Genomic DNA, 72,089 nt, shown 5'->3' with positions numbered 1-72,089 from the left:
GATATAAAGGGATCGACTTCTCTCCCAAGCGGCTAATAAACTGGCTTAAGGCTGCAATTCGACCTGCCAAACGCTGAACATCATTAATGCATGCCAGTTTAGCCAAAGATGTAATCGCTTTGATCTTCTCCGGATTAGCCTCAATGCCTCTGTTGGACACCAGAAAACCTAGAAGCTTGCCTGCGGGAACACCGAAAACACACTTGTCCGGATTGAGCATCATCTTGTAAATACGCAGATTGTCAAAGGTCTCCTTGAGATCATCTATCAATGTCTCCTTCTTCCTGGATTTTACTACAATGTCATCAACATAGGCATGAACATTGCGCCCAATCTGAGTGTGAAGACAATTTTGCACATAGCGCTGATAAGTTGCATGGGCACTCTTGAGCCCAAAGGGCATAGAAACATAGCAGAAGGATCCAAAGGGAGTAATGAAGGCGGTCTTCTCCTGGTCCTTAACTGCCATTTTGATCTGATGATAACCTGAATAAGCATCCAAGAAACTCAAACACTCACAACCCGCCGTTGCATCAATGATCTAATCAATACGCGGGAGAGCAAAAGGATCAGTCGGACAAGCTTTGTTCAAATCTGTGTAATCCACACATATGCGCCAAGTGGCATTTTTCTTAAGAACCAGCACCGGATTAGCCAAACACTCAGGGTGAAACACTTCAATGATAAAACCAACAGCCAAAAGCCGGGCTACCTCCTCACCGATTGCCTTGCGTCTCTCCTCGTTAAAGCGGCGAAGAACCTATTTGTCTGGTTTAAACTTGGGATCAATATTGAGAGTGTGCTCAGCGAGTTCCCTCGGTACACCTGGCATGTCAGAAGGCTTCCATGCAAAAATGTCCCGGTTCTCATGGATGAACTCGATGAGCGCGCTTTCCTATTTCGGATCCAGATTTGTGCTGATGCTAAACTGCTTGGATGAATCACCAGGAACAAAGTCAACAAGTTTAGTCTCATCAGCCGGTTTGAATTTCAGGCTTGGGTCATGCTTAGTGGTGGGCTTCTTCAGAGGGGTCATGTCTGCCGGATCAACGTTGTCCCTGTAGTGTTTCAACTCCTCTGTAGCACAAACCGACTCAGCATAAGCCGCATCACCTTCCTCACAATCCAAAGCGATCTTACGACTGTGATGGTCCCCTTGTGACCCGGCATTTTGAGCTGCAAATAAATATAACAGGGTCTTGCCATGAACTTTGCATAAGCCAGTCGTCCAAATAGTGCGTGGTACGGGCTCTGGATCCTCACTACTTCGAAGGTCAATGTTTCAGACCGGGAGTCATGCTCATCACCAAACACAACCTCCAAAGCAATCTTACCAACAGGATATGCCGATTTACCTGGTACTACACCATGAAAAACAGTGTTTGACGGTTTAAGACTCTTGTGTGTCAACCCCATGCGACGGAAAGTCTCATAATACAGCATGTTGATACTGCTCCCTCCATCCATAAGCACTTTGGTGAATTTATAACCTCCCACCTGAGGTGCCACCACTAAAGCCAGGTGACCCGGATTGTCAACCCGGGGCGGATGATCCTCTCTGCACCACACAATGGGCTACTCGGACCACCGCAAGTAACATGGCACCGCCGGTTCAACAGCATTAACTGCTCTCTTGGGAAGTTTCTGATCACGCTTGCACAAACTAGTAGTGAACACGTGATACTGCCCACCATTCAACTGCTTCGGGTGACTTTGATACCCTGACTGCTGCTGATTCCCTTGATTATTCTGTTGGTTATTACCGCCTTGGTTATTCTGATTGCCCTGATTATTCTGAAATCCAGAGTTTGAACCGCCGCTGCCATGAAAACCTGGACCTGAACCGCCCGATGGACCCTGATCATACCGAAAGATATTAGAGTTTTTGAACTCCTTCATAATGTGACAATCTTTCCAAAGATGTGTTGCCGGAACCTCCTTGGTCCCGTGCTTTGGGCAGGGCTGGTTTAACAAACGCTCCAGATTCATCCCGCCACCGCGCTGGGGCGGTTTACCTTTATGATGCTACACATTAGCGTTAGCCACAAAATCTAAATTATCTGCTTTGCGCTTACCATTATTCCTATGGCCCCCTTGGTTGTGCTGCTGTCCCTTTGCACCGCTGTTCTTCTTTCCCTTCTCCGGTTTCTCCTCATCAGAATCGGGATCCTTGGTATTATCAGAATCAGCATACTTCATCGAGGCTGCCATAAGGGTTCCCATGTCATTGCAGTGGCACTTAAGCCGTCCCAAGTTCATCTTCAGAGACTTAAACCGGCAATTACGCTCTAATGTTATGATCGCCTGGCCAGCGTTAATCCGGTCCGATGAGTGCAAAACCTCTGAAACCCGGCGCACCCAATGAGTTGTTGACTCGTTCTCTCCTTGAACATAGGCTGTTTGCATGTGTATTTGAAATTGGCTATAAACCGGGCCTTCAACTGGTCCCATGAGTCGATGGAGTTGGCTGGTAGGTTTTTCAACCAAGTACGGGCTGTCCTCCAACATCATCGTGAAGTATTTTGCATATGCTGCTTCATCCACATCCAGCATCTCCATTGCCATCTCATAACTTTCAACCCATGCCCCAGGTGGCTGATCAACGGTGTAATTAGGTACCTTATGTGGGCCCTTGAAATCCTTAGGCAGTCGCACATTACGGAGAGCCGGAATAAGACACGGCACTCCCCAAGAACTGAAGGCAAGCCCGGTGCCTCGGTCTACTGATGCCGCGGGCTGAACCGGGGCGGGTTGGTAACGACCCGCATATTGTGCCGCCAAAGCGGACTCCCTTCATGCTCTGCCATTATCCACCATGTCCTGAGCATTTACCTCACCGCGCGTCAGATTGGGTCCTTGGGGGACATTACGGCGCCGCGCACTGCTAGACACTTCCGGTTCATCCATGTGCCTGCTATAGCTTTTGCTCGGACGGGGGGTCGAATGAATTCTATCTTGGCTATAGGAACAAGCATGCTGCTGCACCACGGCGGTTTGAAGAAGATCCCTGTCCCGCCGCGTCTCAACCGCTGCCAGTGAATCGCCCTCCATTGGAATAGCTGCCAGGCGAGATGCTGCAGCAATCATGTTATCCAAAGGGCTCGAAAAGTGACCCGGTGGTGTTGGCACATATTGCGGCGGGTTATCCATCAGGCGAGGTGGTTCCATCATCCGAGGTTGATCCGACGCTGCCCTAGGCGCGTCGGTCCGGTTTACAGTTGTCGGATGACTTGGCCCAGCCCCCGGCGTATTAAAGAGATTCCGTTCTTTGAAGACCTGATGCATACGCGATCGGTACTTCCTTTGCATTACGTCGTTTGATGCATTCTGGTCCAACATGAGCCGGTAATTCTGCGCCTGTATCTGATGTGAATGGGCTCCAAAGCGGCCCTTTCTTCAGCCATCCTAGCGTCCTCAGCTGCCAGGTCCTCCTTAGCCTATGTTATCTGATCCTTTAGCTTCGCAACATCCGCATTGTGCTGATCCTGCGTCGCCGGGGTAACTGCCATGGTCAACAAGGTCGCCCAGGCATCCATCAAACCAGAGAGAACTTGAGCCAGTCGGCGCACCGGGCCTCCTACCGCGGCCGCTGATCCGGAATTCATTGCTGCTGTAGATGAAGACTGCAAAGTGGGCTATGTTCCGGCCATGAAAACAGCAACCCGACTTGGCGGTTCAAGGAGGTCCGGAATACTACTGCCGTCGGAATATCCTTCGAACACACCATCATGAATTTGGTACAGGGACTCGGTTTCACCAGTGGATGACTCGCCGTCGGAATAAACGGCCGTTTCACCTTCAGACACCGGTTCAGATCCGATCCCATGGAGACATCCTACGAATGCACGCTTCATGGCGGGCTTAACCCGGGCAGGACTCGCACGCTGAGCCGTTTCGACGAGGTCGGTGCAGATGTCTGGCTCAGGGCCCGGTTCACCGATGAAGACATGAATTCCGCCGAAGGGGACCCGGTACCCATACTCGATTGAGCCAGCCTCGGGGCCCCATCCTTCATCATCGATGTAGAGCTTGCCGCGACGACTCTTGGTCATCCGGCCGACTGCATACCCTTTGAGTCCTTCAAAGCTGCCCTTCAAGAACTCGAAACCATCGTGCGATAGCCCCATGGTGGGCGCCAACTGTCGTGGAAATATCACGTCATATGTCCTCGTGAAAGGACTTAGTCGTGGAGCCATCACGACGGGTTAGCTTAAAGGGGTTAAACCGGACAATGGACACGAGGATTTTATACTAGTTTGGCCCCTTTGATGAAGGTGAAAGCCTACGTCTAGTTGTGTTGGGATTATTGGGGTCTCGATAGCCAGGGAGCAAAACACGCTATGCCTGGCTCTCGAGTTGTTGTCTCTTGTCCCTGAACCGCCGCCGGGTCGTCCCCTTATATACACGGGTTGACGCCCGACTGGTTTCCAGAGTCACGAGGCCGGCTCATACAAGTGTCCGGCTCGGTCTCTCCTTTCCTAACTTACAATACAAGTTACATAACCATGGCGGTTTACCACTTTGGGCCCTAATCCGCCTTTGGGCTCCTAGCCTCTAAGCTTCATTAGTAAAGCGCCATCTTCTGGGTCTTCGTGGGCTTTAATATAGTTGAAGGTGAACCGGCCCCTCCTGGGCGGTTTACACTCAGTAGTTATCCCCAACACATGTGGTGTGAGCTGTGAAACTATTCCACATTGTTTTCAAATGAAGGCCAAACTCGTAACTCAAATATTCTTCTCCATGATCAGATCGTAGAAACTTTATTTTCTTCTTGCGATGATTCTCCACTTCACTCTGAAATTCTTTGAACTTTTCAAATGTTTCAGACTTGTGTTTCATTAAGTTGATATACCCATATCTGCTCAAATCATCTATGAAGGTTAGAAAATAATGATACTTGCCACGAGTATCAACACTCATTGGATCGCATACATCAGTATGTATTGTTTCCAATAAGTCAGTAGCTCGTTCCATTGTTCCGGAGAACGGAGTTTTAGTCATCTTGCACAAAAGGCACGGTTCGCAAGCATCAAATGATTCATAACCAAATGATTCCAAAAATCCATCTTTATGGAGTTTCTTTATGCGATTTACACCGATATCACCCAAACGACAGTGCCACAAATAAGTTGCACTATCATTATCAACCTTGCATCTTTTGGCAACAATATTATGAATATGCGTATCACTATGATCGAGATCCAACAAACTATTTTCATTGGGTGTATGACCATCGAAGGCTTTATTCATGTAAACAGAACAACAATAATTCTCTGACTTTAAATGAATAACCATATTGCAATAAACATGATCAAATCATATTCATGCTCAATGCAAACGCCAAATAACATTTATTTAGGTTTAACACTAATCCCGAAAGTATAGGGAGTGTGTGATGATGATCATATCAATCTTGGAATCACTTCCAACATACATCATCACTTCACCCTCAACTAGTCTCTGTTTATTCTGTAACTCCTGTTTCGTGTTACTAATTTTTAGCAATCGAACAAGTATCAAATACCCAGGGGCTACTATAAACACTAGTAAAGTACACATCAATAACCTGTATATCAAATATACCCTTGTTCACTTTGCCATCCTTCTTACCCACCAAATATTCAGGGTATTTCCGCTTCCAGTGACCATTTCCTTTGTAGTAGAAGCACTCAGTTTCAGGCTTTGGTCCAGCTTTGGGCTTCTTCACGGGAGTGACAACTTGCTTGTCATTCTACTTGAAGTTCCCTTTCTTTCCCTTTTGCCCTTTTCTTGGAACTAGTGGTCTTGTTAATCATCAACACTTGATGCTCTTTCTTGATTTCTACCTTCATCGATTTCATCATCAAGAAAAGCTCGGGAATCGTTTTCGTCATCCTTTGCATACTATAGTTCATCACGAAGTTCTACTAACTTGGTGATGGTGACTAGAGAACTCTGACAGTCACTATCTTATCTGGAAGATTAACTCCCACTTGATTCAAGCGATTGTAGTACCCAGACAATCTGAGCACATGCTCACTAGTTGAGCAAATCTCCTCCATCTTTTAGCTATAGAACTTGTTGAAGACTTCATATCTCTCAACTCGGGTATTATCTTGAAATATTAACTTCAACTCCTGGAACATCTCATATGGCCCATGACGTTCAAAACGTCTTTGAAGTCCCGAGTCTAAGCCGTTAAGCATGGTGCACTAAACTATCAAGTAGTCATCATATTGAGCTAGCCAAACATTCATAACGTCTGCATCTGCTCCTGCAATAGGTCTGTCACCTAGCGGTGCATCAAGGACATAATTCTTCTGTGCAGCAATGAGGATAAACCTCAGATCACGGATCCAGTCCGCATCATTGCTACTATCATCTTTCAACTTAGTTTTCTCTAGGAACACATATAAAACATAGGGAAGCAACAACACGAGCTATTGATCTACAACATAATTTGCAAAATACTATCAGGACTAAGTTCATGATAAATTAAAGTTCAATTAATCATATTACTTAAGAACTCCCACTTAGATAGACATCCCTCTAATCATCTAAGTGATCATGTGATCCAAATCAACTAAACCATGTCCGATCATCATGTGAGATGGAGTAGTTTTCAATGGTGAACATCACTATGTTGATCATATCTACTATATGATTCACGCTCGAACTTTCGGTCTCAGTGTACCGAGGCGATATCTGTATATGCTAGGCTCGTCAAGTTTAACCTGAGTATTCCACGTGTGCAACTGTTTTGCACCCGTTGTATTTGAACGTAGAGCCTATCACACCCGATCATCACCTGGTGTCTCAGCACAAAGAACTTTCGCAACGGTGCATACTTAGGGAGAACACTTATACCTTGAAATTTAGTGAGAGATCATCTTATAATGCTACCGTCAATCAAAGCAAAATAAGATGCATAAAGGATAAACATCACATGCAATCAATATAAGTGATATGATATGGCCATCATCATCTTGTGCTTGTGATCTCCATCTCCGAAGCACCATCATGATCACCATCGTCACCGGTGCGACACCTTGATCTCCATCATAGCATCATTGTTGTTTCGCCACCTATTGCTTCTACGACTATCGCTACCGCTTAGTGATAAAGTAAAGCAATTACAGGGCGATTGCATTGCATACAATAAAGCGACAACCATATGGCTCCTGCCAGTTGCCGATAACTCGGTTACAAAACATGATCATCTCATACAATAAAATATAGCATCACGTCTTAACCATATCACATCACAACATGCCCTGCAAAAACAAGTTAGACATCCTCTACTTTGTTGTTGCAAGTTTTACGTGGCTGCTACGGGCTGAGAAAGAACCGTTCTTACCTACGCATCAAAACCACAACGATAGTTTGTCAAGCTAGTGTTGTTTTAACCTTCTCAAGGACCGGGCGTAGCCACACTCGGTTCAACTAAAGTTGGAGAAACTGACACCCGCCAGCCACCTATGTGCAAAGCACGTCGGTAGAACCAGTCTCGCGTAAGCGTACGCGTAATGTCGGTCCGGGCCGCTTCATCCAACAATACCGCCGAACCAAAGTATGACATGCTGGTAAGCAGTATGACTTGTATCGCCCACAACTCACTTGTGTTCTACTTGTGCATATAACATCTACGCATAAAACCAGGCTTGGATGCCACTGTTGGGAAACGTAGTAATTTCAAAAAAAAAAATCCTACGCACACACAAGATCATGGTGTTGCATAGCAACGAGAGGGGAGAGTGTGTCCACGTACCCTCATAGACCAAAAGCGGAATAGTTAGCACAATGCAGTTGATGTAGTCGTACGTCTTCACGATCCGACCAATCAAGTACCGAATGTTCGGCACCTCCGAGTTCAGCACACATTCAGCTCGATGACGTCCCTCGAACTCCGATCCAGCCGAGCTTTGAGGGAGAGTTCCGTCAGCACTACGGCGTGGTGACGATGATGATGTTCTACCAACGTAGGGCTTCGCCTAAGCACCGCTACGATATTATCGAGCTGGATTATGGTGGAGGGGGGCACCGCACACGGCTAAGAGATCCAAGCGATCAATTGTTGTGTCTAGAGGTGCCCCCCTGCCCCCGTAGATAAAGGAGGGAGGGAGAGGCCGGGCCTAGAAGGGGCGCGCCAAGTGTGGGGAGTCCTACTAGGACTCCCAAGTCCTAGTAGGATTCCCCTTTCCTTTCCGGAGTAGGAGAGAAGGAAAGAAGGGGAGAGGGAGAAGGAAAAGGGGGCTGCTTCCCTTGTCCAATTTGGACCAGAGGGGGGGGGGCGCCTCCTTCCTTTTGGCCTCTCTCCTCTATTCCCGTATGGCCCAATAAGGCCCAATACTTCTCCCGGTGAATTCCCGTTACTCCCCGGTACTCCAAAAATACCCGAATCACTCGGAACCTTTCCGATGTCCGAATATAGTCATCCAATATATCGATCTTTACATCTCAACCATTTCGAGACTCCTCATCATGTCCTCAATCTCATCCGAGACTCCGAACTACCTTCGGTACATCAAAACACATAAACTCATAATATAACCATCATCGAACTTTAAGCGTCCGGGCCCTACGGGTTCGAGAACTATGTAGACATGACCGAGACACGTCTCCGATCAATAACCAATAGCGGAACCTGGATGCCCATATTGGCTCCCACATATTCTACAAAGATCTTTATCAGTCAAACCGCATAACAACATACGTTGTTCCCTTTGTCATCGGTATGTTACTTTCCCGAGATTCGATCGTCGGTATCTCAATACCTAGTTCAATCTCATTACCGGCAAGTCTCTTTACTCGTTATGTAATGCATCATCGCGCAACTAACTCATTAGTCACATTGTTTGCAAGGCTTATAGTGATGTGCATTACCGAGAGGGCCCAGAGATACCTCTCCGACAATCGGAGTGACAAATCCTAATCTCGAAATACACCAACTCAACAAGTACCTTCAGAGACACCTATAGAGCTCCTTTATAATCACCCAGTTACGTTGTGACGTTTGGTAGCACACAAAGTGTTCCTCCGATAAACGGGAGTTGCAAAATCTCATAGTCATAGGAACATGAATAAGTCATGAAGAAAGCAATAGCAACATACTAAACGATCAAGTGCTAAGCTAACAGAATGGGTTAAGTCAATCACATCATTATCCTAATGATGTGATCCTGTTAATCAAATGACAACTCATGTCTATGGCTAGGAAACTTAACCATCTTTGATTCAACGAGCTAGTCAAGTAGAGGCATACTAGTGACACTCTATTTTTTTATGTATTCACACATGTATCAAGTTTCCGGTTAATACAATTCTAGCATGAATAACAAAAATTTATCATGAAATAAGGAAATAAATAATAACTTTATTATTGCCTCTAGGGCATATTTCCTTCAGATTCCCCCTCCGGTGGAGCGCCGGTGAAGGCTCCTAGATGGGATCTCGCGGATACAGAAGGTTGCGGCGGTGGAAAGAGTTTTTCGTGGTGCTCCTGGATGTTTTCGAGGTATGTAGATATATATAGGAGGAAAGAAGTAGGTCGGTGGAGCCACAAGGGGCCCACGAGGGTGGGGGCGCGCCCTCCTGCCTCGTGGCCGCCTCGACTGCTTCTTGACGTCCACTCCAAGTCTCCTGGATTGCGTTTGTTCAAAAAAGATCGCTCCCGAAGGTTTCATTCTGTTTGGACTCCGTTTGATATTCCTTTTCTTCGAAACACTGAAATAGGCAAAAAACAGCAATTCGGGTTGGGCCTTCGGTTAGTAGGTTAGTCCCAAAAATGATATAAAAGTGTAAAGTAAAGCCCAATAACATCCAAAACGGGTAATATAATAGCATGGAACAATCAAAAACTATAGATACGTTGGAGAAGTATCAAGCATCCCCAAGCTTAATTCCTGTTCGTCCTCGATTAGGCAAATGATAAAAACAGAATTTTTGATGTGGAATGCTACCTAGCATAATTCTTAATGTAATTTTCTTTATTGTGGCATGAGTGTTTAGATCCAAATGATTCAAAATAAAAGTTCATATTGACATAAGAAATAGTAATACTTCAAGCAAAATAACAAAGCAATCATGGCTTCTCAAAATAACATGGCTAAAGAAAGCTATCCCTCCAAAATCATATAGTATGGTTAAGCTCTATCTTCATCACACAAAGTATTTAATCATGCACAACCCCGATGACAAGCCAATCAATTGTTTCATACTTTTATATTCTCAAACTTTTTCAACTTTCACGCAATACATGAGCGTGAGCCATGGACATAGCACTATATGTGGAATAGAATGGTGGTTGTGGAGAATACAAAAAGGGAGAAGATAGTCTCACATCAACTAGGCATATCAACGGGCTATGGAGATGCCCATTTAATAGATATCAATGTGAGTGAGTAGGGATTGCCATGCAACTGATGCACTAGAGCTATAAATGTATGAAAGCTCAACAAAAGAAACTAAGTGGGTGTGCATCCAACTTGCTTGCTCATGAAGACCTAGGGCATTTTAAGGAAGCCCATCATTGGAATATACAAGCCAAGTTATATAATGAAAAATTCCCACTAGTATATGAAAGTGACAACATAGGAGACTCTCTATCATGAAGATCATGGTGCTACTTTGAAGCACAAGTGTGGAAAAAGGATAGTAACATTGTCCCTTCTCTCTTTTCTCTCATTTTTTTATTTGGTGGTCTTCTTTGGCCTTTTTTTTATTTGGGATTCTTTGGCCTCTTTTATTTTTCATAAAGTTTGAAGTCTCATCCCGACTTGTGGGGGAATCATAGTCTTCATCATCCTTTGCTCACTTGGGACAATGCTCTAATAATGAAGATCATCACACTTTTATTGATTTACAACTCAACACTTAGAACAAAATATGACTCTACATGAATGTCTCCGGCAATGTACCGGGATATGCAATGAACCAAGAGTGGCATGTATGAAAAATTATGGAGGTGGCATTGCCACAAATATGATGTGAACTACATGATCATGCAGAGCAATATGACAATGATGGAGCATGTCATAATAAATGTAATGGTGGAAAGTTGCATGGCAATATATCTCGGAATGGCTATGGAAAAGCCATAATAGGTAGGTGTGGTGGCTGTTTTGAGGAAGGTATATGGTGGGTGTATGTTACCGGCGAAAGTTGCACGGCACAAGAGAGGCTAGCAATGGTGGAAGGGTGAGAGTGTGTATAATTCATGGACTCAGCATTAGTCATAAAGAACTCATATACTTATTGCAAAAATCTACAAGTTATTGAAACAAAGTACTACGTCCATGCTCCTAGGGGGATAGATTGGTAGGAAAAGACCATCGCTCGTCCCCGACCGCCACTCATAAGGAAGACAATCAATAAATAAATCATGCTCCAACTTCATCACATAACGGTTCACCATACGTGCATGCTACGGGAATCACAAACTTCAACACAAGTATTCTTTAAATTCACAATTACCCAACTAGCATAACTCTAATATTACTACCTTTATATCTCAAAACAATTATCAAGCATCAAATTGATCATTGCATCCAATTCACTTCCTATGATACTTTTTATTATACCCAACTTGGATGCCCATCATTCTAGAACCAATTTTATAACCATAGAAAATATCATGCTGTTCTAAAAGACTCTCAAAATAATAAAAGTGAATCATGAGAGACCAACAATTTCTACAAAACGAAACCACCGCCGTGCTTTAAAAGATATAAGTGAAGCACAAGAGCAAAATTATCTAGCTCAAAAGATATAAGTGAAGCACATAGAGTATTCTAATAAATTATGAATCAAGTGTGTCTCTCCCAAAAGGTGTGTACAGAAAGTATGATTGTGGTAAACTAAAAATCAAAGACTCATATCATACAAGATGCTCCAAGCAAAACACATATCATGTGGCGAATAAAAATATACCTCCAAGTAAAGTTACCGATAGACGAAGACAAAAGAGGGGATGCCTTCCGGGGCATCCCAAAGCTTAGGCTTTTGGTTGTCCTTGGATTATCTTGGGGTTCCATGGGAATCCCCAATATTAGGCTCTTGCCACTCCTTATTCCATAGTCCATCAAATCTTTACCCAAAACTTGAAAACTTCACAACACAAAACTCAACAGGAAATCTCATAAGCTTCGTTAGTGCAAGAAAGAAAATCCACCACATAAGGTACTGTAATGAACTCATTATTTACTTATATTGGTGTTAAACCTACTATATTCCAACTTCTCTATGGTTCATACCCCCCGATACTAGCCATAGATGCATTAAAATAAGCAAACAACACACGAAAAACAGAATCTGTCAAAAACAGAACAGTCTGTAGCAATCTGTAACTTTCGAATACTTCTGGAACTCTAAAAATCCTACCAAAATAGGAATTTCTGAGAAATTTGTCTTCTGATAGACTGCAAAAAGAATCAACTAAATATCACATTTCTATGATTTATTAAAATTATTCTCGTGCGTGCAAAAGTTTCTGTTTTTCAGCAGAATCAAATTAACTATCACCGTAGGTTATCCTATAGGTTCTACTTGGCACAAACACTAATTAAAACATAAAACCACATCCAAACAGAGGCTAGATGAATTATTTATTACTAAACAGAAGAAAAAATCAAGGAAAATATAAAATTGGGTTGCCTCCCAACAAGCGCTATCGTTTAACGCCCCTAGCTAGGCATAAAAGCGACAATAGATCTAAGTATTACCATCTTTTGTATTCAATTCATAAGTGGCTCGCATAATGTTTTCATAAGGTAATTTGACTTTCTTTCTAGGGAAGTGTTCCATGCCTTTCCTTAATGGAAATTGGAATCTAATATTCCCTTCCTTCATATCAATAATTGCACCAATCGTTCTAAGGAAAGGTCTACCAAGAATAATAGGACATGAAAGATTGCAATCTATATCAAGAACGATAAAATCTACGGGCACATAATTCCTATTTGCAACAATAATAACATAATTAATCCTTCCCATAGGTTTCTTAATAGTGGAATCTACAAGGTGCAAGTTTAAAGAGCAATCATCAAATTCATGGAAACCTAGCACATCACATAAAGTTTTCATAATCGTGGAAACACTAGCACCCAAATTACACAAAGCTTAGCATTCATGATCTTTAATTTTAATTTTAATAGTAGGTTCCCACTCATCATAAAGTTTTCTAGGTATAGAAACTTCAATTCAAGTTTTTCTTCATAAGATTGCATCAAAGCATCAACAATATGTTTGGTAAAAGCTTTATTTTGACTATAAGCAAGAGGAGAATTCAACACAGATTGCAACAAGGAAATACAATCTATTAAAGAAAAATTATCATAATTAAATTCCTTGAAATCCATAATAGTGGGTTCATTGCCATGTAAAGTTTTGATCTCTCCAATCCCACTTTTACCAAATTTAGCATCAAGATCTAAAAACTCCGAATCATTGGGACGCCATTTAAATAAAGTTCACTCATCTCCAGTCCCATCATTATCAAGATTCATATTGCAAAACAAAGATTTAATAGGGGACACATCAATAACTTTTAGATCTTCATTATTATTTTCATGTAAACTATAAGAACACGCTCTTACAAAGCAATCTGTCTTAGCACGCATCCTAGCGGTTCTTTCTTTGCACTCATCAATGGAAATTCTCATGGCTTTGAGAGACTCATTGATATCATGCTTAGGTGGAATCGATGTAAGTTTCAAAGAATAAACATCAAGAGAAAGTCTATCAACGTTCCTAGCCAATTCATCAACTTTAAGCAATTTATCTTCAAGCAAAGCATTGAAATTCTTTTGAGAGATCATAAATTATTTAACACTATTCTCAAAATCAGAGGGCATCTTATTAAAATTTCCATAAGATTTGTTGTAGGAATTACCATAATTATTAGAGGAATTACTAGGAAACGGCCTAGGATTGATGTTTCCTCTATAAGCATTGTTACCAAAATTATTCCTACCAACAAAATTCACATCCATAGATTCATTATTATTCTAAATCAAAGTAGACAAAAGCATATCATTAGGATCAATAGGTTCATCCATCTTTCCACTCAAAACATTAATCTCTTCTATCACATGAACTTCCTTACTAGTAGATCTTTTGGTGTGCCATTGAGAATAATTAACCATAATATTATCAAGGAGTTTAGTAGCTTCTCATAAAGTGATTTCCATAAAAGTGCCTCCCGCGGCCGAATCTAAAAGATTTCTAGAAGCAAAATTCAATCTGGCATAAAATTTTTGTATGATCATCCATAAATTCAAACCATGCGTAGGGAAATTGTGAATCATTAATTTCATTCTTTCCCAAGATTGGGCAACATGCTCATGATCAAGTTGTTTAAAATTCATAATATCGTTTCTAAGAGAGATGATCTTAACGTGAGGAAAATACTTAGAGATAAAAGCATCTTCGCACTTATTCCATGAATCAATACTATTTTTAGGCAAAGACGAAAACCAAGTTTTAGCATGATATCTAAGTGAAAAGGGAAATAACTTCAATTTAACAATATCATTATCCATATCTTTCTTCTTTTGCATATCACACAAATCAACAAAGTTGTTTAGATGAGTAGCGACATCTTCACTAGGAAGGCCGGTGAATTGATCTTTCATAACAAGATTCAACAAAGCAGCATTGATTTCACAAGATTCGGCATCATTAAGAGGAGCAATTGAAATGCTAAGGAAATCATTATTGTTGGTATTGGAAAAATCACACAATTTGGTATTATCTTGCGCCATCGTGACAAGCAATCCAACACACAAGCACACAAGAGACAAGCGAAAAAGAGGTGAATGGAAAAGAGAGGGCGAATAAAACGGCAAGGGTGAATTGGGGGAGAGGAAAACGAGAGGCAAATGGCAAATGATGTAATGCGAGGGAGATGAGTTTGTGATGGGTACTTGGTATGTCTTGACTTGAGCGAAGACCTCCCCGGCAACGGCGCCAGAAATCCTTCTTGCTACCTCTTGAGCACTGCGTTGGTTTTCCCTTGAAGAGGAAAGGGTGATGCAGCAAAGTAGCATCAGTAGTTCCCTCAGTTTTTGAGAACCAAGGTATCAATTCAGTAGGAGGCTCCTCACAAGTCCCTCATACCTACACAAACAAACAAGAACCTCGCAACCAACGCGATAAAGGGGTTGTCAATCCCTTCACGGTAACTTGCAAAAGTGAGATCTGATAGAGATAATAAGATAAGATAAATATTTTTGGTATTTTTATGATATAGATTGGAAAGTAAAGATTGAAAATAAAGATAGAAGGGAAACTTATATGATAAAAGATAGACCCGGGGGCCATAGGTTTCACTAGTGACTGATACGTCTCCGTCGTATCTATAATTTTTGATTGTTCCATGTCAATATTCTTCAACTTTCATATACTTTTGGCAACTTTTTATACTATTTTTTGGGACTAACATATTGATCCAGTGCCCAGTGCCAGTTCCAGTTTGTTGCATGTTTTATGCTTCACAAAAAACCCAATATCAGACGGAATCCAAACGCGATAAAAATGGACGGAGAATTATTTTGGAATATTTGGGATTTTCTGGAGGAAGAATAAACATGAAATGGTGTTCGAGGTGGCCACGAGACAGGGGGGCGCCCTCCCCCTGGGCGCGCCTGGCACCCTCATGGGACACACGTAAGGAGATTGATGCTCTTCTTTTGCCGCAAGAAAGCTAATTTTATGAGAAAAATCTGGGCGAAAGATTCACCCCAATCGGAGTTACGGATCTCCGGATATAAAAGAAATGGTGAAGGGGAAGGATCTAGGAACGCAGAAACAGAAAGATAGATCCAATCTCGGAGGGGCTCTCGCCCCTCCCATGCCATGGGAGCCAAGGACCAGAGGGGAAACCCTTCTCCCATCTAGGGAGAAGGTCAAGGAAGAAGAAGAATAAGAAGGGGGGCTCTCTCCCCCTTGCTCCCGGTAGCGTCGGAACGCCGCCGGGGGCCATCATCATCACCGCGATCTTCACCAACACCTCCGCCATCTTCACCAACATCTCCATCACCTTCCCCCATCTATATCCAGCGGTCCACTCTCTCACAACCCATTGTACCCTCTACTTGAACATGGTGCTTTATGCTTCATATTATTATCCAATGGTGTGTTGCCATCCTATGATGTTTGAGTAGATTTTTGTTGTCCTACCGGTGATTGATGAATTGCTATGATTGGTTTGAATTGCATGTTTTATTATTGGTGTTGTCATATTGTGCCCTCCGTGTCGCGCAAGCGTGAGGGATTCCCGCTGTTGGGTTTGCAATATGTTCATGATTTTTTTATGGTGGGTGGCGTGAGTGACAGAAGCACAGACCTGAGTAAGTAGGTTGTTTGCGTATGGGATAAAGGGGACTTGATGCTTTAATGCTATGGTTGGGTTTTACCTTAATGCTCTTTAGTCGTTGCGGATGCTTGCTACAGTTCCAATCATAAGTGCATATGATCCAAGAAGAGAATGTATGTTAGCTTATGCCTCTCCTTCAAATAGAATTTCAATAGTGATTATCGGTGTAGTAACATAGTCAATTGCTTACGGACAATTTCACAACTCCTACCACCACTTTTCCACACTCGCTATATTTACTTTATTGCTTCTTTATCTAAACAACCCCTACTTTTTATTTATGTGCTCTTTATTATCTTGCAAACCTATCCTATCACACCTACAAAGTACTTCTAGTTTCATACTTGTTCTAGGTAAAGCAAACACTAAGCATGCATAGAGTCGTATCAGTGGCAGATAGGGCTTGAGAGGATATTTGTTCTACCTTTAGCTCCTCGTTGGGTTCGACACTCTTACTTAGCGAAAGAGGCTACAACTATCTCGTATACTTGCGGGACATCAAGACCTTTTTCTGGCGTCGTTGTCGGGGAGTCATAGCGTGGGGTGAATATTTCGTGTGTGCTTGTTTGCTTTATCACTAAGTAATTTTTATTTGCTGTTCTAAGTTATTCTCTATCTTTAGTTATTGATATGGAACACGAAATACCAAAAGAATTAGGTGTAGATGCTACTCATGGAGATGGGGAACCTCCTAAAACCCTCGATGCTCGTTATGTGAAAGAAATTATGTACTACTTTAATAATCCTGAGAAAAACCCATTCAACTTTGTTATGGGAGACACGTTGGATCAACGTGAATACTTTAGGGATTATCGCTTGACACAAAAATGGAAACTATTATGGGATCAAATTTCTATGTTGCGTTGGTATGCTCGTCAACTATGCATGATACATGATTATACTTGGTGCTCAAGGATGAAGGCTCCACACCTTACCTTTTCATGCAAATTCAATGATAATGAAACCTTAGCTCCTTCTGCTAATGGTAGATATGATTACTATGATGTGGAACAAATAGAAGAATTTGTTGCTTTTATGGGTGCTTATGAGATTGAATCTATGTTTAAAGAGTTTGATGATTTTGATGATGCAGTTTATAGACCTGAAAATTTTGCTATACTTAGATATTGCTATAAAATTATGAATACAATTACAATATTGATTCATTTATCGAGAAATTCTCCGCTGTCCAAGAAGAGACTAATATTTTGCAGGAAGCTATGAAAGAATAAATTGATGAAACTGTGAGCTCATTGGATAAAAAAGATGATGAGGAGAGCGAAGAACAAAAGGAGGAAGAGCAGTTGATCACCCGTGCCCACCTTCTAACGAGAGTAACTCTTCAACTCATACATTGTTTAATTCCCCTTTGTGCTTACCGAAGGATGATTGCTATGATGATTGCTATGATCCCATTGATTCTCTTAAAATATCCCTTTTTGATGATGCTTGCTATGCTTGTGGCCAAGATGCCAATATGAATGATGCTTGTGGAGATGAACTTGCTATAGTTCCTTATGTTAAACATGAAATTTGTTGCTATTGCACCCATGTATGATAGTCCTATTATCTTTTTGAATTCTCCCGACTACACTATATCGGAGAAGTTTGTGCTTATTAAGGATTATATTGATGGGTTGCCTTTTACTGTTGCACATGATGATTTTGATAGATATAATATGCATGTGCTTGCTTCTCCTACTTGCAATTATTATTAGAGAGGAACTATATCTCCACCTCTCTATGTTTCCAATACGATAGAATTGCAAGAATCTTCTTATACTATGCATTGGCCTTTACTATGTGTGAATGAATTGTTCTTTTATGACATGCCGATGCATAGGAAGAGAGTTAGACTTCGTCATTGCTTGATATATGTTGCTTTATGCTCACTACTAAATCATAAATTATTGTTAATTAAAATTGGCTTTGATATACCTTGGGATCCGGGTGGATCCATTACTTGAGCACTAAATGCCTAGCTTAATGGCTTTAAAGAAAGCGCTGCCAGGGAGACAACCCGGAAGTTTTAGAGAGTCATTTATTTCTGTTGAGTGCTTTTATATAGTTTAAAAACAAAAAATAAATAAAGAGGGGAACCTAAAAACTTTTCAAAAAGGAAAGTGGAAGTGAGAGAGACAAGCATTGTTGAAGTGGGAGAGCTCCTTGAACTTTGTTCATGCTCACGGAAACTTTGTGAATCTTAATTACAGAAACTTTTTCATCAAAAATATTTATATCCTTGTACAATTCCATTGTATTATAAAAATAATGTGCTAAGGTTTGCCTTTAGGATGTTTACAATGCTTGTTGGTTTGTACGGTGCAGGAGAGAAACTTTGGCTGTAGTGCACGATTTTACATTTTTTTGCTGGAACGTCAATTGGTTCTGATTCTTTTTGCACTGTCTTGATGTACAAATTGTTTATTTTTCCTAATTTTTGTAGAATTTTTGGTGTACCAGAAGTATGGTGAATCTTCAGATTGCTACAGACTGTTCTGTTTTTGATAGATTCTATTTTTGATGCATAGTTTGCTTGTTTTGATGAATCTATCAATTTCTATCAATGGATTAAGCCATGAAAAAGTTATGTTACAGTAGACACAATGCAAAAACAAAATATTAATTGGTTTGCAACAGTACTTAGAGTAGTCATTTGCTTTATTATACTAACGGATCTTACAGAGTTTTCTGTTGAAGTTTTGTGTGGATGAAGTGTCTAATCGAGGATGTCTCGATATGAGGAAAAGGAAGAGAGGCAAGAGCTCAAGCTTGGGGATGCCCGAGGCACCCCAAGTAAATATTCAAGGAGACTCAAGCGTCTAAGCTTGGGGATTCCCCGGAATGCATCCCCTCTTTCTTCAACAAGTATCGGTATGTTTTTGGATTCGTTTTGTTCATGCGATATGTGCAAGTCTTGGAGCGCCTTTTGCATTTAGTTTTGCATTTTTCTTTTATGCACCATGCTGGTATGAGATAGTACTTGGTTGATTTATATAATTCTATTTGCACTTCACTTATATCTTTTGAGTATGGCTTTATAGAATGCTTCATGTGCTTCACTTATATCATTTGAAGTTTGGATTGCCTGTTTCTCTTCACATAGAAAACCGCCATTTGTAGAATGCTCTTTTGCCTCACTTATATTTGTTAGAGCATGGGCATATCTTTTGTAGAAATAATTAAACTCTCTTGCTTCACTTATATCTATTTAGAGAGATGACACGAATTGGTCATTCACATGGTTAGTCATAAAATCCTACATAAACTTGTAGATCGCTGAATATGATATGTTTGATTCCTTGCAATAGTTTTGCGATATAAAGATGGTGATATTAGAGTCATGCTAGTGGGTGGTTGTGGATTGTAGAGACACTTGTGTTGAGGTTTGCAAGTCCTGTAGCATGCACGTATGGTAACCATTGTGTGACAAATTTGAAGCATGGGGTGTTTCTTTGATTGTCTTCCTTATGAGTGGCGGTCGGGGACGAGCGATGTTCTTTTCCTACCAATCTATCCCCCTAGGGGCATGCGTAGTAGTACTTTTCTTCGAGGGCTAATAAAATTTTGCAATAAGTATATGAGTTCTTTATGACTAATGTGAGTCCATGGATTATACGCACTTTTACCTTTCCATCATTGCTAGCCTCTTCGGTACCTTGCATTGCCCTTTCTCACCTCGAGAGTCGGTGCAAACTTTGCCGGTGCATCCAAACCCCGTGATATGATATGCTCTATCACACATAACCTCATTATATCTTCCTCAAAACAGCCACCATACCTACCTATCATGGCATTTCCATAGCCATTCCGAGATAATATTGCCATGCAACTTCCATCATCATCATATACATGACTTTAGCATTTATTGTCATATTGCTTTGCATGATCGTAAGATAGCTAGCATGATGTTTTCATGGATTGTCCATTTTTTGATTTCATTGCTACGCTAGATCATTGCACATCCCGGTACACCGCCGGAGGCACTCATATAGAGTCATATCTTTGTTCTAGTATCGTGTTGTAATATTGGGTTGTAAGTAAATAGAAGTGTGATGATCATCATTATAGAGCATTGCCCCATGAAAAAAAGGAAAAAAGGAAAGGCCAAAGAAGCCTAAATAAAAAAAGGGGGCCAAAGAAGCCCACCAGAAAAAAAAAGGGGCAATGTTACTATCCTTTTACCACACTTGTGCTTCAGAGTAGCACCATGTTCTTCATATAGAGAGTCTCCTATGTTGTCACTTTCATATACTAGTGGGAATTTTCATTATAGAACTTGGCTTGTATATTTCAACGATGGGCTTCCTCAAATGCCCTAGGTCTTCATGAGCAAGCAAGTTGGATGCACACCCACTTAATTTTTAGTTTGAGCTTTCATACACTTATAGCTCTTAGTGCATCCGTTGCATGGCAATCCCTACTCGTCGCATTGACATAAATTGATGGGCATCTCCATAGCCCGTTGATTCGTCAATGTGGGACTTTCTCCCTTTTTTGTCTTCTCCATATAAACCTCCACCATCATATTCTATTCCACCTATAGTGCTATATCCATGGCTTGCGCTCAATAATTGCGTGAGGGTTGAAAAAACTGGAGCTTGTTAAAAAGTATGAACCAATTGCTCGGCTTGTCATCGGGGTTGTGCATGATGGGAGCATTTTGTGTGACGAAAATGAAGCATGGCCAAACTATATGATTTTGTAGGGATAAGCTTGCTTTGGCCATGTTGTTTTAAAAAGACATGATTGCTTTATTAGTGCGCCCGAAGTATTATTGTTTATTATGTCAAATGATAGAATATTGCTTTGAATAACTCGTGTCTTAATATTCATGCCATGATTAGACATATGATCAAGATTATGCTAGGTAGCATTCCACATCAAAAATTATCCTTTTTATCATTTACCTACTCGAGGACGAACAGGAATTAAGCTTGGGGAAGCTGATACGTCTCCGTTGTATCTATAATTTTTGATTGTTCCATGCCAATATTCTTCAACTTTCATATACTTTTGGCAACTTTTTATACTATTTTTTGGGACTAACATATTGATCCAGTGCCCAGTGCCAGTTCCTGTTTGTTGCATGTTTCATGTTTCGCAGAAAACCAATATCAAACGGAATCCAAACGGGATAAAAACGGACAGAGAATTATTTTGGAATATTTGGGATTTTCCGGAGGCAGAATCAACGCAAAACGGTGTCCGAGGTGGCCACGAGACAAGGGGGTGCGCCCTCCCCCCTGGGCACGCCTGGCACCCTCGTGGGCCACCCGTAAGGCAGTTGATGCTCTTCTTTTGCCGCAAGAAAGCTAATTTTATGAGAAAAATCTGGGTGAAAGATTCACCCCAATCGGAGTTACGGATCTCCGGATATAAAACAAACGGTGAAGGGGAAGGATCTGGGAACACAGAAACAGAGAGATAGATCCAATCTCGGAGGGGCTCTCGCCCCTCCCATGCCATGGGAGCCAAGGACCAGAGGGGAAACCCTTCTCCCATCTAGGGAGAAGGTCAAGGAAGAAGAAGAAGAAGAAGGGGGCTCTCTCCCCCTTGCTTTCGGTGCCGCCGGAATGACGCCGCCGGGGGCCATCATCATCACCGCGATCTTCACCAACACCTCCGCCATCTTCACCAACATCTCCATCACCTTCCCCCATCTATATCCAGAGGTCCACTCTCCCGCAACCCGCTGTACCCTCTACTTGAACATGGTGCTTTATGCTTCATATTATTATCCAATGATGTGTTGCCATCCTATGATGTCTGAGTAGATTTTTGTTGTCCTACCGGTGATTGATGAATTGCTATGATTGGTTTGAATTGCATGTTTTGTTATTGGTGCTGTCCTATTGTGCCCTCCGTGTCGTGCAAGCATGAGGGATTCCCGCTGTAGGGTTTGCAATATGTTCATTATTTGCTTATGGTGGGTGGCGTGAGTGACAGAAGCACAGACCCGAGTAAGTAGGTTGTTTGCGTATGGGATAAAGGGGACTTGCTGCTTTAATGCTATGGTTGGGTTTTACCTTAATGATCTTTAGTAGTTGCAGATGCTTGCTAGAGTTCCAATCATAAGTGCATATGATCCACGAGGAGAAAGTATGTTAGCTTATGCCTCCCTCAAATAGAATTGCAATAGTGATTATCGGTCTAGTAACGTAGTCAATTGCTTAGGGACAACTTCACAACTCCTACAACCACTTTTCCACACTCGCTATATTTACTTTATTGCTTATTTATCTAAACAGCCCCTACTTTTTATTTACATGCTCTTTATTATCTTGCAAACCTATCCTATCACACCTACAAAGTACTTTTAGTTTCATACTTGTTCTAGGTAAAGCGAACACTAAGCGTGCCTAGAGTCGTATCAGTGGAAGATAGGGCTTGAGAGGATATTTGTTATACCTTTAGCTCCTCGTTGGGTTCGACACTCTTACTTATCGAAAGAGTCTACAACTATCCCGTATACTTGTGTGTCATCAGTGACTTCTCTCAAGATAGCATAAATATTATGATGGGTGAACAAATTATTGTCGAGCAATTGATAGAAAAGTGCATAGTTATGAGAGTATCTAGGCATGATCATGTATATAGGCATCATGTCCGCAACAAGTAGACCGACTCCTGCCTGCATCTACTACTATCACTCCACACATCGACCGACTCCTGCCTGCATCTAGAGTATTAAGTTCATAAGAACAGAGTAACGCATTAAGCAAGATGACATGATGTAGAGGGATAAACTCAAACAATATGATATAAACCCCATATTTTTATCCTCGATGGCAACAATACAATACGTGCCTTGCTGCCCCTGTTGTCACTGGGAAATGACACCACAAGATTGAACCCAAAGCTAAGCACTTCTCCCATTGCAAGAAAGATCAATATAGTAGGCCAAACCAAACTGATAATTCGAAGAGACTTGCAAAGATAATCAATCATACATAAAAGAATTCAAAGGAGATTCAAATATTTCTCATAGATAAACTTGATCATAAACCCACAATTCATCGGATCACGACAAACACACCGCAAAAAGAGTTACATCGAATAGATCTCCAAGAAGATCGAGGAGAACTTTGTATTGAGATTCAAAGAGAGAGAAGAAGCCATCTAGCTAATAACTATGGACCCGAAGGTCTGTGGTAAACTACTCACAACTCATCGGAGAGTCCTTGGAGATAATGTAGAGGCCCTCAGTGGCCGATTCCCCCTCCGGTGGAGCACCGACGAAGGCTCCAAGATGGGATCTCGAGGATACAAAAGGTTGCGGCGGTGGAAATAGTTTTTCATGGTGCTCCTGGATGTTTTCAGGGTACATAGATATATATAGGAGGAAGAAGTAGGCGGTGGAGCCACGAGGGGCCCACGAGGGTGGGGGACGCGCCCACCCCCCTAGGGCGCGCCCTCCTTCCTTGTGGCCGCCACGGCTGCTTCTTGACGTGCACTCCAAGTATCCTGGATTGCGTTTGTTCCAAAAAGATCGCTCCAGAAGGTTTCATTCCGTTCGGACTCCGTTTGATGTTCCTTTTCTTCGAAACACTGAAATAGGCAAAAAAAACAGCAATTCGGGTTGGGCCTCCGGTTAGTAGGTTAGTCCCAAAAATGATATAAAAGTGTAAAGTAAAGCCCAATAACATCCAAAACGAGTAATATAATAGCATGGAACAATCAAAAATTATAGATACGTTGGAGACGTATCAAGCATCCCCAAGCTTAATTCCTGCTCGTCCTCGAGTAGGCAAATGATAAAAACAGAATTTTTGATGTGGAATGCTACCTAGCATAATTCTTAATGTAATTTTCTTTATTGTGGCATGAGTGTTCAGATCAAAATGATTCAAAATAAAAGTTCTTATTGACATAAGAAATAGTAATACTTCAAGCATACTAACAAAGCAATCATGTCTTCTCAAAATAACATGGCTAAAGAAAGCTATCCCTACAAAATCGTATAGTCTGGTTATGCTCTATCTTCATCACACAAAGTATTTAATCATGCACAACCCCGATGACAAGCCAAGCAATTGTTTCTTACTTTTATGTTCTCAAACTTTTTCAACTTTCACGCAATACATGAGCGTGAGCCATGGACATAACACTATATGTGGAATAGAATGGTGGTTGCGGAGAAGAAAAAAGGGAGAAGATAGTCTCACATGAACTAGGCGTATCAACGGGCTATGGAGATGCCCATTTAATAGATATCCATGTGAGTGAGTAGGGATTGCCATGCAACGGATGCACTAGAGCTATAAATGTATGAAAGCTCAACAAAAGAAACTAAGTGGGTGTGCATCCAACTTGCTTGCTCATGAACAGGACCCCGTGGTGTTGCCTCTGGATGAACAGGACCCCGATCGATCGAGCCTGTTGGGGCTGGATGAACAGGACCCCGTGGAGGGATGGATGAATAGGACGACCCCATGGAGGGTTGGATGAACAGTATATGGTGGAGGGGTGGATGAACAGTAGCCCGTGGAGGGGTGGTTGAACAGGAGCCCGTGGAGAGGGCTGGTTGAACAGTAGCCGGTGGAGTAGCGCACGGTGGAGGCTGGATGAACAGGAGCCCGTGGATGAACAGTCGCAGGTGGAGGCTAGAGGAGGTCGACGGTGGATGAACAGTAGCCCGTGGAGGCTGGAGGAGGTCGACGGTGGAGATGAACAGTATCCCTTGGAGTCCCGTTTTGCGTATGTCACACCCCTCCCGATGAACAAGACCCCCGTTTCGCCCATAGCGCTCCAACACAAGTCCGTTTCCTCCGTTTTGCGGTACAACACACCCCTCCTGATAAATAGGGCCCCGTTTCGTTCGTAGGAGGTCCAACACAATTCCGTTTCCTCCATTTTGCGGTACACCAGACCCCTCCCGATGAACAGGATCCCGTTTCGAACGTGGCCGATCGAACACAAGGTCATTTCCTCCGTTCTGCGGTACGCCAGGGCTCTTTCCATCGCCTGTTCCGTCCAAGCCCTCCCGATGAACACGACAACGCATTCCGTTCCGACCCACCCGGTTGGCTCCCCATGAACACGACGATGATGTTGTTTCTCTGTTCCGACCCAGCCATGTACGCAAGCCTTGACCGTATGTATGCGCGAGTAGGCGTTCGAGACCCCGCCCGTATGTACGTACATGGCCGTATTTACTTTCTTGCACCCTGTCTGATGTATGTACATGTACATGCTACGTGCGCACCTCTACTACGACACGTGCGCGCCTCTACTACGACACATGTGCGCCTCTACATCGACCATTATGTACGTACACGTTCGCGACCAGAATGACAACGCTATGTACGCTTCGACCAGGTGGGTCCCGACTGTCAGGCACTTCCTTGCGTGCGAAGATGTAGATGGTGGGTCCCAATAGTTAGGGGGATGAATCATTTTTCTTTTGCCCGGACGCACTTCCTTGCGTGCGAAGATGTAGTTTGTGGGTCCCAGCAGTCAGGGGGAAAGGTTTTTTCGTGAAATACAGTGGCCCGTCCGGTGGGTCCCTACTGTCAGGTGGAGGAATCATTATTTTCCGTGTAATAAGGAGGCACTTCCTTGATGCGGCCGTGGACCCAGCTGTCAGCCACTCCATGTACAGTCCACGTCCGATGGAAGTCGTTCCTTGACCATGTTGACCATGCCGCGCCAAGATCACCAGGGCGGTGGACGACGGCGAGGCCTAGGAAGGGGACGACGCGGAGCCGGGGAAGATGCGGAAGTGGATGCCCACGCGTAGAGGAGTATGAGGGTTCACTGGTTCGGCTGCGGTGTGAGGCTGCCATCGCCGAACAATAACAGGGGGTGTGGGTGAGTAGAGGGATGACCTAGCCAGCGGTGGGAGTAGTAGGGGGCGGTGAGGCCTCCGCGGCATCACAGCCGTCCACGGGAGGCAGGAGCATGCGTCATGACCGGTGCTGCTTTGGGCGGCTGGAGCAAGAAGACCAGAGGTTGAAGAAGCACTACGGCCATTGGATGGACATCGTACGGTCATTGGAGCTAGAACCGTTCATATTGACCAAGTTGACAAAGGCCTCTGTCCCAGTCAACTTAGTAGGCCCACAAGTCAGCCTCCCACCAAGGTGGGTCCCAGCTAGCCGGGGCAGTATTCATTTTTTGTGCGTAATAAGGAGGCACTTCCGGTGGGTCCGAGCTGACAGCGGGAGGAACGTTTTTTTCATGAAATACGGTGGCCCGTCGGGTGGGTCCCAACAGTCAGGGGGAAACATATTTTTCGTGAAACACGGTGGCCTGTTTGGTGGGTCCCTGCTGTCAGGTGGAGGAATAATTATTTTGCACGTAATAAGTAGGCACTTCCTTGCGACTGCCATGGACCCATCTGTCAGCCTCTCCACGTACAGTACTCTTCCGATGGAAGTCGGTCATTGACCACATTGACCACGCCGCGCCGAGAGGACCACGGCGGTGGACGACAGCGAGGCCTAGGAAGGGGACGACACGGAGCCGGGGAAGACGTAGCATTGGATGCCCACGCGGAGAGGAGTACGAGGGTTCACTAGTTCGGCTGAGGTGTGAGGCTGCCGTGGCCGCAGAATAACAGGGGGTGTGGGTGACTGGAGGGATGGCCTGGCCAGCGGTGGGAGTAGTAGGGGGTGGTGAGGCCTCCACGGCAGCACAGTCGGCCATGGAAGGCAGGAGCAGGCGGCACGACTGGCGCTGCTTTGGGCAGCTGGAGCAAGAAGACCAGAGGTTGAAGAAGCACAATGATTGTTGGATGGACATCGTATGGTCACTGCAGCTAGAATCGTTTATATTGACTAAGTTGACAAAGCCTTTGGTACACGTCAACTTAGTAGGCCCACAATTCAGCCTCCAAAACGGTGCGCCCCGGATGTCAGGGGGAGGAATCATTTTTTGGGCGGCCGAAGCTAGAATATCCGAGATTGAAGAAGAAGCACGACATCCGTTGGATAGACATCGTACGACCACTGCTGCTAGAACCGTGTGTTGACTATAATAAGTTGACAAAGCCTTGCATACGCGTTAACTTCTTTTTTTAGTGGACGCGTTAACTTAGTAGGCCCACAAGTGTGTGGCAGAGAACTTATAGCCCATTTGCGATTTGTAAGAATTTACATCCCATTTTTGAATTCTAATGGAACTTACTACAGCCCATTTACAGTTTGTTAAAAGTACAACCCATTTTCTAGCTAGGACAACGATTAATAATTTCAACCAACCGTTCAAGACAGAATTCAATAAAATTTCCCACATCTTGATGGGATCCGAAATATTTTTATCCTGAAATTTCTAGTCACATTAAATATAAATTTGTATTACGTAAAAATCCAACAAAACATTGCACACGCAACAATTAAAAATTAAGATTTTCAAAATCCATAAATAATATTTTATAAACTAATTTCGTGTTTGGTGCATTTTTTATAGTTAGTGCCTAGTTTTTATAATTACAACCCATTTATTATTTCTTAAAGCCCATTTTCCTGTTAAGCCTAATGCATCCCTCCTAGGAAAGATTTGCAGCCCAGCGGGGCGGAGAATAACAAGTTGACCTTGCCTGGGTATTCCTCAGAAAAACGTATAGCTGGGATAGCCATTTTCATCTTGAAAAAAATAATATCTGGGCTGGATATCTGGCCTGGGCTAGACGGGCCACGGCCCGCCCAGTTAATACCCTGCTCTCCTCTGAACAACGATGAAAACATCACTAAGAAAAGCTCTGCAGTGCTCACGCCTCAAAAACACAAATCCTGCTCGAGCTGCTTGGTACCAGCTGTCGGCCGCACCTTGTGCAATTCTATCGTTTATATTGACTACATAGGTTGATAATGGTGTGGGACCGTGATGTCAGGAAACCAGGAGGAAGCAAAAAAAATATAGTTGTACATAATAAGGAGGCACTTGCGTATGTACGGCTATGGCCCTAGTGGGTCCCTACTATCATCCAGTCAAAATAAAGTCATCTTCTGAATCCTCATGTTCGTTGACCATGGTAACAATGCTCAGCGCCACGGCGAGCGCAACAACTCTAAGGACGATAGAGAGGGCCTCGCGGGCCCTACGGATGGTCTGATACAGCGCCCGCTGCTCATTCAGGAAGCCAGGATCATCGGACACCTACGAGCACCTTCGAGAGACTGAGACGGCATGAAACGGTAAGGCCACGCTTGGGAGCTCTGGTTTATTTCACACCTGTATTAACATACAAGTGTAATTTACTTGTCATCAGAAACAACGCGTAAAATACAGGCATAATGAAACCGAGGGCCCAAGGTCTGTAAGTAAAACCGGCAGGTTACACGTGTAATTTGAGAGGCTAGTGTATATTTTACTAGTCGAAATCGACCAACCAAGCGCTTCGCCCGAGACCATTTGCTTTTATTTATAAGCGTCAGTTTTACAAGCGGTTTTGGTTGGAAAACGACGATCCAATCACGGCTGAAGATGATGAGTTGGTCGGAAGATCATATGGTTTCACGCCTAACCTACCCGACTTGTCGTATAGGCTATGAATGAAACATAAGACGATGAACTTCTTAAGCATGGAAACAACAAAAGAGGATGATCTTCTTAACAAGCAAATCACTGGCATTAGATCGTCATGCAAAACAATACGAAGCATTATTCTCAGGAGGCACGGTGAACATCTCGTGATGCCGCATGCCACAACATTCCAAGCTCAACTGTGCAATCAAACACAGGGCCTGGCATTACATAGACAATATTCAGAATAAAATCTTAACACAGGAATATCTCAGTAGAGTAACTATTTACTTCTAAACTGAACACAGGAATAGGAAAAAACGATCGACGGTGCTCACAGCAAAGGGCGTCCCACTCAAAAATATCAAATGCATGTCTTCTGGGTAACATCAATGAGCAAATTTTTACAAGGTTTTCCAATTCCAATATATTAAACTAACATCTTCTTGCTAACATCAATGATTAAACTTTGACAAGCTTTTCCCATTCAAAATATGTAATGCCTATGATCGTGGAGTTCTGTTGTGGCTTCTTGTACTTGTTTGGGCACTTTTTGCCCAGTGCACTCCACGTGTTATAGAGTTGCCTATGCTCTCTGCAGACTAGTCATGTCACCAACGTCTACTAATACTCTTCAAAGCTTCTCGGTCATTCCTTCTGTAATGTAGTGCAGACAGTGGCTGCTTCTTTCTGCAAAGTGGAACGACCAACTGGACCCAGTAATGCAGAAGTTTGCCTTGGACACATTGGCTCCTTTTGTGCAGTTCAACTAAAATCAAAGTCGGAATAAATCGAGCTTTAATTTTGATATCCCTTTAAGCAACAATAGGTATAAGGGAAACAATTACTGAGAAATAACAGTTGATGACTTGTACTCCCAGAAGAAAAGCATCTACTGATCTACCTTATCTTAATGGGAAACAAACTAGGAGAGTAGCAATTCTCCATCAGTGTGATTCATTCATATTGACTGAGACATTATCTTAACAATGCATTGTTTCAACATGTATAAAGAACGACAAAGGAGAAAAGTACCATTCCTAAAACAATGCGACTGATTCATTTTAACAGAGACATTATCTTAACAATACCTTGGTTAAACATGTAAAAAGAACTATGAAGCAGGATAGTACCATTCCTAAAACAATGCGACTGATTCGTTTTAACATAGGCAAAAAAAGAATCAATTACTGGCCAATAAAGGAGGATGAAACATGCGGCCACAAAAATGGTAATCCCGCCAATCCCTAACAAGTGTTGCGGTTTTGAACTAAGATTCAGTAGTTAATTAATTCTGAGAGTGGCATTGCTTAATTTTACCAGTGGCATTAGATTAACAAAAAGCATAAACAGTTCTAGGGGAGAGTGGGCGCAACAACAACATGTGCTTCCATCTACTTATAAAGGGGGTAATGCAGAGTCTTGTTGTAACAAAGAAACAAGCATCATGTCTGGGTTGGAACAATTTTTTCTCACTTAATGGTAAAAGACAACAGTTCAATAGCTTCAATTAAACATTTATCCAAAACAGTACCAATACAAGTAGCACAACATCTCAAAGCACACTACAACATCAGTACTGACCTTTCTTGACCAAGATTTTAAACAGCTCGAGAGGAAGACTGGACACATATCCCAACACATATATGAAATCTCGATCTCCTTTTTGGAGTTCCACCAAAATTAAGCAAAGTCACCGGTGTGACATTCAAGTTGAACTGCACAAAACACTCTTAAAACATAAGTGTTTTGACTAGCGAAACAAAATGTCGCAATAGCAACAAGTTGAATAGATATCCATGTTTAAACAGAGGCAAAAAAGGAATCAATTACTGGCTAATAAAGGAGGATGAAACATGCAACCACAAAAATGGTAATCCCGCTAATCCCTAACAAGTGTTGCAGTTTTGAAATAAGATTCAGTAGTTAATTCTGAGAGTCGCATTGCTTAATTTTACCAGCGGCATTAGATTAACGAAAAGCATAAACAGTACTAGGGGAGAGTGGGCGCAACAACAATATGTGCTTCCATCTACTTGTAAAGGGGGTGAAGCTCAATTTGTTGTAACAAAGCAACAAGCATCATGTCTGGGTTGGTCCCATTTTTGTTCACTACTTAATGGGAAAAGACAGCAATACAATAGCTTCAATTCAACATTTATTTAAAACAGTACCAAAACAAGTAGCACAACATCTCAAAGCACATTGCACATCATGTGGATGAGACCAAGATTTGAAATAACTCGCCATGAAGACTGGAAACAAATCTCGATCTCCTTTTGTGCAGTTCCACCAAAATTAAACAAAGTCGCCGGTGTGACAGTCAAGTTGAACTACACAAAACACTCTTAGTGTTTCGTGTAGCGAAGCAAAATGTCGCAATAGCAACAAGTTGAATAGATACCCCTGTTTTAACAGATGCAAAAAAGGAAACAATTACTTGCCAATAAAGGAGGATGAAACAAACGGCGACAAAAAGAAGCATCTAACTTATCTTGATGGAAAACAAATTAGGATAGTAGCATTTCTAAAATGGTTGCATTGATTCATATTAACAGAGACATTCTCTTAGAACAACATTCGTTAAAAATGTATTTTACTTTTAACAGTGGCATTGCTTCAATTTTCCGGCGGCATTCTTAGATTAACAACAGCAAAATAGTTGTATGGGACATGGGACATGGGACATGCCAGCACCATGTGCGTCCACACGTATAAATGGGTGATGCAGAGTATGTAGCCAAGCAGCATATCTGCGTTGGTCCCCTATTTGTTCTCTTTCAACTTTTTCCTATGTGAGGGCAGCAAATCTAGTACCGCACAAACTTCCCGACCCCCCAGTTTCGGGTTACCTCATTTTTCCCTTTTCGACCAACAAAGCGGCTGGATAGCCAGTCTATACTACTTTCCCTCCCTCCTTTCCTCATTGAACCACGTCTTAGATTCATGCTACACCCCACCGCACCCTTCTTTCCTCTTTGAACCAAGACCTAGATTCGACTACAGATCGAAAAAGATCCACATGCAGCTAGAGCAATGACGGTTTCAAAGAAACTTATACCTAGGGTCGTCGGGATGTGGCAAGGCATGCGGCGGCAGGCCGGATCTGCCCACACTATGTACGGCAGCAAGGAAGAAGGGGTCGGTGGCCCTCCCGCACAGGCGCTGGGTGAAAGAGAACAGTGCAGCCGGCAGTGGATTGCCTCCCTCGCCGAAGGCTATAGAGTGAATGTTGCACCTCCTCCCCTTCCCGGTGCGACGGGATCCAGACGCCTCCTTCGCCAGCTGTGAGGGGGAGAGAGAGACAAGAGGCCAACGCAATCTTGTTTAGATCTGGTGAAGAGGGTGAGAGACTGTGAATATAGCAAACCCTAGCAAAGGAACGCTGAGCCTCCAGCATGTATATACATGTAGTGCGGCGAGAGTGTGGAGAGTGCAAACGCTAGCGAACAAGCGCTGAGGCTCCAGCTTATATATATATATACCGTAGTACGGACTGAGCTCTGGTGCCTTAACTGCACCTGCTTTTGGCTGTATGACAGGTGGGCCAGCCACATTTTGGGCCCACCAGTCATAAACCCAAAGGCAGGTGCACTAAAGTCAATGAAGCTGCATCCATATAGTACTCGTGTATACGACTAATATATAGTGGAGTGCTTTTCTTATTCTCTCCATAACAATCATTTTAAATTGTGTAAGTACAAAATGAAACTCTTTATTTAACGTACCAGTGAAGAAAACTACTATGGAGTACTTCCGATGAACTAACGATCCACGTGTCCTGGTCGCACTTCCTGTCCTTCATGTGCGGTACACTACCCTCCCTTAAGTGAACAACCACACATGCGCCAAATTATCGGAAACGTGTGAGAGTGTGTACAAATAAAGAATTTTCATTTCAATTATCGGAAAGGTTTGAGATGTTGGAAATATGCCCTAGGGGCAATAACAAACTGGTTATTATTATATTTCCTTGTTCATGATAATAGTCTATTGTTCATGCTATAATTGTGTTATCTGGAAACCGTAATACATGTGTGAATACGTAGACCACAACATGTCCCTAGTTAGACTCTAGTTGACTAGCTCATTGATCAATGGATGGTTACGGTTTCCTGACCATGGACATTGGATGTCATTGATAACGGGATCACATCATTGGGAGAATGATGTGATGGACAAGACCCAATCTTAAGCATAGCACAAGATCATGTAGTTCGTTTGCTAGAGCTTTTCTAATGTCAAGTATCATTTCCTTAGACCATGAGATCGTGTAACTCCCGGATAGCGTAGGAGTGCTTTGGGTGTACCAAACGTCACAACATAACTGGGTGACTATAAAGGTATGCTACAGGTATCTCTGAAAGTGTCTGTTGGGTTGACACGGATCGAGACTGGGATTTGTCACTCCATACGATGGAGAGGTATCTCTGGGCCCACTCGGTAATGCATCATCATAATGAGCTCAATGTGACCAAGTGGTTGGTCACGGGATCATGCATTATGGTATGAGTAAAGTGACTTGCCAGTAACGAGATTGAATGAGGTATTGGGATACCGACGATCGAATGTCAGGCAAGTAACATACTGATTGACAAAGGGAATTGTATACGGGATTGCTTGAATCCTTGACATCATGGTTCATCCGATGAGATCATCGTGGAACATGTGGGAGCCAACATGGGTATCCAGATCCCGCTGTTGGTTATTGGCCGAGAGCTGTCTCGGTCATGTCTGCATGATTCCCGAACCCGTAGGGTCTACACACTTAAGGTTCGGTGATGCTAGGGTTATTAGGAAGACTTGTAAGTGATTACCGAATGTTGTTCGGAGTCCCGGATGAGATCCCGGACATCACGAGGAGTTCCGGAATGGTCCGGAGGTGAAGATTTATATATGGGAAGTTGTCATACGGTCACCGGAAAAGTTCGGGGGCTTATCGGTATTGTACCGGGGCCACCGAGGGGTTCCGGGGGTCCACCGGGAGGGGCCACCTCTCTCGGAGGGCCTCATGGGCCATAGTGGGCAGGGAACCAGCCCCTGGAGGGCTGGGCGCATCCCCCCTTGGGCCCATGCGCCTAGGGTTGGGGGGGGGACCCTAGAGGGGGCGCCCCCCTTGCTTGGGGGCAAGCCCCCTCCCCTTGGCCGCCCCCCCCCTCTAGATCTCATCTAGAGGGGGCCGGCCCCCTTCCCCCTTCCCCTATAAATAGAGGGGCGAGGGGAGGGCTGCACACACATCAAAGGCGCAGCCCCTCCCCTCCCCAACACCTCTCCTCCTCCGCAGAAGCTTGGCGAAGCCCTGCCGGAGTACTGCCTCTCCACCACCACCACGCTGTCATGCTGCTGCTGGAGCTCTCTTCCTCAACCTCTCCCTCCTCCTTGCTGGATAAAGGCGCGGGAGACGTCTCCGCTCCGTACGTGTGTTGAACGCGAAGGTGCCGTCCGTTCGGCACTAGGATCTTCGGTGATTTGGATCACGACGAGTACGACTCCATCAACCCCGTTCTCTTGAACGCTTCCGCTCGTGATATACAAGGGTATGTAGATGCACTCCTATCTATCTCATTGCTAGATGACTCCATAGATTGATCTTGGTGATGCGTAGAATTTTTTTATTTTCTGCAACGATCCCCAACAGTGGCATCATGAGCTAGGTCTATGCGTAGTTTCTATGCACGAGTAGAACACAATTTTGTTGTGGGCGTAGATGTTGTCAATTTACTTGCCACTACTAGTCTTATCTTGTTTCGGCGGCATCGTGGGATGAAGCGACCCAGACCGACCTTACACGTACGCTTACGTGAGACAGGTTCCACCGACTGACATGCACTAGTTGCATAAGGTGGCTAGCGGGTGTCTGTCTCTCCCACTTTAGTCGGATCGGATTCGATGAAAAGGGTCCTTATGAAGGGTAAATAGAAATTGGCATATCACGTTGTGGTTTTGACGTAGGTAAGAAACGTTCTTGCTAGAACCCTATTGCAGCCACGTAAAAACATGCAACAAACAATTAGAGGACGTCTAACTTGTTTTTGCATCATATGCCTTGTGATGTGATATGGCCAAAAGGATGTGATGAATGATATATATGTGATGTATGAGATTGATCATGTTCTTGTAATAGGAATCACGACTTGCATGTCGATGAGTATGACAACCGGCAGGAGCCATAGGAGTTGTCTTAATTATTGTATGACCTGCGTGTCATTGAATAATGCCATGTAATTACTTTACTTTATTGCTAAACCGTTAGCCATAGTAGTAGAAGTAGTCGTTGGCGTGACAACTTCATGAAGACACGATGATGGAGATCATGATGATGGAGATCATGGTGTCATGCCGGTGACGATGATGATCATGGCGCCCCGAAGATGGAGATCAAAAGGAGCAAAATGATATTGGCCATATCATGTCACTATTTGATTGCATGTGATGTTTATCATGTTTTTGCATCTTATTTGCTTAGAACGACGGTAGTAAATAAGATGATCCCTCATAATAATTTCAAGAAAGTGTTCCCCCTAACTGTGCGCCGTTGCGAAAGTTCGTTGTTTCGAAGCACCACGTGATGATCGGGTGTGATAGATTCTAACGTTCACATACAACGGGTGTAAGACAGATTTACACATGCAAAAACACTTAGGTTGACTTGACGAGCCTATCATGTACAGACATGGCCTCGGAACACAAGAGACCGAAAGGTCAAACATGAGTCGTATAGAAGATACGATCAACATGAAGATGTTCACCGATGATGACTAGTCCGTCTCACGTGATGATCGGACACGGCCTAGTTGACTCGGATCATGGATCACTTAGATGACTAGAGGGATGTCTATCTAAGTGGGAGTTCATTAAATAATTTGATTAGATGAACTTAATTATCATGAACTTAGTCTAAAAACTTTTGCAATATGTCTTGTAGATCAAATGGCCCATGCTAATGTTGCCCTCAACTTCAACGCGTTCCTAGAGAAAACCAAGCTGAAAGACGATGGCAGCAACTATACGGACTGGGTCCGGAACGTGAGGATCATCCTCATAGCTGCCAAAAGAGCATATGTCCTAGATGCACCGCTAGGTGAAGCACCCGTTTTCCCAGCAACTCAAGACGTTATGAACGCCTGGCAGTCGCGTAGTGATGATTACTCCCTGGTTCAGTGCGGCATGCTTTACAGCTTAGAACCGGGGCTCCAAAAGCGTTTTGAGCAGCACGGAGCATATGAGATGTTCCAAGAGCTGAAAATGGTTTTCCAAGCTCATGCCCGGGTCGAGAGATATGAAGTCTCCGACAAGTTCTACAGTTGTAAGATGGAGGAGAATAGTTCTGTCAGCGAGCACATACTCAAAATGTCTGGGTTGCACAACCGCTTGTCTCAGCTGGGAGTTAACCTCCCGGATGACGCGGTCATTGACAGAATCCTTCAGTCGCTCCCACCTAGCTACAAGAGCTTTGTGATGAACTACAATATGCAGGGGATGGTGAAAACTATTCCTGAGGTATTTTCAATGCTGAAATCAGCGGAGGTAGAAATCAAAAAGGAACATCAAGTGTTGATGGTCAATAAAACCACTAGTTTCAAGAAAGGCAAGGGTAAGAAGAACTTCAAGAAGGACGGCAAGGGAGTTGCCGCGCCCGGTAAGCCAGTTGCCGGGAAGAAGCCAAAGCATGGACCCAAACCTGAGACTGAGTGCTTTTATTGCAAGGGAAGCGGACACTGGAAGCGGAACTGCCCCAAGTACTTAGCGGACAAGAAGGCCGGCAACACCAAAGGTATATGTGATATACATGTAATTGATGTGTACCTTACCAGTACTCGTAGTAGCTCCTGGGTATTTGATACCGGTGCGGTTGCTCATATTTGTAACTCAAAACAGGAGCTGCGGAATAAGCGGAGACTGGCGAAGGACGAGGTGACGATGCGCGTCGGGAATGGTTCCAAGGTCGATGTGATCGCCGTCGGCACGCTACCTCTACATTTACCTACGGGATTAGTTTTAAACCTCAATAATTGTTATTTAGTGCTAGCTTTGAGCATGAATATTGTATCTAGATCTCGTTTAATACGAGATGGCTACTCATTTAAATCCGAGACTAATGGTTGTTCTATTTATATGAGAGATATGTTTTATGGTCATGCCCCGCTGGTCAATGGTTTATTCTTAATGAATCTCGAACGTGATGTTACACACATTCATAGTGTGAATACCAAAAGATGTAAGGTTGATAACGATAGTCCCACATACTTGTGGCACTGCCGCCTTGGTCACATTGGTGTCAAACGCATGAAGAAGCTCCATGCTGATGGACTTTTGGAGTCTGTTGATTACGAATCATTTGACACATGCTAACCATGCCTCATGGGCAAAATGACCAAGACTTTGTTCTCCAGAACAATGGAGCGAGCAACCAACTTATTGGAAATCATACATACTGATGTGTGCGGTCCAATGAGCGTTGAGGCTCGCGGAGGCTATCGTTATGTTCTCACTCTCACTGATGACTTAAGTAGAGATGGGTATGTCTACTTGATGAAACACAAGTCTGAGACCTTTGAAAAGTTTAAGGAATTTCAGAATGAGGTGGAGAATCAACGTGACCGAAAAATAAAGTTCTTACGATCAGATCGTGGAGGAGAATATTTAAGTCACGAATTTGGTACACACTTAAGGAAATGTGGAATCGTTTCACAACTCATGCCGCCTGGAACACCTCAGCGTAATGGTATGTCCGAACATCGTAATCGCACTCTATTGGATATGGTACAATCTATGATGTCACTCACCAATTTACCGCTATCATTTTGGGGATACGCTCTAGAGACAGCTACATTCACTTTAAATAGGGCACCGTCTAAATCCATTGAGATGACACCGTATGAATTATGGTTTGGGAAGAAACCTAAGCTATCGTTTCTAAAAGTTTGGGGATGCGATGCTTATGTCAAGAAACTTCAACCTGAAAAGCTCGAACCCAAGTCGAAAAATGCGTCTTCATAGGATACCCTAAGGAAACCATTGGGTATACCTTCTACCTTAGATCCGAAGGCAAGATCTTTGTTGCCAAGAACGGGTCCTTTCTGGAGAAAGAGTTTCTCTCGAAAGAAATAAGTGGGAGGAAAGTAGAACTCGATGAAGTACTGCCTCTTGAACCGGAAAGTAGCGCAGCTCAGGAAGATGTTCCTGTGGTGCCTGCACCGACTAGAGAGGAAGTTAATGATGATGATCAAGGTACTTCGATCAAGTTGCTACTGAACTTCGTAGGTCCACAAGGACACGTTCCACACCAGAATGGTATGGCAACCCTGTCCTGGAAATCATGTTGTTAGACAACGGTGAACCTTCGAACTATGAAGAAGCGATGGCGGGCCCAGATTCCAACAAATGGCTTGAAGCCATGCAATCCGAGATAGGATCCATGTATGAAAACAAAGTATGGACTTTGACAGACTTGCCCGATGATCGGCGAGCGATAGAAAATAAATGGATCTTTAAGAAGAAGACGGACGCGGATGGTAATGTTACCATCTATAAGGCTCGACTTGTCGCTAAGGGTTATCGACAAGTTCAAGGGGTTGACTACGATGAGACTTTCTCTCCGTAGCGAAGCTGAAGTCCGTCCGAATCATGTTAGCAATTGCCGCATACTATGATTATGAGATATGGCAAATGGACGTCAAAACGGCATTCCTTAACGGCTATCTTAAGGAAGAATTGTATATGATGCAGCCGGAAGGTTTTGTCGATCCTAAGAATGCTAACAAGGTATGCAAGCTCCAGCGCTCCATCTATGGGCTGGTGCAAGCATCTCGGAGTTGGAACATTCGCTTTGATGAAATGATCAAAGCGTTTGGGTTTATGCAGACTTATGGAGAAGCCTGCGTTTACAAGAAAGTGAGTGGGAGCTCTGTAGCATTTCTCATATTATATGTAGATGACATACTTTTGATGGGAAATGATATAGAACTTTTGGACAGCATTAAGGCCTACTTGAATAAGTGTTTTTCAATGAAGGACCTTGGAGAAGCTGCTTACATATTAGGCATCAAGATCTATAGAGATAGATCGAGACGCCTCATAGGTCTTTCACAAAGCACATACCTTGATAAGATATTGAAGAAGTTCAATATGGATCAGTCCAAGAAGGGGTTCTTGCCTGTGTTGCAAGGTGTGAAATTGAGCTCGGCTCAATGCCCGACCACGGCAGAAGATAGAGAAAAGATGAGTGTCATCCCCTATGCCTCGGCTATAGGGTCTATTATGTATGCCATGTTGTGTACCAGACCTGATGTAAACCTTGCCGTAAGTTTGGTAGGAAGGTACCAAAGTAATCCCGGCATGGAACACTGGACAGCGGTCAAGAATATCCTAAAGTACCTGAAAAGGACTAAGGATATGTTTCTCGTTTATGGAGGTGACGAAGAGCTCGTCGTAAAGGGTTACGTCGACGCTAGCTTCGACACAGATCTGGATGACTCTAAGTCACAAACCGGATACGTGTATATTTTGAATGGTGGGGCAGTAAGCTGGTGCAGTTGCAAGCAAAGCGTCGTGGCGGGATCTACATGTGAAGCGGAGTACATGGCAGCCTCGGAGGCAGCACATGAAGCAATCTGGATGAAGGAGTTCATTACCGACCTAGGAGTTATTCCCAATGCGTCGGGGCCGATGACTCTCTTCTGTGACAACACTGGAGCCATTGCCCTTGCCAAGGAGCCCAGGTTTCACAAGAAGACCAGGCACATCAAGCGTCGCTTCAACTCCATTCGTGAAAATGTTCAAGATGGAGACATAGATATTTGCAAAGTGCATACGGATCTGAATGTCGCAGATCCGTTGACTAAACCTCTTCCGCGAGCAAAACATGATCAACACCAGAACTCTATGGGTGTTCGATTCATCACAATGTAACTAGATTATTGACTCTAGTGCAAGTGGGAGACTGTTGGAAATATGCCCTAGAGGCAATAATAAAATGGTTATTATTATATTTCCTTGTTCATGATAATTGTCTATTGTTCATGCTATAATTGTGTTATCCGGAAATCGTAATACATGTGTGAATATGTAGACCACAACATGTCCCTAGTTAGCCTCTAGTTGACTAGCTCGTTGATCAATGGATGGTTACGGTTTCCTGACCATGGACATTGGATGTCATTGATAACGGGATCACATCATTGGGAGAATGATGTGATGGACAAGACCCAATCCTAAGCATAGCACAAGATCGTGTAGTTCGTTTGCTAGAGCTTTTCTAATGTCAAGTATCATTTCCTTAGACCATGAGATCGTGTAACTCCCGGATAGCGTAGGAGTGCTTTGGGTGTACCAAACGTCACAACATAACTGGGTGACTATAAAGGTATGCTACAGGTATCTCTGAAAGTGTCTGTTGGGTTGACACGGATCGAGACTGGGATTTGTCACTCCATACGATGGAGAGGTATCTCTGGGCCCACTCGGTAATGCATCATCATAATGAGCTCAATGTGACCAAGCGGTTGGTCACGGGATCATGCATTATGGTATGAGTAAAGTGACTTGCCAGTAACGAGATTGAATGAGGTATTAGGATACCGACGATCGTATGTCAGGCATGTAACATACTGATTGACAAAGGGAATTGTATACGGGATTGCTTGAATCCTTGACATCATGGTTCATCTGATGAGATCATCGTGGAACATGTGGGAGCCAACATGGGTATCTAGATCCCGCTGTTGGTTATTGGCCAAGAGTTGTCTCGGTCATGTCTGCATGATTCCCGAACCCGTAGGGTCTACACACTTAAGGTTCGGTGATGGTAGGGTTATTAGGAAGACTTGTAAGTGATTACCGAATGTTGTTCGGAGTCCCGGATGAGATCCCGGACATCACGAGGAGTTCCGGAATGGTCCAGAGGTGAAGATTTATATATGGGAAGTTGTCATACGGTCACCGGAAAAGTTCAGGGGCTTATCGGTATTGTACCGGGGCCACCAGAGGGGTTCCGGGGGTCCACCGGGAGGGGCCACCTCTCTCGGAGGGCCTCATGGGCCATAGTGGGCAGGGAAACAGCCCCTGGAGGGCTGGGCGCATCCCCCCTTGGGCCCATGCGCCTAGGGTTGGGGGGACCCTAGAGGGGGCGCCCCCCTTGCTTGGGGCGCTACCCCCCTCCCCTTGGCCGCCCCCACCCTCTAGATCTCATCTAGAGGGGGCCGGCCCCCTTCCCCCTTCCCCTATAAATAGAGGGGCGAGGGGAGGGCTGCACAACACATCAAAGGCGCAGCCCCTCCCCTCCCCAACACCTCTCCTCCTCCGCAGAAGCTTGGCGAAGCCCTGCCGGAGTACTGCCTCTCCACCACCACCACGCTGTCATGCTGCTGCTGGAGCTCTCTTCCTCAACCTCTCCCTCCTCCTTGCTGGATAAAGGCGCGGGAGACGTCTCCGCTCCGTACGTGTGTTGAACGCGAAGGTGCCGTCTGTTCGGCACTAGGATCTTCGGTGATTTGGATCACGACGAGTACGACTCCATCAACCCCGTTCTCTTGAACGCTTCCGCTCGTGATATACAAGGGTATGTAGATGCACTCCTATCTATCTCATTGCTAGATGACTCCATAGATTGATCTTGGTGATACGTAGAATTTTTTTTATTTTCTGCAACGATCCCCAACAATGGCATCATGAGCTAGGTCTATGCGTAGTTTCTATGCACGAGTAGAACACAATTTTGTTGTGGGCGTAGATGTTGTCAATTTACTTGCCACTACTAGTCTTATCTTGTTTCGGCGACATCGTGGGATGAAGCGACCCGGACCGACCTTACACGTACGCTTACGTGAGACAGGTTCCACCGACTGACATGCACTAGTTGCATAAGGTGGCTAGCGGGTGTCTGTCTCTCCCACTTTAGTTGGATCGGATTCGATGAAAAGGGTCCTTATGAAGGGTAAATAGAAATTGGCATATCACGTTGTGGTTTTGACGTAGGTAAGAAATGTTCTTGCTAGAACCCTATTGCAGCCACGTAAAAACATGCAACAACAATTAGAGGACGTCTAACTTGTTTTTGCAGCATATGCCTTGTGATGTGATATGGCCAAAAGGATGTGATGGATGATATATATGTGATGTATGAATTTGATCATATTCTTGTAACAGGAATCACGACTTGCATGTCGATGAGTATGACAACCGGCAGGAGCCATAGGAGTTGTCTTAATTATTCTATGAACTGCGTGTCATTGAATAACGCCATGTAATTACTTTACTTTATTGCTAATCCGTTAGCCATAGTAGTAGAAGTAATCGTTGGCATGACAACTTCATGAAGACACGATGATGGAGATCATGGTGTCATGCCGGTGACGATGATGATCATGGCGCCCCGAAGATGGAGATCAAAAGGAGCAAAATGATATTGGTCATATCATGTCACTATTTGATTGCATGTGATGCTTATCATGTTTTTGCATCTTATTTGCTTAGAACGACGGTAGTAAATAAGATGATCCCTCATAATAATTTCAAGAAAGTGTTCCCCCTAACTGTGCGCCGTTGCGAAAGTTCGTTGTTTCGAAGCACCACGTGATGATCGGGTGTGATAGATTCTAACGTTCACATACAATGGGTGTAAGACAGATTTACACATGCAAAAACACTTAGGTTGACTTGACGAGCCTAGCATGTACAGACATGGCCTCGGAACACAAGAGACCGAAAGGTCGAACATGAGTCGTATAGAAGATACGATCAACATGAAGATGTTCACCAATGATGACTAGTCCGTCTCACGTGATGATCGGACACGGCCTAGTTGACTCAGATCATGTATCACTTAGATGACTAGAGGGATGTCTATCTGAGTGGGAGTTCATTAAATAATTTGATTAGACGAACTTAATTATCATGAACTTAGTCTAAAACTTTTGCAATATGTCTTGTAGATCAAATGGCCCATGCTAATGTTGCCCTCAACTTCAACGCGTTCCTAGAGAAAACCAAGCTGCAAGACGATGGCAGCAACTATATGGACTGGGTCCGGAACTTGAGGATCATCCTCATAGCTGCCAAAAGAGCATATGTCCTAGATGCACCGCTAGGTGAAGCACCCGTTTTCCCAGCAACTCAAGACGTTATGAACGCCTGGCAGTCGTGTAGTGATGATTACTCCCTGGTTCAGTGCGGCATGCTTTATAGCTTAGAACTGGGGCTCCAAAAGCGTTTTGAGCAGCACGGAGCATATGAGATGTTCCAAGAGCTGAAAATGGTTTTCCAAGCTCATCCCCGGGTCGAGAGATATGAGGTCTCCGACAAGTTCTACAGTTGTAAGATGGAGGAGAATAGTTCTGTCAGCGAGCACATACTCAAAATGTCTGGGTTGCACAACCACTTGTCTCAGCTGGGAGTTAACCTCCCGGATGACGCGGTCATTGACAGAATCCTTCAGTCGCTCCCACCTAGATACAAGAGCTTTGTGATGAACTACAATATGCAAGGGATGGTGAAAACTATTCCTGAGGTATTTTCAATGCTGAAATCAGCGGAGGTAGAAATCAAAAAGGAACATCAAGTGTTGATGGTCAATAAAACCACTAGTTTCAAGAAAGGCAAGGGTAAGAAGAACTTCAAGAAGGACGGCAAGGGAGTTGCCGCGCCCGGTAAGCCAGTTGCCGGGAAGAAGCCAAAGCATGGACCCAAACCTGAGACTGAGTGCTTTTATTGCAAGGGAAGCGGACACTGGAAGCGGAACTGCCCCAAGTACTTAGCGGACAAGAAGGCCGGCAACACCAAAGGTATATGTGATATACATGTAATTGATGTGTACCTTACCAGTACTCGTAGTAGCTCCTGGGTATTTGATACCGGTGCGGTTGCTCATATTTGTAACTCAAAACAGGAGCTGCGGAATAAGCGGAGACTGGCGAAGGACGAGGTGACGATGCGCGTCGGGAATGGTTCCAAGGTCGATGTGATCGCCGTCGGCACGCTACCTCTACATTTACCTACGGGATTAGTTTTAAACCTCAATAATTGTTATTTAGTGCCAGCTTTGAGCATGAACATTGTATCTGGATCTCGTTTAATACGAGATGGCTACTCATTTAAATCCGAGAATAATGGTTGTTCTATTTATATGAGAGATATGTTTTATGGTCATGCCCCGCTGGTCAATTGTTTATTCTTAATGAATCTCGAACGTGATGTTACACATATTCATAGTGTGAATACCAAAAGATGTAAGGTTGATAACGATAGTCCCACATACTTGTGGCACTGCCGCCTTGGTCACATTGGTGTCAAACGCATGAAGAAGCTCCATGCTGATGGACTTTTGGAGTCTCTTGATTACGAATCATTTGACACATGCGAACCATGCCTCATGGGCAAAATGACCAAGACTCTGTTCTCCGGAACAATGGAGCGGGCAACCAACTTATTGGAAATCATACATACTGATGTGTGCGGTCCAATGAGCGTTGAGGCTTGCGGAGGCTATCGTTATGTTCTCACTCTCACTGATGACTTAAGTAGATATGGGTATGTCTACTTGATGAAACACAAGTCTGAGACCTTTGAAAAGTTCAAGGAATTTCAGAATGAGGTAGAGAATCAACGTGACCGAAAAATAAAGTTCTTACGATCAGATCGTGGAGGAGAATATTTAAGTCACGAATTTGGTACACACTTAAGGAAATGTGGAATCGTTTCACAACTCATGCCGCCTGGAACACCTCAGCGTAATGGTATGTCCGAACATCGTAATCGCACTCTATTGGATATGGTGCTATCTATGATGTCACTCACCGATTTACCGCTATCATTTTGGGGATACGCTCTAGAGACAGCTACATTCACTTTAAATAGGGCACCGTCTAAATCCGTTGAGACGACACCGTATGAATTATGGTTTGGGAAGAAACCTAAGCTATCGTTTCTAAAAGTTTGGGGATGCGATGCTTATGTCAAGAAACTTCAACCTGAAAAGCTCGAACCCAAGTCAGAAAAATGCGTCTTCATAGGATACCCTAAGGAAACCATTGGGTATACCTTCAACCTTAGATCCGAAGGCAAGATCTTTGTTGCCAAGAACGGGTCCTTTCTGGAGAAAGAGTTTCTCTCGAAAGAAGTAAGTGGGAGGAAAGTAGAACTCGATGAAGTACTGCCTCTTGAACTGGAAAGTAGCGCAGCTCAGGAAGATGTTCCTGTGGTGCCTGCACCGACTAGAGAGGAAGTTAATGATGATGATCAAGGTACTTCCGATCAAGTTGCTACTAAACTTCGTAGGTCCACAAGGACACGTTCCACACCAGAATGGTATGGCAACCCTGTCCTAGTAATCATGTTGTTAGACAACGGTGAACCTTCGAACTATGAAGAAGCGATGGCGGGCCTAGATTCCTACAAATGTCTTGAAGCCATGCAATCCGAGATAGGATCCATGTATGAAAACAAAGTATGGACTTCGACAGACTTGCCCGATGATCGGCGAGCGATAGAAAATAAATGGATCTTTCAGAAGAAGACGGACGCGGATGGTAATGTTACCATCTATAAGGCTCGACTTGTCGCTAAGGGTTATCGACAAGTTCAAGGGGTTGACTACGATGAGACTTTCTCTCCCGTAGCGAAGCTGAAGTCCGTCCGAATCATGTTAGCAATTGCCGCATACTATGATTATGAGATATGGCAAATGGACGTCAAAACGGCATTCCTTAACGGCTATCTTAAGGAAGAATTGTATATGATGCAGCCGGAAGGTTTTGTCGATCCTAAGAATGCTAACAAGGTATGCAAGCTCCAGCGCTCCATCTATGGGCTGGTGCAAGCATCTCGGAGTTGGAACATTCGCTTTGATGAAATGATCAAAGCGTTTGGGTTTATGCAGACTTATGGAGAAGCCTGCGTTTACAAGAAAGTGAGTGGGAGCTCTGTAGCATTTCTCATATTATATGTAGATGACATACTTTTGATGGGAAATGATATAGAACTTTTGGACAGCATTAAGGCCTACTTGAATAAGTGTTTTTCAATGAAGGACCTTGGAGAAGCTGCTTACATATTAGGCATCAAGATCTATAGAGATAGATCGAGACGCCTCATAGGTCTTTCACAAAGCACATACCTTGATAAGATATTGAAGAAGTTCAATATGGATCAGTCCAAGAAGGGGTTCTTGCCTGTGTTGCAAGGTGTGAAATTGAGCTCGGCTCAATGCCCGACCACGGCAGAAGATAGAGAAAAGATGAGTGTCATCCCCTATGCCTCGGCTATAGGGTCTATTATGTATGCCATGTTGTGTACCAGACCTGATGTAAACCTTGCCGTAAGTTTGGTAGGAAGGTACCAAAGTAATCCCGGCATGGAACACTGGACAGCGGTCAAGAATATCCTAAAGTACCTGAAAAGGACTAAGGATATGTTTCTCGTTTATGGAGGTGACGAAGAGCTCGTCGTAAAGGGTTACGTCGACGCTAGCTTCGACACAGATCTGGATGACTCTAAGTCACAAACCGGATACGTTTATATTTTGAATGGTGGGGCAGTAAGCTGGTGCAGTTGCAAGCAAAGCGTCGTGGCGGGATCCACATGTGAAGCGGAGTACATGGCATCCTCGGAGGCAGCACATGAAGCAATCTGGATGAAGGAGTTCATTATCGACCTAGGACTTATTCCCAATGCGTCGGGGCCGATGACTCTCTTCTGTGACAACACTGGAGCCATTGCCCTTGCCAAGGAGCCCAGGTTTCACAAGAAGACCAGGCACATCAAGCGTCGCTTCAACTCCATTCGTGAAAATATTCAAGATGGAGACATAGATATTTGCAAAGTGCATACGGATCTGAATGTCACAGACCGTTGACTAAACCTCTTGCGCAAGAAAAACATGATCAACACCAGAACTCTATGGGTGTTCGATTCATCACAATGTAACTAGATTATTGACTTAGTGCAATTGGGAGACTGTTGGGAATATGCCCTAGAGGCAATAACAAAATGGTTATTATTATATTTCCTTGTTGATGATAATTGTCTATTGTTCATGCTATAATTGTGTTATCCGGAAATCGTAATACATGTGTGAATATGTAGACCACAACATGTCCCTAGTTAGCCTCTAGTTGACTAGCTCGTTGATCAATGGATAGTTACGGTTTCCTGACCATGGACATTGGATGTCATTGCTAACGGGATCACATCATTGGGAGAATCATGTGATGGACAAGACCCAATCCTAAGCGTAGCACAATATCGTGTAGTTCGTTTGCTAGAGCTTTTCTAATGTCAAGTATCATTTCCTTAGACCATGAGATTGTGTAACTCCCGGATACCGTAGGAGTGCTTTGGGTGTACCAAATGTCATAACATAACTGGGTGACTATAAAGATATACTAGAGGTATCTCCGAAAATGTCTGTTGGGTTGACACAGATCGAGACTGGGATTTGTCACTCCATATGACGGAGAGGTATCTCTGGGCCCACTCGGTAATGCATCATCATAATGAGCTCAATGTGACCAAGCGGTTGGTCACGAGATCATGCATTATGGTACGAGTAAAGTGACTTGCCGGTAACGATATTGAACGAGGTATTGGGATACCGACGATTGAACGAGGTATTGGGATACCGCCGATCGAATCTCGGGCAAGTAACATACTGGTTGACAAAGGGAATTGTATAGGGGATTGCTTGAATCCTTGACATCATGGTTCATCCGATGAGATCATCGTGGAACATGTGGGAGCCAACATGGGTATCCAGATCCCGCTGTTGGTTATTGGCCAAGAGCTGTCTCGGTCATGTCAGCATGATTCCCGAACCCGTAGGGTCTACACACTTAAGGTTCGGTGACGCTAGGGTTATTAGGAAGACTTGTAAGTGATTACCGAATGCTGTTCGGAGTCCCGGATGAGATCCCGGACGTCACGAGGAGTTCCGGAATGGTCCGGAGGTGAAGATTTATATATGGGAAGTTGTCATACGGTCATCGGAAAAGTTTGGGGGCTTATCGGTATTGTACCGGGGCCACCGGAGGGGTTCTGGGGGTCCACCGGGAGGGGCCACCTCTCTCGGAGGGCCTCATGGGCCATAGTGGGCAGGGAACCAGCTCCTGGAGGGCTGGGCGCATCCCCCCTTGGGCCCATGCGCTTAGGGTTGGGGGGGGGAACCCTAGAGGGGGCGCCCCCTTGCTTGGGGGGCTAGCCCCCTCCCCTTGGCCACCGCCCCCCTCTAGATCTCATCTAGAGGGGGCCAACCCCCTTCCCCCTTCCCCTATGAATAGAGGGGCGAGGGGAGGGCTGCACAACACATCAAAGGCGCAGCGCCTCCCCTCCCTAACACCTCTCCTCCTTCGCAGAAGCTTGGCGAAGCCCTGCCGGAGTACTGCCTCTCCACCACCACCACGCCGTCGTGCTGCTACTGGAGCTCTCTTCCTCAACCTCTCCCTCCTCCTTGCTGGATCAAGGTGCGGGAGACGTCTCCGCTCCGTACATGTGTTGAACATGGAGGTGCCGTCCGTTCGGCACTAGGATCTTCGGTGATTTGGATCATGATGAGTATGACTCCATCAACCCCGTTCTCTTGAACGCTTCCGCTCACAATCTACAAGGGTATGTAGATGCACTCCTATCTCTCTCGTTTCTAGATGACTCCATAGACTGATCTTGGTGATGCGTAGAAATTTTTTTATTTTCTGCAACGATCCCCAACATGAGACTATGTACAGTTTGCCCTCTCTAATAATTATGGTCAAACTTTACAAAGTTTGACTTCAGTCAAATCTAATATGCGGAGTAAATAAAAATGGAGGGCTACTATGTCCATCCGGGTTTTTAGTCCACACCATGTTTTTAATCAAAGTTAATAGCTAGACAAATAAAATTACAGGGGAGCTGGAGACAAAGCTGTGAGAAGGCTTAGAAATCAATACAAAACTTATGCTGTTTGTACCAACGTCGATCCTTCTTCGAGGAAACATTTGGTTCATAGCCAATTGTGTGATAAAATTGCACCAACGTGAAAGACGGTTGTGTCTCCAGTGCAACCAAGGTGAACTGATGCAGGATATCATCTTTGTGGGTAACAAGCAAAGAGCACCGATGGAAGAGAACTTGTTTTTCATTGAAAATCGATCAGCTTCACCAGCTGAAACAACCATGAGGCACAACCATGAGCATCGATAGGTCATCGCGGTGATGCATCATCCATTTGGCATCATGTTTGGGTGAGGCACCTATGAAGTTCGACAAATCCTCACTGTGGTCTGTTTCTTCTCAGTAATCAAGCTCGAGGAAGGAAGAACCACGTGGTAGAGGACAGTGAGGTGGAACAACAATGGCCATCCAATTTTGTGTAGTTCCACTCAAATTGAGGAAGACATGCCAGGGTATGGAGATACGCATCGCTGTTTCCAAAAATATAAAAAAAGGGATATGGTGTTGTTACTTTGTTTTACAAGATTAACAATGACATCTCAATTGTCAATAAGAATTAATGAAAAGTACACCAACAAACAGAAGCATCATGGTTATATTGATGGGAACTAAACCAGGATACCCTAGAAAAAAAACATTTCTTCATTTAACCAGTGATAGTATTAGATTAGCAGCAGCAATAGGAGCATATGGACAATGACCGCACAACCACCATGTACTTTTTGTCGAAATAACATGTATACCTCCACCGAGGCATAAATCAGGACAACTTTTTGAGTGGCATTTTCTCTATAATAGTAGGTGATGTTGGACCAGTCGACGAACCCTAGCTACTATGCATGGGGAGCTAGGGAGTAGTCGCATAGAAGATAACCCGCATGCAGCAACCTGGGGAGCTGGACCAGTACAAGAAATTATACCTTAGGTGATGTCGCTTAGGCGGGCGGGCGGGATCTGCCCACACAACGGCAGCGAACAAGGGTGCGGAGGACCTTCGTCCGCGCCAGCGCCGGCTCCGAGAGGACAGTGCGCATCGGCTTCCTCCATCGGCGACGGCGACAATGTCAAGGCTGCACATCCTCACCTCCCACAGAGGACGGGATTCGGCCAGATCTGTGACCACCGGTGAAGAGATAGAGAGAGTGGAGATTGTCATCTTGTTTTGATATGGAGAGGGTGGGAGAGCGAGACGCGAGAAACTCTATCAAACAAGAGGCTATAATGGAGTAAAAAAATCTCTCCATAGCAATGGTTTTAAATAGAATACGCGCGTTCCCGGAAAAAAGAAACGAAAACTGGCAGACAGTTTTTTAACGTACCAAGAAAGAAAACTCGATCAAAAGCACGCCCCTGCTTCCAAGTCGCCAGAGTAGTCGCTCACACACACATAGACATAGACATGCATATTCATGTTTACATAAAATTCCATTTCCATCTCCATCTCCAATCATATTTGTCCAACTGGCACATTATTTACGTTGTTAATTATATACGCAGCAATATTAACGTACAACATCTCTTGTTTGCGGGTGTTCGGACCGCTGCCACGGCCGCTCCTGACCAACCCGAACCCTCTTCATCACCTGTGCGTGCTTCCCGCCCAAAATGGTCAGTGCCGCATTCATGCCCGGCCAAAGCAGACACGACCTCTCACTGGTGCCGGCATTGAAGCAGCGCGCCGGCCGAGAGAGTTTCGCCCGCGTCGCTTCCTGGTGCACGTGACTTCTCTGCATTCAAAGGTCGCAATAGCCGGCCACAACATGCATGTAAAAAGTTCTTGGGAGTCCATGCTACAGCTAGCTGTCCTCCCCCAACCCGTCAATCTCTTCCAGTAGTGCTAGTACTCCATGGCACGATCCATCGACAAGCAGGCGAGAAAGTTATCGTATACTCGGTTTGCGGTGAGTGGCATGCCGAGCGACCGTGTGGGGTCGAGCCGTGGAGGAGGGTGAGACACAAACGCGATAGGCGTGATTTAAACGTTGGTTTTGCTCGATGGCGCGATCCAACGAAATGAAACCTTGGTTTCTCTCTGTTTCCATTTTTTCTCCGAAAAAATGGAAACTTTCCACTCCATTTTCATTCCTATTCCAAGGTTGCCCCGTTACAACATTCCATCAAATACAAAGGAAAACTAACACGCATGCTGATGCATCTCAATGATTCATAGATCATAGCCAATATTTACTTCACAACTAAAGACAAAAGTTGTGAGAGCATGTACGAAAGAAAAACTACTGATGGGGTCACTACGACTTAAACCCCAAATAGGATTTAATTCTTGGCCAGGTAGAACCTGCCAAAGGAAAGACGGCTGAGCATCCCTGATGGCAAAGATATTGAAGAAGTGTGATTAGAATAATAGTACTGGCACTAGTTCATGAGACATAAACTCATCACAAGTAGAAGCCGGTATAAGTAGAGAAAGATCGACATGGAGATGGAGCTACGTGGGGAGCCAAGGCAGTGGAGCAAGCCAGCTCCAAACCGAAGATGGACTGCCTGGGACGTCGGGCTATAGCTAGAAGGGCGGTTGGGATGCGGCATCGGCCCATACCGCGGTGACCCACGATCGGGACGCACCCACTGTGGGTTTTCTCCCTCGCCGATGTCGACCGCGTCTACGCGGAACATTGTCCCGTTCCCCTAGCTGCGGGATGAGGCCGGATATGTGACCAGCGGTGTGGCCACCGTCATTCTATGCTTGTGAAGAGAGCAACCCAAGCAAGCAGGCTTGTAGCTTAGGCTCCTGCTAGTGTATATATAGTGATTTTATTTTTCTCTCCATATCAACCATTTTATATTGCGTACGTGTCATTGAAGAGTGAAATGATGGTTGCTTCTTCCGACTAACTTACTGTGTGATTTAACTGCTCCTTAGTGGCCCCTACATGTACTCCCCCTACGTGTATACAACTGTCACATGTACACATGGACGCAAAAACGCATGCGACGCCTTAATGCATGCATGTCCGAGCACACGAGGAACACACACGGTCACGCTCAAGTGCTCAACCTACACGTGCATGCACACACATACTCATCCAGGGTGAGCTAGTGACCGTATAAACACCGGAAAATGTATATATTGAGCGCACTGAGCGTATTATGAAGTCCACTGACCGTATTTTTACAAATATACAGTGACAGACAGTGTATTTATCTCGTTTGAAATTAAGCCATATTAACCGGAGAGGAGGCAGTATGGACTAGCATTACTTTATTGTGTCTCGTCAATTTGCCGAACGAGGAGAAGCTTGCTGGATGGGAGAAGCTTGCGTGCAGTGGCCCGCGGGACAAGGAGAAACTTTTGACTAATGCAAGCTCTCCCTCGCGCTCAGGTGGTGGACATGCAACAATTAATTTGGTGTCAGATTGCCAGAAGCATACACTATACTAGTACTATTATTATTCGACTTCCCGAAGAGGTGAACAGCCAAGCGCAAAGTTTAATAGTACTAGTACTACTACTATAGTCTATAGAGGTATGTACTCCCTCCGTCTCAAAATAAGTGACTCAACTTTGTACTAGCTCTAGTATAAATTTATACTAAGCTCAAGACACTTATTTTGGGATGGAGGGAGTACTATACTAGTACTAGGAACCGGATGGAGGAGCGTCTGCACTCTTATTATATTTTTAAAATGTGATAAAGCAATCTTCAACACATTTGGTTCTCTTCGAGGGTTCTCGCATGTGATAATGGAAGTTGATTGCATGGAACACTCTCCACAATTCTCGCTTAATTCTGGCTCATATCTTGTTACAAATAGGAGCGCTCGGTAATATTTCCTATTTTTTTTGTTATTTAGCATGTAAACAGGTCGAGAAACCTTGCGGCGCATCTTTGTGCGAACCGTGCTTGCTGCACTTTGAATGTGGCCGAGAGCTGGCTTGATGAAACACCTCGCTTCCTACTTCTTTTTTTGCGGGGTACCTCGCTTCCTAGTGACCAGTGTCTTGGCTAATCGTCCTAAGAATGCTATATATGAATAAAGCTCTCTTATTTACCCGCAAAAAAGATTAAGCCATATTAACAGGAAAGGAGGGAGTATGGACTAGCACTACTTTTTGGTGTGTCCCATCAACTCGCAGAACGAGGAGAAGCTTGCAGGACAAGGTGAAGCTTGCTTACGCCTTTTGACTAATGCAACCTACCCTTGCCTAGGCGGTGGACATGCATCAGTCCCTTCGGTGTCAGATTGTCAGAGGCGTACACTGTAGTACCCAACATGCGGAGTACCATCATTGTTCGACTTCACGAAGAGGCGAAGAGCCAAGCGCAAGGTTTAGTAGTATGAGTAGTACTACTACTAGAACCGCATGGTGGAGCGTCTGTACTCTTATTTTTTTAATCTCTTATAAAGTACACATTTATTCCGGAGAAGGGCGGAAAACGCAGACCAACATGTAATGATGATATCGATCAACCATGCTCCAATATATCTTGGCCTCCGTGCGAGCCCGTCTCTGTTTTCTCGCTCCTCATCTCTCTCAAGGAACGGTGGGTTGGCCATTTTGCCGTCAATTGAGATCGGTTTGCTCACACTCTGGTCCCACATGTCAGTGATATGCCAAGAGGAGGTGTGTTGACCGACTGACCATACGCGTACTTGGTTTTGCACCTTCATACTACTCCTCCCTCCGTCATAGTTTAAAGGGTGCGCTTCATTATGATGCATTTCTCTCAATGCATTTCCACCACCAGAGAGACTTTAGACGCGTTTGGTTTAATGCTCAATTAATTAGGGCATGGTAACCACAATCAAGTTCACAATTTTCTCTCGATGTACTATGGAGTGGAGTAAGTCATGCATGTGTGTACCCGGGGTGGAAGCACTGCATGCATGTGTGTACACATTATTTCCTCTAGTAATAGATGCCGTGCTATAACTACCAATGCTATTTTCAGGCCGGTCGCTTGTCGCCTTGGTCCCATAGATTTTTTCTTTTCCTGAAGCGCGCTCTATAAACAGTGATGGATGGAGTAGTATGAGCAGATTCAAAGAAGAGCGTATTGATGGTTGCTTCTTCTAAGCAACTTACAGTGGGAAAGGTGGGGCTTATGATTTGACTGCTCATTACTCACCATTAATGCGGTGCAACGACCGGGCTGAGTCTCCCATGCGGTTGTGCACTACCCCCTCGGTTCTTAAATATACTCTGGAGTACTTGTCTTTCTAGAGATTCCAACGAGTGACTACTCAAATTTTGTCTTTTTAGAGATTCAAATGGACTACTACATACGGATGTATATAGACATATTTTAGAGTGTAGATTCACTCATTTTGCTCCGTATGTAGTCACTTGTTGAAATCTCTAGAAAACAAATAGAGTATTTAGGAACGGAGGGAGTACACATACGAAGCAAAATGAGTGAATCTACACTCTAAAATATGTCCATTTGAAATTTGTAAAAAGACAAATATTTAGGAATGAAGGAGTATAATTTTGTGCATGGCACATGGACCCGAATGTTGAAGAGGCTTCTGGCAATGCTATCAAGCTTCCAGCATTTGTTTACATAATTGAAGTACTATACAAATAATTTTACAGCCACATGAAATTGTACAATGGTGTGAGCTTTTAGCTTTTGTTTCGTGTGTCTTGCCATCGATGCTCTTTCGGAAACAATAAAAAACTAACTTCCTTGCTAATGCATCTCAATTATTAGCATATCAGAGCTAATATTTACATCACAACTGAAGACAAAGTTGTGAGAAGGTGTTAAATTAAAATTGATCCATACTTTTATTGGCAGCAACGTCCTCCCAGCTCTGTCTAAATCAACAAGGCATGTTGGGAAAAAAGTAGTTGTCTGGAGCATGCAACATTCCGATCATTTTGTGCAGTTCCACTAAAATAGAGCTCTATGTCCCTGTTCCAAAGATACTAAGTGTGATTATGATAATAGAGGACTGCTGATGAAACAATAAACACACAAATAGAAGTCGGTCACCTTTGCAGTCTCTCTTAAGACTAACTAGTTGGAGAAGATTAGGCTCGGAGTTGGATGAGGAGGATAGAGCAAAACCAATCTCCCTTTGTGCAGTCACACTGAAATGTAGAGACGTTGGCCGTGTGACATTTTAGTACAACTGCACAAAACACTGTTAAGAAAAAAGTGATTTGTGCAGTTCACCAAAAGGTCGTAATAGCAACAAGGTGAAATGGATAGCCCTATTTGCAAAAAAGAGGTAGAAAGGAAACAATTACTGGCCAATAACAGTTGATGACACATGCGATGACAAAGAAGAAGCATATTCCTTGTCCTAAGGGAAGATAACAACACGGTTGTGTTTGTCTAAATCGGTGTGAGGACGAGATCGCAATATGGAAAGTACGCCGGACGAGCTACGTTTTGGGCAAAGAACTATGGAAGATCCACATGCAGCAATGTGGGAAGATGGGTAGTGGAGCAAGGCCGGAGGGGATACCTGGAGGTCGTCGGGATGTAACTAGGTGAGCGACGGCGGGCTGAATCTGCCCATACTGCGGCAGCAAGCAGGTGGCGTAGGCCCTACCATGCTGGAGCTTGGTCAGAGAGAACGGCGTGTACCGCAGATCGGGACGTGCTCCCTCGCTGCCGTCGAACGGAGAAACGATGCACATCCTCCCTTTCCACCGGCGGACGGGATGCGGCCGGATAAGTGACCAACGGTGAGAGAGAGAGAGGCCACCGCAACCTTGTGTGAGATACTCTAAAGAGAGACAAATCAGGCAGGCAGGCTCCATTGTATATAGTGGAGCGGACTACCTTTTTCTCCATAAAAATCATTTTATATTCTATGTGCGTGCCATTGAGCGATATAACTTTATTTAAAAATAACGCGCCAACGCATCAAGTCAAACTTTGTTCCGTGCATGCCTGGTACACGACCTCCGTAGGTCAACAACCGCTACACGCGTTCAAATTAGCACGTGGGCTGCCATTTCATACAGAAATGAGCTCCACCGTGTACCCGCGCGGGTGTGGCTGGGCATGAAGCGTGAGTACGTGCACGGTGCACCTATTCTCTTCTTGTATACGCACACCACCTACGTGGGGTTGTGTGAGAGAGATACAGACATAGAGAGATATAGTGTGTGGGTTCGTGAGAGTTTTTTTTTGGGGGGGGGGGGGTCAATCAAAAAATGTAACTTATGCAATATGTGTGAAATAGAGTCCTGGATATATCATATATATAGAGGGGGCGATCCACGAGAAGAGAGTGGAGGTATCATCGGCTTGAGGTGTCCATAGAATCGAAGAGAGGGATGATGATGTGTGTGTGTGTGCGCGTGCGATCGATAAAGAGTGCCATCGAATTTGTGTATGCCTGATACGTCTCCATTGTATCTATAATTTTTGATTGTTCCATGCCAATATTATTCACTTTCATATACTTTTTGGCAACTTTTTATATTATTTGTGGGACTAACATATTGATCCAGTGCCCAGTGCTAGTTCATGTCTGTTGCATGTTGTTTTGTTTCACAGAAATCCAATATCAAACGGAGTCCAAATGGGAAAAAAACCGACGGAGATTTTTTTTGTAATATTTATGATTTTTGGGAAGTGAAATCAACGCGAAACGGTATCGGAGGTGGGCACGAGGTAGGGGGAGCGCCCTACCCCCCCCCCCAGGCGCGCCCCTGACCCTCGTGGTCCACCTGTAAGGCGGGTGATGCTCTTCTTTTGGCGAAAGAAAGCTAATTTTATGAGAAAGATCTGGGCGAAAGATTCACCCCAATCGGAGTTACAGATCCCCAGATATAAAGGAAACGGTGAAGGGGTAGAATCAGCCAACGCAGAGAATGCAGAAACAGAGAGATAGATCCAATCTCGGAGGGGCTCTCGCCCCTCCCACGCCATGGGAGCCAAGGACCAGAGGGGAAACCCTTCTCCCATCTAGGGAGGAGGTCAAGGAATAAGAAGAAGAAGGGGGGCTCTCTCCCCCTTGCTTCCGGTGGCGCCGGAGCGCTGCCGGGGGCCATCATCATCACCGCGATCTACACCAACACCTCCATCATCTTCACCAACATATCCATCACCTTCCCCCTTCTATATTCATCGGTCCACTCTCCCGCAACCCACTGTACCTTCTACTTGAACATGGTGCTTTATGCTTCATATTATTATCCAATGATGTGTTGCCATCTTATGATGTCTGAGTAGATTTTCGTTGTCCTATCGGTGATTGATGAATTGCTATGGTTGGTTTGTGTTGCATGTTTTATTATTGGTGATGTCCTATGGTGCTCTCCGTGTCGCACAAGCGTGAGGGATTCCTGCTGTAGGGTTTGCAATATGTTTATGATTTGCTTATGGTGGGTTGCGTGAGTGACAGAAGCACAGACCCGAGTAACTAGGTTGTTTGCGTATGGGATAAAAGGGGACTTGATACTTTAATGATATGGTTGGGTTTTACCTTAATGATCTTTAGTAGTTGGGGATGCTTGCTAGAGTTCCAATCATAAGTGCATATGATCCAAGTAGAGAAAGTATGTTAGCTTATGCCTCTCCCTCAAATAAAATTGCAATAATGATTACCGGTCGCCTAGGGACAAATAACTTTCTCGTGACAACAAGCTCTTTACTTTTACTAATTTAGTTGTGTCTTTATCTAAACAGCCCCTAGCATTTATTTACTCGCTCTTTATTATCTTGCAAACCTACCCTACAACACCTACAAAGTACTTCTAGTTTCATACTTGTTCTAGGTAAAGCGAACATCAAGCATGCGTAGAGTTGTATCGGTGGTCGATAGAACTTGAGGGAATATTTATTCTACCTTTAGCTCCTCGTTGGGTTCGACACTCTTACTTATCGAAAGAGGCTACAACTATCCCCTATACTTGTGGGTTATCAATGCCCACGTCAAAGATATAGAGTGGCTGGCCTACTGGAACGTGAGAGGGGACAGGTATCGGTGTGTGGTGGGGGGAGGGAGGCCTAATTAACTATAGAGGTATAATGGTTGGTATATGTGTGGAGGAGGCGAGAGGCCTACCTCATGTATTAAGGGAGATCGATCTACCTCATGTATTAAGGGAGATCGATCGGCATCCATGCATATGTGTAGGAGAGGAATAAGGTTGGGAAACAGACAGAGCTAGAGTGTTAGAGGGGGTGGTAGTGGAGTTGCTTCTAACAAATGGTGGGATAGGCTTGCTAGACAAACGGAGGGCACACCTGTAATATCAATAAGAGAGGGGATGGTTGCATGTCTGTGCATGTGCGTGTGAGATACGGTTCAGGAGGCATGCACGAATGATGAGGGGGGACGATATGGTTGTGGTAAGCAGACGTAACTACATAGGAAGATCAACCGTCCTTTGTCAGAGAAATGAAAGACATAACTTGTGGGGTACGTCGATCGATCAGGGGGAATAGTTAAAGTCGACCTAGGTATATGTTGGGAGATCAATCGGTATACATGCATGTGTGTGTTAGAAGCGAATGACCCATGAGGAGAAGGATAGAGAGAGGGGGATGCATTTAGGAGGTGGTGCGAGAGGCATACTATATCGAGGGGGAAGGAGTGTGTGAGTACGAGATCGATGAAAGAGTGGTGGGAGTGAGGCATGGACGGTGATAAGATAAGAGGGGAAGCTTGTGTTTGTGCTAGGCACACCTGGCTTGAGAGGCATATCGATCGATGTGTGCCGTAAAGAAGGAGACGGGGGCCTACACACACCATGGGTAAACGATCTAAAGTGAAAAGACGAATTTGCGCGATGGAGCTAGAGAATGCTGAGGGAGGGTGAGAGGGATGCGGGCATGTGCATGCACGAGAGAAAGTTAGTGCTAGCTACAAAGATAAGAGGATTGTGTGGGTGTAAAAGACGAATAGAGATCATACTTCATTATAAAAAGTGAATTCGGATATTTGAAGAATTAATCATAGTGTTTTAAACCGACGCATGAATGAATATATATAACAGTGATACACATGGTGTGGTTATGAACATGTTATACTACATATAATATATTTTATCTCTACTCTTATAAAAAACGGAGTTGTTGATGATGGTGTGCCTGCCATCCTGCAATATAGGTCGTCCGATTTATATCTGACGGATAGGAAGGAAACTATGGCAATTTTGAAAAAATATACCCACACCCCTCTCCATATTTGCAAATTAGGCCTCCCCTTGATCATGTTGATGTTCTGTGGAATGCATGGGCATCTTGCTAGTACTACGTATAATATATAGAACATTGATTAATTTGGGCTAATGTGTGGCTTTTGCAGCTCAGGTCTAAATACTTGTCATAATGTAGGGGGCGGGGCACTATACTTTGTGTGATAAACACGGTGTACATATAGAACATGGTTTAGATTATGAATATATAGTTAGTACATCAAATGTACTATTATTTGGAATCAACATCAAGTGTATTCAAAAAATAGAATTCGAGTTCATGTAGTACACATAGTTCATATCTATCTCTATAGTAATCATGTGGTGTGTTATTAAGGTAATACACGAATGATGGTTGAAGTTGGCAACAATCATGATTGTAGATTCTTATTGAAATAGAGAAACGAATTCAAATTCAGTTCGAATTGCAGCGGTAGTATAGACATTTGGAATGCACTAAAATGTTGGTATGAGTAGGTTACATGCATTATACAGCAAGCGAAAAATTTAATTGGACATAACATGGATTCATACTCCCTCCTTCCATCTATATAGGGCGTAATGAGTTTTTTAAGACCGCCTTTGACTATTGACAAGATTAATAGTACATGACATGCACAATGTGAAAATTATATCATTGAAAGAACCTTTCACAGACGAATTTAACGGTGTGCTTTGTGTAAGTTGCATGTCATATATTATTGCTCTAATATTTGGTCAAAGTTAGCATCAAAAAACGCATTAGGCCCTATATAGATGGAAGGAGGGAGTAGCTTTGAATAGCATTTGTATAGTAAAACGGGGCAAGACTCTCTCTTTGTGTGGTGTGAATAGTTTTATTTTTTTTGTTTTCTTTTTAGTTGAGGGAAGTGCGAATTGATTTGGTACGTACAAGTACAATATTACTACACATTAGGCTTGTCCCTAAAATTCAACCCGCACCTTGTTATATCCCAAAAATTCAGATATCGTGCTCCCAAAACTGGCGCCTTCACAACCCGCGCCTTGCTATCCCGAAATTACAATGCGCGCGAAAACTCCCTCCAGCTGCCAAATCCCGACACGTGAAATCCCCCTCCTAACCCTGAGCCGAAAGGGCCACTAGTTCAAATCGGTGGGGGGTACTTTTGTAACACACCCTACATTTTGGACAAGCGCGTCCCTAAGTCATGGTTCACCCCCTCCCATCGCCCCCTTTTCGCCATTTGAAATCCCAGGCCGCCATAACCTCTTCGCTCCAGCCGCGAAACCCCACCCTCCTCCGTCTGCCACCTCATCGCTGCCCAGTCGGAGCCTCTTCCCCGACGATGTCGTCCACCGCAACAGCTCGACGTCCCTCGTCCACCTCCCTGGATGAGGATCCGTCGTCCATCTCGTCGTCCCACCGGTTCAGCCGTCCCGCCCTCCACCTCCAAGGAGCTGCTTCGACGATCGCCTCGTCTATCGAGGCTGCTCCATCCCCACAGCGCCGCCTTAACCTGGTCCACCGGAACCGCAGCATCCTCACCGACTCCTCGAACAAAGCCGAGGCCTACTCGGCGCCACCAAAGAAGTTGTACACTCATTGCGTCGCACCTTCTCCTTAACTCGACCTGCCGGCGCCGACGGTGCTCCATCCCACACCCCCATGGAGCGGCTACCTTCAAGCAGATGCCGAGGGCGACATCTCCATGGTGGCTCTCCCCCAGTGCAAGGCCCCTTCAGCGGCAGTGTCCATACCAGCCGGATCTACTGCTGCTGCTCCAGCTCTCGCTCGCTCGCTCGCGCTACTGCTGCTGCTCGGGCTCTCGCTCGATCGCTCGCTCGCCCAGCTGCTGCTGCTCCGGCTCTCGCTCGCTCGCTCGTGCTGCTGCTGCTGCTCTCCCCCTTGCTCGTGCTGCTGCTCTGCTCCGATTTAGCTACACTTCAGTCGACTGAATCGACTTTTGGGTCAGTCGATTTTCAGGGGTTGGGGGGCTCGCCAGAGTTAAGGAAGAACCACCCGCAGCAAAGACGGGGGCTCGCTGGAGAGGTACCCCACTATCTATCTTAGGGTTCAGGGTGGGGGGAGGGGGGCTAGAGGGCTGGCCGGGGCGGCGGCGGACCGGTGGTGGGAGTTGTTTCGGGGCAGCGAGGCGGCGCTGCGCCCGGCGGTTCGGCCGGTGACGGCTGGTGGCTCAGGGGGGTGCAACGTGCAGGTTGAGGATGAACTGCAGGCCCTCCCTAAACTACATGTCAAGTGCATCTCTGCTACCATTGCGTTCAGTTTCGACAGTAACATTCAGATTCCACAGTAAATTTCATTTTTGACAGTTAAGTTCAGAGTCAACAGTTTTTACCTCATCTGTTATAGTCAGGTGGTTTTTGGTGATGTAAATTTTACATCTATTTTACATCATCTATTGGAGATGCTATTAGAATCCCACTTGAGATTGATGATGTATGTCTTGTGCTGCTTCAGCCTTGACGTCTTACGGCTCACCGGAGCTGCTCCAACGACAAAATGATCCATCACAACAGAGCAGTGCCCTGGACGCAGTCTATAGATTCCTCAGATCTTCCTCCACACCTTCGACAGCCACCTCTGGATCAACTGCTTCAGCGACCAACCCAATGATGCTGAGGTCGACACGGCTACGGCAAAGAGGTTGTACACTTGTTGCATCACTTATTACTATACATTCATGTTGATCCATTAGGGCTATTTTGGTTCAATGGAAAAACATAGCAATGGGGAATTTTCCAATAGCACTCTACTATTCAATTATTCATGCATTTTGTTGAAAGGAATGAAGCAAAACATCCACCTGGACCTACTTTTCAAAATCCTATGCATGAAAACAAGACCAAGTGCATTAGTGGCAGAATAGCATTATAACTGTACACGCTTTCATATGGTTTCACTTTATTTTGGCCATGTTTCTTTGCATCCTCTGCTCTTCCAATTCCTGTAAACCAAACACCCAAGTTGATAGAAATCCTGTGTTTACAAATGCTTTGTTTACCATGTGCATTCCTATCCTATTCTGGTGTTTTTCCTATCCCCGCGTTTTTAGAATCATGTAATCCAAATGAGCCCTTACAGAATTACATTAGTTCCAGGTAGGTGTCGAAGGGAACTTTGTGTGGTTTGTCCTGATCCTACCACGACATCGTCCACCTCACCTGAGTTGCCCCATCGACAGAAGCATCCACCAAACCAGACATCACGACTCCTAACCGTCTTTCGCCGCCTTAGATCTCCTTCCCTGCCGTCGGCACCCACCACAACGACATCACCATCATCGGCTCAGCAGATGAACCTGAGGAGTACACGGGTCCACAAGAGAGGTCGCACTCTTTTGTTTTTGCTTATGTTATGCATTGCTTAAAATTACCTGCTATGTTATCGTCCTGTTCACCTCTTGGACTCCAAGTCAGGTCCAAATTAATGTTCAAACTTGAGTTCTAAATTAGTTGTGGGGCACATATCGAGAAAGCAAAGAATAGTATCTCTGTCTAATATCTGGTTTACCTAGGGTATGCCTATGTTGTTCATCTTGGGTGGGAAACAAATAGTAAAGGAATCATCATCTGTCTTTTAATTAAATTAAAGCAATCATCAGCCTGCTATCATTATTTTTGGATCCATCCACTGGTTGTTACCATCACTCTAAATTTCTGCATGCTCTCCTTACATAATCTCACCATATTTTTTCGTATGCATGTCAGATATTGTACACAGTCATGCTGAACATGTAGAGAAAAAGAGAAGAGTTTTGCGCGGCAATACAATGTCATGCAGACATCGCTCCATGGTGGGTTCAATGGCAAACCCTCCCCACCCCTCTCCAGATTGTAATCCAGAGGAAGATATCTGTTCTGAGGCGGATTCAGACGCCGCTGACCACTCCTATTTACCCCCCAAGGTGTTTGCTCTACCTTGGCATGATGATGTTAGTCATATCATGCATATGTTGCCTTGCAGTGCCTACTTTTGACATCATATATGTCATCTGCTTAGTTTAGACATGTTCTGTAATGCCACCTGTTTAGTTTCTATATCATATATGGGAATTATGCAGTCTCATGTCTTTTAGCCAGCCATAATATATGTGAAATGTGCAATGCCATCCTGTTTAACCAGGCATCATATATTTGAATGATATCTTGCCCATCCTTTTCTTCATTACATTTCCATTTGTCGACAATGTTTGTACATTAAACTACTCTTCCTGTGAATCAGCCATTTGGGTGGGAGATGGAAAAATCTGGAGTGAAAACAAGGCCTTCAGAGCAGACAGTGCTACCTGTCGAAGCAGATCTCTTGTTGGGTCCCGATAGCTCCTCAGAGATGGATTCAGAGACAGATGACCAGTCCTATTCCCCCACCGAGGTGTATGCTCTAACTTGGCACGGTTATACTGCTCATATCATGCATATGGTGTCTTGCATTGCATAGTTTAGACATCATATACACAATATTCAACACCATGTTCTTAGTTCAGACATCATATCGAATGCCCTCTGTTTAGCATATAAATCACATATGTGAATTAAATGATGCGATCCTGATTACTTAGATAACATGTAGGTGAATTATGTCATGCGATCCTGTTTAGTTATTCATCATATCTTTGAATTATGTTATGCTATGCTATCCAGTTTAGATAGACATCATATATGTGAAATTATGTCATGCTATCCGTTTTAGTTAAACAATATACATGTCAACTATTTCATGCCCTCTTTTTTCCACACTATCTATTGCATCTGTCTCTCATACAATGTCTGTACATTCAACTATGTTTCCTGTTTATCAGCCATTTGAATTGGAGCGGGTGATGCCAGTATCTAGCGGACTAAAAACACGGTCTTCAAATAAAACAGTGCTACCTCTTGGTGGAGATAGCACCCCGGTTGTACATGCACGAGAACCAGCCCTACCACACATAACCCAAACTCTCGCAGATTGTACCCCTACTGCGATGGACAGAGAACCAGCTTCACCCAATCTAACCCCAACCCCAGCAGATAGTAACCCAGTTCCTGTTGACACAGCACCATCTCCACCACAGAGCTCCCAAACAAGAGCAGTTAGTAAGGCAGCTCCAGTGCCCAAAGGGCCAGTACTACCACGGCGAACCCCAACTCCACCAGTTAGTACGCCTATTCCTGTGGAGGAAGCACAACCAGCTAGTCGTAGTTTAGCATCTATCGCATTTGATGTTGTTAAATCGTATGTGCGTATCTTCCCATCTTGGAAATATTATACTGAAGATGAAGGAAAATGCCAGTTGCAGGTGTTTGTCCAGGAGTTATGTGTAAGTAATGTTATTCATGGCAATTACTTTGCTTTGTCCCATACATCCTACCTCCATGATGGTTATAATACAGCAAATTTTCCCATTTTTCTCTATAGAGAAGGACCGATTTGGAAACTCAGGATGAGGTAACCTGTGCTAATACCTCTGCTATCTTCAAGAATGCTTGGTGGCAGTATCGGAATTACCTGAAGAAAACGTACTTCACCGGCAAAGAAACTCATCAAATTCCCTTACGTTCTCCTGAGACACATTTACTGGACGATGACTGGGAACGCCTTGTTCTGTACTGGTCCCGAACCAAGAATGTGGTAAGGTCTATGAGCTCATTTCCTATTTTAAGTACTATATTCTTGCGTCTTACTGTACTCTGATCATGTAGAACAAGTGCCTAAACCTAAAGAACAACTGTTCTAATTTAAGATTCCACTGTTATCATAATTCAAAAAAGTGCTAGGCGTTAATTGTGCGTTTTGCCACCGCCTTGTGCTTTACTGACCAGAGTGCATGCTTATGCGTAGTTATGCACGGATTAAGCGTAGTTATACGCAATGCGTTTTGCCAACACCTAGAGCCTAGGCGCACTTAAGCGCTCGCTTAGGCGCGCCTTTTTTAACTATGATTGATTTGCTCTTGTATCACTGTATTTACTCATACAAACTTATTTTTAAATTGAAGGATCCAATTGAAACTCCAATGGCACAGCAGGTATGTTCATGCATGTTTGTTTAACTGGTTTGCTCCTATCAATTGCTTTGTTGATTTCAATTTCAATTGTGTATACAGTTGACTTCTCATATCATGCACATTACTAGAATCACAATAGAGCCAATAGTGTTGTTGTACATGTAGACCCGTGGTACCCATCTAAAATCTTGTTGTGCCTATAGTTTCCCACGCTTTGTATTCTTTCACTCCTGCTTTGTCTTGAACTGATATGATTTGAACCGTGTCTCTATTTTGATTTGGCAAGACAATGCAGTGACCATAGGACATAGATATATGTTTGTTTGATGCTTTTATTATGTACTAGTACTTGGCAATAGAAGACTTCGTAGTTTAATCTTGTACCTTACTAATGAACTAGTTCACCAAAATGAGTTTCATATACTAGTACATGCTAAACTTGTTATGTGTCTGCTTGTTTCTTCTTTTAGAATGCTGACAGAATATTGGGGAAGAGTGCCTTATTAAGCAATGGTAAAGGAAGTAATGCAGATAAGGTTCAGGATAGTGACACATCCTTGTTGGTCTCCAACAAAGCTGATAAAACAGCTAAGGAAGACTATATTGAATACAGTGAGACAACCCCAATGTCTTGTCTTGGTTTAGTGTTTGAGTTACTGGCCACTACCGCTTGCACAAGCTATTCAAACTCACTGTCTGAATCAGTTCGGTTTCTTGAGTCTCAACTACAAGCTAAAAGACATCGATCAGCTGTGCTGTGACAAGAAGTGGAAGGACTGCGGAAGTCCCTGGAGCATTCATATGCATACTTTCTTGTGCAACAGCAAGTGTTGGAGGATTTTAGCGCCAAACAGGACAAAGCTAATAAGCTTGCTAAGCTTATTGCCAGCATGGTGGATACCCAGGATAACGTTTCTTGAGCTCTACTGAAGTTGTTTCAGTTATGCTCTTGTTTTGCTGCCGCGTTTATTTGCATTGGTGGCCAATTTTGATGATCAGTGTATGTAATATGCTGCTTTGTTCCCTATATTTGCACTGGTGGCGAACTTTAATGCCCAATGGATGTAATATGTGCAATAGCGGTAATAGGATAGCGTTAATTGCTTGCTTATTTATTTCCTTATTGTCTTGTTTAGTTGTTTGCTTGTAGTCACTACAGTTCTTTTTCTGTGTTTTTCTAGTGGCCACGGTAACCTATTTTTGGTAACTAGGCCAAAATAATCATGGCAACACACGGGCTGTTGTAACCATGGGCCTACTGCGGGCCGTATGATCCATGGGCCTTCTATGAGTCGTAGGATCCATTGGCCTTCTATACGGGCCATAGGATCCATTGGCCTTCTATATGGGTCGTAGGATCCATGGGCCTTCTACCGGCCGTATGATCCATGGGCCTTCTACGGGTCGTAGGATCCATGGGCCTTGTACGGGGCGTATCATCATTTCGCCAATCATGGGTCGTACTATTCGTGGACCATAACGGGCCGTTAATAGGCCGTATTTGATAACTCTATGAAAACAGCCCAACAGGTCTTTTTGACATGAAAACGGCCCAACGTAGTAACGGGCCACAAACGGGCCGACTATAACGACGGGCTGAATTTGGCCCGCAAGCAGAAAATGACAGTAACGGGTCGTAAGTAACTGAATGCTGGAAATGAGCCCAAGAATAAATGGGCCCTGAGAAGGCCGGAAGATAACTTGGGTTGGAAACGGCCCAATGGAATAATGGGCCGTTAATGGGTATAAAGTGATACACTGTTCATTACGGGCCAGTTTCACCACGGGTCGTTAATGGGCCAAGTGTTACAAAGGGCCTCATATGGGCCGAAAGTCGTAATGGGCCATACATGGGTCGGAAGTTAAAATGGGCTAGAATCATATTGGACGGCCTAGATGATGCTACTGGGCCTAATTCAGATAGGTCGTAATTGGCCCTGGGTTAGCGGGCTGTAAATGGGCTATATGCGAACAGGACGTTAACAGGCTTTCCGTGGGCCGGCCCGCCACCTTTTGACCAAGTCAAACGGGCTGGCCTTTTCACGGGAATGGGCCTCTGTTGGGCCGTGCCACATGTCGACGTATCATAGGCGCCTTGGGTCCAATGAGTGGACGACATCTGTCCCAACGGTGAGCCGACATGTGTTTCCTCCACCCAATGATGATTTTACACATGGAAAATCCCCATTGGTCGGGGCTGTTAACGGGTTATCGGATCCAAAACTGGACCCGATAGCTTAATGGCATTCCGCTATGGTGGATGCCACGTGTTCATAACCCTTGACGAAAGCACTTCTGTGACGCGCAATTTATCGTCATGTAAGTGGACACTTCTGTGATGATAATTTTGGTAATGTCATGGAACACTTCTATGATAGCACAGGTATGACTATCTTGATTCTGTCATAAAACGTCATGGATGTACATGCATGACAGAAAACGCGACCTACTACGACAAACACATATCATCATGGAAGTGTACTTTTTTGTAGTGTGTTGCATTGTGCTGATGGTATCTGACAGTTCCAAAGTCTTCGAAGGCTTTAGGAAAGGAATCTTGTATATTGTTGATTTCTCTGTAGGACCACAGCCTGCCACATGTCTACTTGCAAACGCTTCAGAATGCTGGCTATGGCATCGACGACTTGGTCATGCTGGGATGAGGAACTTGCATACACTCACGAAGAAGAAGCATGTCATTGGCATCGAGGGTGTCAAATTCCTCAAAGATCATCTTTGTGGGGCTTGTGAGGCTGGAAAGATCACTAGAGCCAAGCATCCCTCAAAGACTATCATGACCACTACTTGTCCCTTTGAATTACTTCATATCGATCTCTTTGGCCCTATTCATTATGCCATGTTCTCTAGTTCTGCATCATTATATGGCTTTGTCATAGTTGATGACTATTCTCGTTACACATGGGTGCATATCGTCACTTACAAAAATGAAGTGCAGGAAGTCTTCAAATGATTTTCCTCAAGAGCTACTACTAACTTCGGTGTGAAGATCAAGCATATCAGGAGTGATAATGGAACTGAGTTCAAGAACACTGGCCTCAATGAATATCTTGATATACTTGGTATTACTCACGAGTTATCTGCTCCCTATACTCCTCAGCAGAATGGCGTCATGGAGCGCAAGAACAGAACTCTAGTTGAGATGGCTTGCACCATGCTTGATGAATACAAGATGCCTCAGTGTTTTTGGCCTGAAGCCATTGATACTGCGTGCCACATCATCAACAGGGTATATCTTCACAAATTCCTCAAAAAGACCTCATATGAACTCATCACTGACAAGAAACCCAATGTAAGTTATTTCAAAGTCTTCGGTGCTAAATGCTGGATTAGAGATCCTCACCATCACTCTAAATTTGCACCAAAGCACATGAGGGTTTTATGCTTGGTTATGGAAAGTACTCGCACACCTACAGAGTCTTCAACATCAATCATCACAAGATTGTTGAAACTGTAGATGTGCGGTTCGATAAGACTAATGGCTTGCGAAGAGAGCACCTACCTCCTGTGCTAGTGAAATGTCACCTCAGTAATCTATCAAGTTCAAAGCTACTGAGGATATCATCCCTACCGAAGAATCTGGTGAAGAAGTCATTCCGGATCATGAAGAAAATCACACTAGTGCTGCTAAAGAACTGGTCCTGAAGAAATTGCTGGGCCTAAGCAAAGTCATCAACCCGCACATCCTCGCATAGCGAACGAAGTGCAGATCGAGAAGATCATTGATTACATCCGTGCATCATGTCCTCTCACGCGCTCAAAAGCTTCACATTTATCTAACTTTTGTGGGCACTTTATGTTTGTCTCTATCACAGAACCCACAAAAGTTGATGAAGCATTCATGGAATCTGAGTGGATTCAAGCCATGCAAGATGAATTGCATCAATTCGAGCTCAACAATGTGTGGGAGCTTGTCAAGCGACTAGACCCACACAAGCACAACATCATCGGTACCAAATGGATCTACCGCAACAAACAAGATTAAAATGGCCTTGTGGTGAGGAATAAGGCTCGTCTTGTAGCTCAAGGCTACACATAGGTTGAAGGAATTGATTTCGATGAAACTTTTGCACCTGTTGCTAGACTTGAGGCTATTCGCATATTGCTTGCTTACGCTAACCATCATAATATCATCTTACATCAAATGGATGTGAAAAGTGCATTCCTCAATGGTAAGCTTGAGGAAGAAGTATATGTTGCTCAACCACCAGGTTTTGAGGATCCAATATTTCCAGATCACGTCTGCAGACTCAACAAGGCCCTCTATGGCCTCAAGCAAGCACCTCGGGCGTGGTATGACACACTGAAGGAATTCCTCATGAAGAAAGGCTTCAAACCCGGCTCACTTGATCCAACTCTTTTCACCAAAGCATATGATGATGAATTATTCGTGTGCCAAATATATGTTGATGATATTATTGTTGGCTGTACTAACCAACATTACAGTGACGAATTTTCCTATATGATGAGTGAAGAATATCAAATGTCTATGATGAGAGAATTGAAATTCTTCTTAGGTCTTCAAATTCGTCAACAATACAATGGTATATTCATATCTCAGGAGAAATACCTCAAGGATGTGTTGAGGAAATTCGGCATGCAAGATTGCAAAGGTGTCAAAATCCCTATGCCCACAAATGGCCATCTATGCACTGATGAAAATGGTAAAGACTTCGATCAAAAGGTATACCGCTCCATGATTGGCTCTTTATTGTACCTATGTGCGTCTAGGCCGGATATTATGCTTAGTGTTTGCATGTGTGCCTGATTTCAAGCTACACCGAAGGAATCACACCATAAGGCTGTGAAGCATATTCTTCGATATCTAGCTCACACACCAACATTTGGATTATGGTATCCCAAGGGCTCTTCCTTTGATCGCATTGGATATTTAGACACTGACTATGCTGGTGATCGGGTGGACCGCAAGTCAATATCAGGCACATGTCATTTCCTTGGATGATCCTTGGTATGTTGGTCCTCGAAGAAGCAAAACTGTGTATCACTCTCTACTGCTGAAGCTGAGTACATTGCTGCTGGATTTTGTTGTGCTCAATTGCTATGGATGAAGCAAACCCTCAAGGACTATGGCATCAATGTGAAGAATGTGCCAATCTACTGCGACAATGAGAGTGCTATCAAGATTGCACACAACCCAGTTCAGCACTCGAAGACAAAGCACATCCAGATTCGTCATCATTTTTTTCGTGACCATGTGTTGAAGGGTGACATCTCCATCGACCACGCAAATACTGAAGACCAGCTGGCCGATATCTTCACAAAGCCCTTGGATGAGAAGAGATTTAGCAAGTTGTGGTGTGAGCTAAATATCTTAGAATCTTCGAATGTTCTTTGAAAAGGACACACATCCTAACACTTATGCAAACTTGATGACTTAGATGTGCAACACACGAAGTAACGTTTTTCTTCAATCAATGAAGACTAACCCTCTGAGTGTGAAGAAATTAATGAAGGATTTGATTCTCAGAACCCTACGACAATTGTACGCGGTGTCTGAAATCATCATTCTTATACGGTGGGTTACGCCACCAACCAAAGTTGAAAATCTTCAATTTGAGTTTTTCTTCTTTTTTGAAATTCCTCAGTTTTTCAAATTCTTCAACTTTGCATTGTCTTCACTCTTTCCATCGTTGTTCCTCATTGACTATATATATACATGAGTTTATGTCCTCTACAGCATTCACTTATTGCTAATTCTTCAAGTTGATTTTTCTGCAAAGTGAATGTGACCGGACCCTTTCCCCCTCTATGCTAAACACAACCCAATCTGTTCACAAATTCTTCATGTGCGTTCTATTTTGAAACCTGTTCAAAATATTCACTGTGTCCTTGTCAGCTGAAGAAATTGCGAACGAAACTTTAAAATAATCTTATCTAAATTTTCGGCCTTTGCCGCTCAAACCGTTATACTTCCCACGATAAGAGTTATCTATTCACCCACATCTTACACGATCACCACCACTGTACGTGGGTGACACATGTCGCTAGGATGAGAAGGGTCAGGGGCACGTTCATCCATTTTCCTCTGGCAAGCGGTTTATTACTACGGCAATAAATACCCCTCACCCTCCTCACACTGCATTTACCCCGCTCGAGCTCTCAAGCCCTAGCGCCGCCGCTACCTTCATCGTCGCTGGTGAGGAAGAGCTTCACTGCCTCGACCTCATCGCCGTCGTTCTCGTGCCAGCCGCGGACATCTTCTCTCCGTCGCCGCCGTAGTCGTCTTCCTCTTCCAAGTTAGGGCGTGGAAGATCTGGACAGACAAACTTTTAAATCTACACTCCTAGTTCGTCGTGTTCTTCGACAAGGGTAATTAAAAGTTACTTTTACTGCCTTCGTTTCTGCTGATGATTTTCATATAATCCTCAAAAGGTGTTTATTCTTCAACTTCCACACTTTAAACACCTCACACAATCATCTGTTCTTGATTTGCTTCTCTAAGTGACGTTTTTCTTCATGATTCCTCAATTGTGAATCTCACAATCCGCACAACTCTGGGACCTAAGTCAAAGAACGCTTAGTGAAATTCATCAAGACACATCTGGTCAATTTCCTCAAACTTGTTCCGTTTTGCAAAAACTTTTGAGAACGCATATGACCTCTCCAAATTCTTCGCACCTATACTCTGTTCACAGGTACACATGTCTGCTGCTGAATCACTAGGTTCTCATCAACTTAACTCACTTGCAGCGCTCCTCAAAGAAAAGTTGCATACTTCCTCAGAGAACTCAATAGTTCAAATTCCTCACCTGAAGAAAATGCCAGATGGCAAAATACCTCAGAAGGGAGGAAAGAAGCTGGAAGTCAACACTGCCTTTGAGATCCCTGCTGACATTTATGCAGGGTACTGCATGCCTGATGAGGCAACTCATGGAAAGGAGACCAAGAATGAGCGCAAGATGCCCATACAGAAAATTGAACAAAGATGGGCACGGGAATGGAGGGAGTACAGATATGTTACTCCCAAATATATGAAGAAATTCGCTCTAAACCCTCCTGGCCCAAGACCTCCGTTGGCACCTGCCCAAAGAGCTAATCCCACTAGAATCTATGTGGTGAGGACTATGCTGATGAATGGGCCAAGCGGCAAGCCAAGTTGGCCAAGCAGGCCAAAGAAGCAGTGAAGAAATTCAATGAAGATTCGGCTGCTGCCGTTGCTGAGGCCACCACAAGCAAGAAGGCTATGCCCAAGAAGCCTGCCCGCAAACCTCAA

Source organism: Triticum aestivum, chromosome 2B (genome assembly GCF_018294505.1).
Source record: "Triticum aestivum cultivar Chinese Spring chromosome 2B, IWGSC CS RefSeq v2.1, whole genome shotgun sequence".
Classification (NCBI taxonomy): domain Eukaryota; kingdom Viridiplantae; phylum Streptophyta; class Magnoliopsida; order Poales; family Poaceae; genus Triticum; species Triticum aestivum.
Note: the sequence above shows the minus strand (reverse complement) of the source record.